This window comes from Oncorhynchus gorbuscha, linkage group LG02 (genome assembly GCF_021184085.1).
Source record: "Oncorhynchus gorbuscha isolate QuinsamMale2020 ecotype Even-year linkage group LG02, OgorEven_v1.0, whole genome shotgun sequence".
Classification (NCBI taxonomy): Eukaryota; Metazoa; Chordata; class Actinopteri; order Salmoniformes; family Salmonidae; genus Oncorhynchus; species Oncorhynchus gorbuscha.
In genome coordinates, this window is record NC_060174.1 from 65,263,352 (window position 1) to 65,335,440 (window position 72,089).

The window sequence follows — 72,089 nt, forward strand, 5'->3', positions numbered from 1 at the left end:
TTTGCCACATCTTCAATTTAAGCCTACTAGAGAGCGTGTGCCCTCAGGCCTGGAGGGAAGCTAAAGTCATTCCGCTACCCAATAATAAATAGTAAAGCCCCCTTTACTGGCTCAAATAGCTGACCAATCAGCCTGTTACTAACCCTTTGTAAACATCTGGAAAAAAATTGTGTTTGACCAGATACAATGCTATTTTACAGTAAACAAATTGACAACAGAATTTCAGCATGCTTATAGGTAAGGACACTCAACAAGCACAGCATTTACACAAATGACTGATGATTGGCTGAGAGAAATTTATGATAAAATGATTGTGGGGTCTGTCTTGTTAGACGTCATTTCAGCTTTTGACATTATTGATCATAGCTGCTGGAAAAACCTTTGTGTTATGGCTTTACACCCCCTGCTATCATGGCATATATTATTATTATTATTATTATTATGTGAATAAAGAGTTACTTGAGGGTGTTCTTTGATGGAAGCCTCTCAAACTATAATCCAGTTAGAATCAGGAATTCCCCAGGGTAGCTTTTTAAGTCCCTTGCTTTTTTCAATTTTTACTAACGACATGCCACTGACTTTGAGTAAAGCCAGAGTTTCTATGTATGCGGATTACTCAATACTATACACGTCAGCTACTACAGCGGCTGAAATGACAGCAACACTCAACAAAGAGCTGCGGTTAGTTTCAGAGTGGGTGGCAAGGAATAAGTTAGCCTTAAATATTTATAAAACTAAAAGCATTGTATTTGTAACAAAACACTCACTAAACCCTAAACCTCAACTAAATCTTAAATAATAATAAATAAATAACGTGGAAATTTAGCAAGTTGAGATGACTAAACTGCTTGGAGTAACACTAGATTGTAAACTGTCATGGTCAAAACATATTGATGCAGTAGTAGCTAAGATGTGGAGAAGTCTGTCCATAATAAAGCGATGCGCTTCCTTCTTAACAACACTATCAACAAGGCAGGTCCTACAGGCCCTAGTTTTGTCGGACCTTGACTACTGTTCAGTTGTGTGGTCAGGTGCCACGAAAAAGTACTTAGGAAAATTGCAATTGGTTCAGCACCAGGCAGCAAGGCTGGCCCTTGGATGTACACAGAGAGCTAATATTAATAATATGCATGTCAGTCTCTCCTGGCTGAAAGTGGAGGAGAGATTGACTTTATCACTACTTTTATTTATGAGAGGTATTGACATGTTGAATGCACCGATCTGTCTGTCTCAACTACTGGCACACAGCTCGGACACCCATGCATGCCACACAAGACATGCCACATGAGGTCTCTTCACAGTCCACAAATCCAGAACAGACTATGGGAGGTGCACAGTATTACATAGATCCATGACCACATGGAACTCTATTCCACATCAGGTAACTGACACAAGCAGTAAAATTAGATTTAACAAAACAGGTTAAAAAAAACACCTTGTGGAACAGTGGGGACTGTGAAGCAACACAAACATTGGCACAGACACATGCACACACATACGCACTATACATACACACGGATTTGGTACTGTAGATATGTGGTAGTGGTGGAGTAGGGGCCTGAGGGCACACAGTGTGTTGTGAAATCTGTGAATGTATTGTAATGTTTTAAAATTGTATAAGCTGCCTTAATTTTTCTGGACCCCAGGAAGAGTACTGGGGATCGATTATAAATACAAATATAAAATTGCAAAACCCACACTGATTAATGTTAAAAATCCAGCAAACTCCTCACTGACTGGCATAATTCTGACAAATAGCCCCCACAAGTACTTGTCCAGTGGTGTCTTTGCTAATGCTCTAAGTAATCACTGTCCCATTGAATGTATTAGAGATACCAAACAGATGAGTACTGATACTTGTGTCATTTATTTGTTTTATTCCCTACAAGCTTTTCTCGTTGATATATATTACTCTGACTTTTCCTCCATCGGCTGCATACCTGAATCAGCTCTAGATTTGGTCTAATCTATTTCTCTTTCTCTCGCAGACAAACACCTCCCTCTAAACAAATCCTTTGGTCTCTTTAGAACTTTGAGATCCTGTTATGACGAGAAACCAGGCCTCGGTCAAGGCTGGAAAAACGGACTCTGTAGCTGATTAGCAGTTTTTAATGCAATTGAGAAATAGATGCACTCCTTCGGGTCAAGAAAGCTAAATCTAGCTACTTTCTACGTTCTATTTCAGACTCTGCTGGTGATAAGTCTAAAGTTCTGAAAAAAGTTAATGCACTGAAAGTGTGGAAATTCCTCTCCTTTCCTGCCTAAGCAAGTTGTGTCATACTCTGGCATCATTACTGAGAAAAATTAGGTAAGTGTTGCTTTTAATCAGCATTTTATCTCAACAGGCTTTTTGAAAGAAATGGTAGTTTAATTTACCCTGGTCAGCCGGTCTACTGACTGCCCCTCTCCCAGCCTCTAGTTAGAGTTCGATGGGAGTTCTGTCAACTTCTAGTGAATCTTTATTTTCATTTCAACAACTTTATATATGTGATGTTCTAGACGCCTTGTGCAAGATTGATGAGGAAATAAATCCACTGGGGCTGAGTTGCTTGATCCTTTCTTACTGTAGCTTTCTGCTCCTCTGATCGCAGAATCTTTCACACATATATTTAACCTTACAATTGATTCTGGTTCCATCCTCAGGGTCTGGAAAGTAGCCTATATACTCCCTCTTCACAAAGGTGGTGAGCCGTGAGACTCAACTTAGATCCTTTTTAACTAGGAAATGTATTCTAAATGTACACTAGTCAGGTTTCAGACCAGGTCTTAACATCATATCTGCTACTTCTTTGGTTTTCAATGATTTTCTCAATCTTTTTTTCTTAATTTAAGATTTTATTTCTGATTTTATTTTTTTACAATACAAAACATACACATACAAACGACAACATACAGACACAAACAAACATCCACAACATCACCCCAGTCCAGACTCACTTGCTCACACCCCCATCTCCAGCACCCATATTATTCTCCATCACATGGCCTCAAACTGCACCATTTTGTTTCTCAGTCACCCATGCACTTTCAACATTTAGACAATAAAGCATTTCCATTGTGTTAACGATGGAGGATTGGTTGATTTCCAGTTTTTAAGTATACATTTTTTCCAAATGATTGATGAGAAAAGTATTGTCCAGCCCATCGATATCTCAGTATACCCTCATATTCCATGTCTTGAAATTATGTTCTTATTTGATTGGATAAGAAGAAACACTGTCTGGACAGTTTTATTGATCTGTCTAAAGCCTTAGATATTGTGGAACACTCAGTAATTATTCAGAGGCTTTGACTAATTGGTCTGGACCAGGCTATGTGTAGCTGGTTTGAAAATGATTTAAAAGACAGAACACAGTGTGTACCCAATGGGCACAGACGTCAATTCAACATCAATTCCACGTTGGTTCAATGTCATTTCATTGAAAGGACTTGGAAACAACGATGATTCTTCCAGTGTTTCCACTGAGTTAGGTACATCTGCTTTTAGTTGTTTTGCGCCTCATATGGAATCTCCAAAACTCCTTAAAGGGGCAATCTGGAGTTGCTACATCCATTTTTGGATTTATGGATGAATTATATATAGGCCTACCCATTGATCCTTTAAGAATATAAATTATCAATGCCCCAATGAGCTTAGTTCAACTGTAGTATCAAAACCCAAAATATAAAGTATTTTTTTCTCCAATGCTTGTCAACAAAGTAAATGTAAACAAACAGGCTGGGCAGAGATGCACTTGTTTTTATTTTTCTATAGGTAGGCCTAACGGTTTTTAGGCAAAATAACCCACATTTAAAACAGAAAGCTCCTTGAACATGCATGGGAATATGACAGGCCTATTGGGCCAAAATCAATTATTGCATATTTATTTCACCTTTATTTAAACAGGTAGGCAAGTTGAGAACAAGTTCTCATTTACAATTGCGATATTGTGTAGATAATAGAACAAAAATTAACAAAACGTTTAAGAGATCTAATTTTTAGTTTAGAAATAGTTTGCTACAACGACACACTTAGTTATTTATCCACCTCAGTCCTTTCTTTTAGGATGTGCACATAATAAGTACACCTTCATGCTTTCGGGATATGTGTCTTTTCAGATTCCACAATGATTCTTTAGTTGTGGACACTACATCACCGCACTCCCTCTTTGCTCTTGGTCCTCATCTTTGTAACTCACCTTGATTTTGCACCTGTGTGTTTTATCAGTTTCTGTGAAAATTTTTAGTGAACTCCATGACAGTAGCTAAAGCAAGGGGCTATAGCAACACAAGATGACTACAAATGCATGCTGGGCCGGGCATGCCCTGAGCTAGTGAAGTGAGCACTACTGGAGCTAATAATTGGAGCGGGTGAGAAAGCCAACGCTCCAGCCTTTGGGAATCTTACTCTGTGCTCAAGTCAAATTGGGCACGCTCCACTCCAGCTCTGCTCACATATTATAGTTGGAGGTGACTTATGGTAGAGAAATTAACATGAAATGCTCTTGGACATTCCTGCAGTCAGCATGCCAATTGTATGCTCCCTCAAAACTTGAGACATCTGTGGCATTGGGTTGTCCGACAAAACTACACATTTTAGAGTGGCCTTTTATTGTCTCCATCACAAGGTGCACCTGTGTAATGATCATGCTGTTTAATTAGCTTCTTTATATCCACACCTGTCAGGTGGATGGATTATCTTGGCAAAGGAGAAATGCTCTCTAACAGGGATAAGCTTTTTGTGCATATGTTTCTGCATACATTTCTGTGATATTATATTTCTGCTCATGAAACATGGGTTCAACAATTTACATGTTGCGTTTATATTTTTGCTCAGTATAGATAGCCTATGTATAGTATGGGCTCATGAGTGGCGCAGCAGTCTAAGGCACTGCATCTCAGTGCTAAAGGCGTCACTACAGACCCTGGTTTGATTCCAGGCTGTATCACAACCGGCTGTGATTGGCGAGTCCCATAGGAGGGTGCACAATTGGCCCAGCATTGTCTGGGTTAGGGGTTGGCTGGGGTAGGCCGTCATTGTAAAATAATAATTTCTTCTTAACTGATTTAACTGCCTAGTTAAATAAAGGTTAAACATAATTAATAGTGTAATTGTTGTTTATTGATGTGTTCATGCATGTCTCATCTGCGAAAGAGACCGTGGTGTCAGCATCCCCGCTGAAAAAAAAATACATATACAACATACATTATAACGTCTATTCACGAAGCTGTCTGATGCCTGCTCCCCGACGCTCCGAACGCTGCCTCAAGTGCTCGGTCTCAACGAAAATACGCCTTGGGTGCATACAATGTTCGAAACTTTTGGAACTGACTTTCATATCAGCGAAAAATGCAGGGGTGTATTCATTACGGAAACCATTTACCATTTAATAACCAAACGGTATAAACGGGACCAAACGGGGAGGGACCTATTATAGTATTCTTATTTCTATGGGACCTACCTTATATTTTTCTAATAGAAACTCTCGTTTGCGTTTTCTGTTTGGAGTAAACGGTTTCTGTTCAAAACGTTTTGCAACATAATCGGCATAATGACTACACCCCAGAACAGTGGTATGTCATTCATGTGCGACGGTGAAACGCCCCTACTCTACCTAGAAAATGGACGTCGAGTCGCTTTAGGCATTGCGACGAGGATCACTATATTTTATATAACAGTGCAAGATTACCCCAGACACGCTTTTAATATAACGTTATAGTAATAACAAACTTATGTTGCTGAATTTTCCAGAACATTTTTATTCATCACTGTCAGTATATTTTATTTCTAGCTAGCATTACGGAGTCAATTGACGTTAGCTTGTCTGCTAACGTAGCTAGCCAGCTAACGTTAGTTATTTTTTTCCGCTTTAACTAACGTCAGTGAGCTAGCTAGCTAACTTGTCAATAACTAAGTTGACGCATTGTCATCACTATGATCGTAACAGGTAGGTAGCACTGTTTAAGGCTAGCTACTTCTCTTTCACGTTAGACTAACTAATAGCTAGTTCAAAGAATTTGCTAGCTACTGAAGTTGCGTTATTCTCAGGCGGCGCTAGCTGGTCACCGTAGTAACTACCTAGCTATGGCATCCAGGCGAGGAAATTGTAATAGCGGCGTGGATTCTCCGTTGAGTATCAATAGCACATCCAGTGGTCCTAATCGTAAACAAAGTATAATTAACACCCCAAACAGATCTGGGACTACTCCTTGTTATGATCGTAAAGTAGGGAAGGCTGAGTATGGGCACCAAGCATGCCAGGGCAACATGACTGTATCCTCACTGAAGACACGTCTAGCCCCGACCATTCAAACCACGTTAACCGCTGCTGTAGATACCCTCTTGGGCGAGGTAGTACTTGTACTCAACGAGACCCAACAAGAGCTGGTTAACAAGGAGCAGGAGAACGAAAGACTCAAAGTGGAATTGAGGACGTTACAGGAATGCCTTAGCAGCGCCCAAAAGTTAATTGACCAGTTGCAAATTCCTTTCCCCGGTGCACAGACCATGGGTCAGTCTGTTTTCGCCCCGTCTCTCACATCTATTGGCTCTATGACCACAGCTATGGACAGGGACCGCCAGAGCAATCGTAATGTGAACGGTGCGGATGGCCGGTGTGTTTCCGGGGTCGACCTAGAGATGGGTGGCTCTCTCAGTGAGTCTCTGCATGGTTATAACTCCAGGGATGACTATAAAATGTGTCAGCTCTCAATCCAAACAGATGGCTCTGTGACCAACCATTCTATGGACTCCTATGCGGCCAACACGCCTAACATCTGCTCTGACCCCAGCCGGCCAGGTAAATGATTCCTATTTGTCATAAGGCAATCAAATGTTTATACGTTGATATAAAGAGGGAGAATATCATTACCAATTTGTTGTAGCTCATTTGGAATGAATGGAAACATCCAATGTCTATGTGCTTCTGACATCCTTTTTCTGTTATTTTGTACTAAACAGATGAGAGGCGGCAGCAGCAGGGGACCCAAGCAGTAGGACCAAGGTTTGAGATCAAAGAAGAGCAAGGGCCTGGTCCAAGTTCAGGTCCAGGGCAGACCTGCAGTAGAGGGGCAGGGCTGAGGAGCGCCGGGGGTGCTGGTGGTGGTGAGCAGACGGCCCAGAATGTGGATGATCTGGGATACATCCATGTGGTGGAGCAGGAGGGGTCAACACGCTCCAGCAGCTACTCTCTCCGCCAACCAAAACCCATGCGGCCACCTGCTGCTACATTTGGTCCGGCTCAGGGGGGACTGGCAGGACAGAAAGTGGCGTTGAGATCCCCTGGAGCAGTAGGAAGTGACAGCCTGTCCCCAGGTAGGGCAGGAGGGACAGCAGGACCATCCACCTCTCCAGGAGACCCAGACGCAGATCGCCCCCACCATTGTCTGGAGTGTGGGAAGACCTTCCGCCTCATCTCCAGCCTAAAGAAGCACATCCGCATCCACACTGGAGAGAAGCCCTACCCATGTGGGGTGTGTGGCCGACGCTTCCGGGAGTCGGGGGCCCTGAAAACCCACCTTCGCATTCACACCGGCGAGAAGCCCTACTCCTGCTCTGATTGCCCTAAAATCTTCCGCCACCTAGACGGCCTGCGCAAGCACCAGCGCACCCACACTGGTGACAAGCCCTACGTGTGTGCCATCTGTGGCAAACGTCTGAGCCGACTGCAGCATCTGAAGCACCACCAGCGCATCCACACCGGAGAGAAACCCTGCAGCTGCCCCTTCTGCAACCGCACCTTCAAGGAGCCTGCGGCGCTGCGCAAGCATGTCCGCACTCACCGTGAGGAGTCTGGCAACATGGAGGCAGGCGTGGGAGACGACCCAGAATCCCTGGACAACATCAACAGCCTCCACCCTGCTGCCCCCTCCCCTCAGATGAGGTTTGATGAGTGGGGAGCCGAAGGGGATGATGTGGACTGTGTCTAGGATGGGCTCATCCTTCTGTCTACTGCCTACAGCATTAGAACGCGACCTTGAAAGAGTCTTCCTATTCCATTACTGTACTGTGTGAGAAAGCCTCCATTCCTTTCCTGAGAAACAGGCTATCTACCTACATCCTTAGTGTTGTCCAGTGACCAGGGTAGCCCATTGTTTTCAGAGACACTTCATTTGCCTGTCTGACCCTCTGCCACATATATCATTTAGTGCTTTATAATCTTAGAAATGTGTAAGTATTTTATACAATATGAAATGTACCTATGTATCATGTCCCCCTTTCTCGTTGCTAATTACCTTCCTATACAACTCCCAACAACCTACCTAAACTGTGTTCGAATACTCATACTAAACATACTATTTGTGACATAAATTGAGTATGTATTATGCTTATTGTTATAGGTATGGATATAATTTGTATGCCTAAAGTTCCCAAATGTCGTACTACATTTGCCAAAATATGAAGTATACAAGCTGTGGACACTATTTCCATGCATATAGGGCCCATAATGCAATTTTTCAGGAAATTGGTGTGGCTTCACAACATTTTCACCTTTATTTAACTATACAATTCAGTTAAGAACAAATTCTTAATTACAATGACGGCCGAGGAACAGTGGGTTAACTGCTTTGTTCAGGGGCAGCAGAACGACAGATTTTTACCTTGTCAGCTCGGGGATTCGATCTTGCAACATTTCGCAACCGTTACTAGTTCAACACTCTATCCACTAGGCGTCCTGCCGCCCCAGATTTGAAAAGATTGTGGAAAATATGCAGCCAAGTACAACGAGAGCGGATACAAATTCATTGCTTTAACTTATTATGACAAATGTTAAGAAAATGTTGTCCAATGTAATAAAGTAATGACTTTTCAAATAAGTTACGTTATATTGGCTGACAATTTGTTAACTAAGCTAGCCTTACAAACCGCATAGCATTGCAGCAGTTGCTTGAATGTTCCACTATGTTAGCTACCTACCTTATGTTAGTTGGCTAATAATATAGCGAACTTGCCAGTATATTAACAACATGTTATCTAACTACCCAACGTTTATTGACTTGATTATTCACGTCATTGTTAGCATAGCTAAGTGGTAGTCGTTGTGCGTTCTCAATGGACATTGTTAATGAAGTCTTAAGATGTCAAGTTAGCAGTTTATGCTAGCCAGCGGCAACCTCCGGTAGACAGGAGAAGTGCTAGTATGCTCAACTGAAAGGATACCGTTCGTTTACAGTATACTAAAATGAACTTATAGTATGTAGTGTACAGTATGTTAGTATGGGTATTCGAACACAGCTTTAGTGTATAACAGTCATGTGGCTGCTGGAAATACAAGTCCTTTAAGGTGCTCGTCGTATGTATTTTGAGACGGAATGGAGTTGTATGCAACCGGCAGGGAGCCTAGTGGTTAGAGCGTTGGGCCACCGAAAGGTTGCTGGATTAAATCCCTGAGCTGACAAGGTAAAAAGAAAATCTGTCGTTCTGCCCGCTGTTCCCCGGTAGGCCTTCATTGTAAATAAGCATTTGTTCTTAACTGACTTGCCTGGTTAAATAAAATGTTAAAAAACATGTCCCAGTTAACTACTATTAGTGTCATGGTGACGTTAAACTGAGGTTCATCATTGTGACTTTACCATAAACAACTGCAACTTCAGAGAGAGTGGAAAGCCTTACTAGCACCTACCCCACACATACTGATAAACAACTGCAACTTCAGAGAGAGTGGAAAGCCTTACTAGCACCTACCCCACACATACTGATAAACAACTGCAACTTCAGAGAGAGTGGAAAGCCTTACTAGCACCTACCCCACACATACTGATAAACAACTGCATATATGTACCACCTGGGAAATCCCTCCTCTTTCATGCAACGTGATGGCTGTGTCCTACTCTCATGGTAAGAAGTTGCTGCTTATAGTCATATTGCTGAATGTTCCTTTAACTATTAATGCCACTATGTAATGTAAATATGTAATCACTTTGCAGTTGTTCCCAATTCTTTCTGGTATTGATTGGCCCATTCAGATAGAAAAGGGGAACCATCTTTATCTGAAGGGGTGTCTGTCTGATCAGAGCACACTTCTAGTTTCAGCCTTTTAAAGCTGTCAATCTCTTTCCCAGTGTATGATCCTTGTGAACCAGACGTGGTCCATCTGCCGTTATGGAAAATGTACATTACCGTTGACAATATTGAAAATATTCTTTCAAATGCAACGCTGGAGTTACATCCAGCATGCGTAGTGGGTTCTCTGGACCCAAGGTAACAGGGTCATGTACCGCATTCAGTGGTTATTTTTGCACGTCGATATTGAACAAATTGTTATATTTTTCTTCCTGCTAAGAATTTGGTATGAAATGTTAAAGAACATGATTTTGTTATCACTTGTCCTCCTGTGTTTGAAATGTATTTTGACCCATCTGATGCGTAACGTTACTTTTGTCTTAATGTTGCCTATTAAAGGGCCTTTGTTGATATTGTCACCTTTTTAGTCATTGTATGTAATCAATAAGAGAATATGTATTGATCTTGCTGTGAGGGCTTGAGCTTGCAATATACTCTGTTTTCCACAATGTTTATGAGGATTAGTGGTGGAACAACTTCAAGTCAACAGTGGAGCTCATTAAATGTAATATGTTCCTGGTTAACAGAGGCAGAGTTGAACTCAGCGTCCCGTGGTCTCTCTGGTGTGGTCAGACGGGTGTAGTGGTGGTGCCGGCGGCCCTGTATTTCTGATCCACTCTCGTTTTCCACTCATGCAACCGAAGTGGTGACCCTGCTCCCCTCCCTGACGGATATGACCGGGCCGACACACCCTCACCCACAGACTACTTACAATGACACACACACACAGCCCCTCTTCCCTATGGCTTGATTATATTGATGGTCTCATGCACACACAAAAAAACAGCCACACACTCCCTGCTTTTTCCACAGGGCCCTCGTCATAAACGTTGATGACGTGCTAGTAGACTGGGTCACAGGATATGCCTGGAGAAGCACCATATTTAACATAATCAGGCCCATGGAAAACCAGTAGCGTATAAAGGTTAGATAAATAGAAAATCACAGCCAAACACTTCCATCCCTCTTCAGACTTAGGCTCAGCAGTCCCTCCTTGTTTACCCAGTCCAACTGAAATGCCAGTGCTGACCTCAGTGATGTCTGTAAGCCCACAGCCTCCCCCTTGCCACTGCCCTGTGGTCTTACAGTCTGTCCCGCTGGTACCACTGACCCAGTCTGGTGGTGTTCTGGCATTCACTGCTATCTCACGCGGTGGATATGGGTTGTTGTAATGACAGTCACAGTTGCCTTACTACTTGGTCTGTAAGTCATAAGTAACCAGTGAGTTTACAAAGGGGGTAATCTATAATACCTGGAATTCCTTTGTCCTCCATGGGACTAAAGACATTATGCAATGACTTTACCCCCTCCCCCCCTCCTTTCTATAGCTGTGACTCAGTCTCGTCATGAGTGGCAGTCAGAAATCAAACCTTTGATAGTCTTCTGTCCACTCTACGTGCAGGTGGCAGCATCCTGATTGTGTTATTCTATCCCCGACTCCATTTCTCATCAGTCTAGTCTGTAAGTACCTCTCCCATTCTAATGTAAAAAGCAGGACTGGGCTCTGAGTTGGGTATTAGTTTAGTTGGGGAGGGAGGCAGTGGACAACAGCTGCCTTTGTCTAGTTTGTGTGTTTGTGGTGTGAGTGAAGGTGCTTGAGTAGGTGTGCTACAGCTCGACTGGCTTCTATTTTTGTACACTTCTGTGAGTGGTTGTTTTATTCCATTGTGCGTTTGCATGTGAGTGTGTTTTGTGCAAGTGTCTGTCTTGGCAGTGGATGTCGCTGTGAGGGAGAGAAGCACAGGGAGAGAAATGTAAGTGCAGCCTGTGAACTCTCTCCAGGCCCATGCAGTCATTTCCTTAGCGACTGAAAGTAAATATGCATACTTTTTGTAGAGGAAGTGACTCAACCCTCTCCCCAACTCTCACTTTCTCTTTCTGGCCCATCACATGAACTCACCGGATGACATTCCTGACCCCAACTGTCCACCTTTGACTGATTGTGAAGGTCAGCTAATGGTGTGGGTGTGTGGTCTGTAAGTGAAGGGAAGAATGTGATAATGCTCTGTTGTTATGTCATACTGCCTTTATATTTCACTACTAAATACAGTGACAAGCGATATACTTTGATTGGATAGCTGGACTTGGCGCTGTTACTTTCTCACCCAGTCGTTGTATGGTGGCACATCTATACCAATATTGGTCATTTATTTAATAGTCTAGATTTGAGATTGAGTTTAAATTATGAGAACTAATGAATGTTTTTTTGTTGTAAATTGAGTTTTGTCAACGGGCACCTCTTTTCCTCCCACAACTGTAACTGTAAACCATATGATGCTCTACATTCCTCTGACTGGAGAGCTGTTTCGCACAGTTGGCATTCACACTTGATTTGGAGGTGTTTTCCAGAGCGACACGCACAGCTGTGCCATTATCGTTCCTTGGTTAGGGGGTGTTATAACCAAGAAATAACCAACAACGAAACCACTTTCAGCTTAGCTCCTGCGCTGCCTGGCCTGCTGCCAGCTCTTTCTGGAGAGGATTGGCTTGGCTCCCTCTCCCTCTCTCCTCCCTTCTTTCCCAAACCCCAGATACGCACACAGTAACCATCCAAGCAACAGCAGGGAGAAAGGAGAGCGAGAAAGCGGGTAGGGAAATGAGAAAGTTCTCTCGATAACTTTTGGGTCCTGTATTTTAGTTAAAATAAAAATGCCATACATTTTACTGTTCGGAATGAATTATTTTTATATGCGGGGAGACTGAAATTGGCTGTTTTCAAGGGAAGGAAGCAGTACACCACTGACGCTTTCTCAGCACTTTTTTCGTTGTATGAGGCACCTTTATAATCAACATTTTGGAATAACTCCGGAAGTTAGTTTGTTGTTTTCATTTTTCGAGTGAAAGGAATAACGAGTCCCTTAGTGTTTTGTTCTGAACAGCCTTTAACAGCATTACCTTTTGCCACCGTGAATGCCCCCTTGTCTTTGCGCACGGCGGTGAAGGATGCCAGGATGCCTTCTCTGATCATTTCCCATCTGCTCGTCATCTGGCTGGGTGTCCAGAGGCTGGCCTGGTGCGCAGAGCGCGCATCCACCCGGGAGCGCTTCAAAGTGATCATCGCCCCTCTCATCTGCAAGAGGATTTGTTTGAAAGGCCAATGCCAGGACACTTGTGAGCAGGGCAACAATACCACACTGATAGGCGAGAACGGACAGTCAGCGGATACTCTCACAGGGCCTGGATTCAGAGTGGGTGAGTGGTGATGCGATGATAAACAATCACGTTTTTCTTTTCTTTACAGAAATAAAGGTTATGTTGTTTACCCTGACCTAATTATGCTGTTTAAAAAATTCGAATCGATGAACAACATCAGTCCTTGTATGGAAGGAAATACACATAGACCAATAGGCCTTAATCATCAGAATCCAAATTACCATTGCATTGCTCAGACATGGCTCATTGGCATATTTCAGATTTTCCCCTTCTCTAATCTCTTGTCCACATTGTCTGGCTGGCATGACTTTAGACATTCTGAACAGTGTCGGATAAAATGTGGTAAACCACGGCTCCTGGGCCTATACCGTTTACATTCTGGAGCCTACACCGGAGTTTACTTAGCCAACTAGACTCAACTCCATGATTTACGACTAGTGTGGGCGGACTGGAGCTCCAACATCACATAAAATGAAAGTTGAGTTTTATCTGCTAGAGTTTACTGTTCCCTCTCACACTGCCCAGTATAAAGCTGCGACCAGCAACCATTAAGTCAACACACTCTCACAGTGATAACAATTTGACCGGTATTGTGTTTTAAAAGCACTCTTGCCAGTTTACATTTGAATTATCTACTGTGATGGATCACAGGCTAGCAGCAGTTGTCAGACACAATAAACACAGTGTACAAAAAAATTAGAAACACCTGCTCTTTCCGTGACATAGACTGACCAGGTTAAAGCTATGAGCCCTTATTGATGTCAGCTGTTAAATACACTTCAATCAGTGTAGATGAAGGGGAGGAGACAGGTTAAATAATATGTTTTAAGCCTTGAGACAATACAGCCCAACAGTGGAGGTTTCATAATACCCATAAAACCTAGCGGTCCAACAGGGAAATGGTTCCAATCGTTTTTCCATCATTCATTTTTCCCATAGGGAATTTTAAAAACACTTAAAATAAGGGTTGTTTTTCGTGTAGGCTTACCCTGGCTTGACGTTTTGATAACCACGTAAATCTCTCGGACAAGGTGACTTTTATCAATATATTTGGCTCTATTTACTCTCAGATTCGGAAATGCTAATTGGCATCAAAGTAGACATCATGCAAGACTACAAATCCCTGCATGTCAGCTCTACCTGGCACCTTTGCTAACAGGTACATTTAAAGAAAGCGATTTTATTAGTTAATACATTTAGCTAACATTAGATAGTTCATTCAGAGATTCTTACCTTTGCCTTGATTTGGCAGTCAAGTCCATATAATCCTGGCTTTTGTAGTTCTTTATGAGCCACATTAGCAGACAATTAGCGTTTCATTTGTTGGGGGTAATTACAGGCGAATATATTGATAAGAGTCACCTTGTCTTAGAGAGATTTACACAGCTGTCAAAACGTCATGCCAGGGTAAGCCTACACTTAACACAGCCCTTATTTTAAGTGTTTCTAAAATCCCCTATGGGAAAAATGAATGATTGAAAAACAATTGGAATCATTTCCCTGTTTGATTGTGCCTTTGAATGGGGTATGGTAGTAGGTGCCAGGCGCACCGGTTTGAGTGTGACAAGATCCGCAATGCTGCTGGGTTTTTCACGCTCGACAGTTTCCCGTGTGTATCAAGAATGGTCCACCACCCAAAGGACATCCAGTCAACTTGACACAACTGTGGGAAGCATTGGAGTCAACATGGGCCGGGCATCCCTGTGGAACGCTTGACACCTTGTAGTCCATGCCCCGAAGTATTGAGGCCGTTCTGGGGGGAACAGGGGTGCAACTCAATATTAGGAAGGTGTTCCTCTTTGTTTTGTACACTCAGTGTATTTAAGGAGGCTGATAACTGCTGCTATCCTGTGATCCATCACAGTAGACCATTAAAATGTAAACTAGCAAGTGTGCTTTTAAAACAATACTGGTAAAAAAAAATATTTAAAAAAATATTGCCTCTGTTTTGAGAGAGCACTGTAGTGCTCCGCTTTTTCCTTAGTTGTGATGAGTGGATGTCCATTTCTATGTTGATCTGTGTGGAGCCCAGGGTTATTTTAGTGTGATTTGATTTCCCCTCAAACCCCATATTAAGGCAGACTAAGATTTGCTTTAGAATGCGAAATGGACCCCAAAAATAAACTGCAGTAGTAAACGAGGGAACTGATTCAGTCACTGTGAGAGCTACATTTATGGAAATGCATGCAGGGGCCGTCCTTAAAGTGTCGGCTGTGAGGCTCTGCGGTCAAGGGAGGTTGAGCAACATTCACATTCACTTAGGCCCACACATGTCCTATACATTTACACATATTTTCCCAATGTTTTGATTTTTCTTGAACACCTAATGACTGTAATGCCAGTTTACTGTCATAAGGTTGTCGTACAGATTTTGTTTTGGAACTTCTTGTGAAATGTGAAGTTCCTACACTTTCCCCCTCACCAGCCCTTCATCACAGAACTACAGCATATTACAGAACTACAGTATATTACAGAACTACAGCATATTACAGAACTTCAGCATATTACAGAACTACAGTATATTACAGAACTACAGTATATTACAGAACTACAGCATATTACAGAACTACAGCATATTACAGAACTACAGTATATTACAGAATTACAGAACTATCATATTACAGAACTACAGCATATTACAGAACTACAGCATATTACAGAACTACAGTATATTACAGAACTACAGCATATTACAGAACTACAGCATATTACAGAACTACAGTATATTACAGAACTACAGCATATTACAGAACTACAGCATATTACAGAACTACAGCATATTACAGAACTACAGCATATTACAGAACTACAGCATATTACAGAACTACAGCATATTACAGAACTACAGTATATTACAGAACTACAGCATATTACAGAACTACAGTATATTACAGAACTACAGCATATTACAGAACTACAGCATATTACAGAACTACAGCATATTACAGAACTACAGCATATTACAGAACTACAGTATATTACAGAACTACAGCATATTACAGAACTACAGTATATTACAGAACTACAGCATATTACAGAACTACAGAACTACAGAACATATTACAGAACTACAGCATATTACAGAACTACAGCATATTACAGAACTACAGTATATTACAGAACTACAGCATATTACAGAACTACAGCATATTACAGAACTACAGCATATTACAGAACTACAGCATATTACAGAACTACAGCATATTACAGAACTACAGCATATTACAGAACTACAGTATATTACAGAACTACAGTATATTACAGAACTACAGCATATTACAGAACTACAGCATATTACAGAACTACAGTATATTACAGAACTACATCATATTACAGAACTACAGCATATTACAGAACTACAGCATATTACAGAACTACAGCATATTACAGAACTACAGCATATTACAGAACTACAGTATATTACAGAACTACAGCATATTACAGAACTACAGCATATTACAGAACTACAGCATATTACAGAACTACAGTATATTACAGAACTACAGCATATTACAGAACTACAGCATATTACAGAACTACAGCATATTACAGTACTACAGCATATTACAGTACTACATCATATTACAGAACTTCAGCATATTACAGAACTTCAGCATATTACAGAACTACAGCATATTACAGAACTACAGCATATTACAGAACTACAGCATATTACAGAACTACAGCATATTACAGAACTACAGCATATTACAGAACTACAGCATATTACAGAACTACAGTATATTACAGAACTACAGTATATTACAGAACTACAGCATATTACAGAACTACAGCATATTACAGAACTACAGCATATTACAGAACTACAGTATATTACAGAACTACATCATATTACAGAACTACAGCATATTACAGAACTACAGCATATTACAGAACTACAGCATATTACAGAACTACAGATATTACTACTAGAACTACATATTACAGAACTAGCAGAACTATATTACAGAACTACAGCATATTACAGAACTACAGCATATTACAGAACTACAGCATATTACAGAACTACAGCATATTACAGAACTACAGCATATTACAGAACTACAGTATATTACAGAACTACAGTATATTACAGAACTACAGCATATTACAGCATATTACAGAACTACAGTATATTACAGAACTACAGTATATTACAGAACTACAGCTACATCAGAACTATTACAGAACTACAGCATATTACAGAACTACAGCATATTACAGAACTACAGCATATTACAGAACTACAGCATATTACAGAACATATTACAGAACTACATCATATTACAGAACTACAGCATATTACAGAACTACAGCATATTACAGAACTACAGCATATTACAGAACTAACAGCATATTACAGAACTACAGCATATTACAGAACTACAGCATATTACAGAACTACAGCATATTACAGAACTACAGCATATTACAGAACTACAGTATATTACAGAACTACAGCATATTACAGAACTACAGTATATTACAGAACTACAGCATATTACAGAACTACAGCATATTACAGAACTACAGTATATTACAGAACTACAGTATATTACAGAACTACATCAGAACTATATTACAGAACTACAGCATATTACAGAACTACAGCATATTACAGAACTACAGTATATTACAGAACTACAGCATATTACAGAACTACAGCATATTACAGAACTACAGTATATTACAGAACTACAGCATATTACAGAACTACAGCATATTACAGAACTACAGCATATTACAGAACTACAGTATATTACAGAACTACAGTATTACAGAACTACAGCATATTACAGAACTACAGTATATTACAGAACTACAGCATATTACAGAACTACAGTACAGCATATTACAGAACTACAGCATATTACAGAACTACAGCATATTACAGAACTACAGCATATTACAGAACTACAGCATATTACAGAACTACAGCATATTACAGAACTACAGCATATTACAGAACTACAGATATTACAGAACTACAGTATATTACAGAACTACAGTATATTACAGAACTACATCATATTACAGAACTACAGCATATTACAGAACTACAGCATATTACAGAACTACAGTATATTACAGAACTACAGCATATATTACAGAACTACAGCATATTACAGAACTAGCAGAACTATATTACAGAACTACAGCATATTACAGAACTACAGCATATTACAGAACTACAGCATATTACAGTACAGAATTACAGAACTACAGCATATTACAGAACTACAGTATATTACAGAACTACAGCATATTACAGAACTACAGTATATTACAGAACTACAGCATATTACAGAACTACAGCATATTACAGAACTACAGTATATTACAGAACTACATCATATTACAGAACTACAGCATATTACAGAACTACAGCATATTACAGAACTACAGTATATTACAGAACTACAGCATATTACAGAACTACAGCATATTACAGAACTACAGTATATTACAGAACTACAGCATATTACAGAACTACAGCATATTACAGAACTACAGCATATTACAGAACTACAGCATATTACAGAACTACAGTATATTACAGAACTACAGCATATTACAGAACTACAGCATATTACAGAACTACAGTATATTACAGAACTACAGCATATTACAGAACTACAGCATATTACAGAACTACAGCATATTACAGAACTACAGCATATTACAGAACTACAGTATATTACAGAACTACAGCATATTACAGAACTACAGCATATTACAGAACTACAGCATATTACAGAACTACAGCATATTACAGAACTTCAGCATATTACAGAACTTCAGCATATTACAGAACTACAGCATATTACAGAACTACAGCATATTACAGAACTACAGCATATTACAGAACTACAGCATATTACAGTAGTACAGCATATTACAGAACTACAGCATATTACAGAACTACAGTATATTACAGAACTACAGCATATTACAGAACTACAGTATATTACAGAACTACAGCATATTACAGAACTACAGCATATTACAGAACTACAGCATATTACAGAACTACAGCATATTCATAAATGACCTAATGTGTTTTTGTCATAATAAACTCTCTTCCTCTGCACTGTGAATGAACTTGCTCACCCTTTGATCACAAAACCATCAAAATGGCCCTCCTTACATACTCCAGTTGTAATTACAGTGCAACACAGGACTGTTCATTTTGTGTAATCTGAACATTTGGTCTGGAGAATCAAACTAGCGTACAAACGGCCCTGTGTCTGGTATTGTAAGCTGCATTTAACCAGGCTTTAGTGCAGTTGTTTGGGTTTGTCTGGCAGGGGCTACAGAGTGCAACTTGAGCCCGTGTCAGCTTTTGGGAAACCAGAAGTGTGTGTGGACAGTGTACTCTATGGACATGTGGAATTTTCTCTCTAGCATGTTAAAATGGCCGCGGTCAGCGACTGCAATATTAACACTTTTCCGTATATGAGTGGCTGGGACGTCAGCACCAGACCAAGGCTGAGGCTTAGACTGAGCAGACATGCCAGAACCTTGCCGTGAAGCAGTTCACTTCCAAATGCAGTCATTTTCTGCCTAATGATTCAAGATTGCCTTTCTTGAAGTCTTCACAAGAGCAATGTTGTTAAAGCTGTTGTAGGATATTTTGAGAAAATTCCTAAATAATGCTTGGTGAGTTTCAGGGAAATCTACTGGGTCTCAGCGGGTTTTCCAGGTTGGCCTCAAAGCTATTACCTAGCTATTGCTATATATTACAGTAGGTACATTTTCATCCTGGATTTTAGTTGTTCAGTTGAAGATTTGGATTAGTATCTACTTGAACAGATTCTGACATGGAAACATAAACAGATATTTTGAAGCAGGATTTTTAAAAAAATGGTAATCTCTGCTAAATGAGAATTGACACAAACCAGTCAAACGCAACAGTGGTTTATTATATAAATAAGTGACCCTTTTCCATGCTCATTCTGTGCTCATTCTCTGAATACTTCTACTATGCTACTGTCTGAAGTGTCATGTTCAGGACGTCCAGTGGTTTGGTCACTTCTCCTCTCGTCTCCAGGTGATCTGAGGTGAGACTGGCCGTTCCTCCTTAAGGGGAGGATTTATGCATAGACATAGAATCACAGGGACGTCTTCATTCCGTTCTGTGGATTCTATGTATCTGTCCCTGGTAAAGCAGTGCTGGCTACCCCCCTCCACCCCCAGCCCTCTGACAGACAGTGTGGGGAATCCGGCAGGGCTAGAGAGGGATTAGCTACTGCTACTGTTACTGCTACACTTATTGTTCCAGGGACAAATCAGCTGAAAGACAGCTATGTCACACAGACTCCTGTCTGCACTGGACGACAGCCTCTGGATTCACATGCTGTAGTATGTGAAAATAAACTAGAATGGGAGAGTTGCCAAATAAACCTAGCTAAATCAACTTAAGCTTGCATTTCTCAGCATTATCTCTTGCCATGCTCAAATTTCATATGAAAGACAAATCCTATATTCATATCAGAGATGGCATGTGCTGTATGTTGAGATACTGTTATATGTTTAGTTTCCGGCAGGTTCTACAGATGAAAAGAGTCAGTCGGCAGTTGGCCATTGGACCGGGCAGGCATTGGTCTGTGTTGGGCTCCTGAGTAGCGCAGTGGTCTAAGGCACTGCTTCTCAATGCTTGAGGCGTTCACTACCAACACCCGGGTTCAAATCCAGGCTGTATCACAACGGGCTGTGATTGGGAGTCCCACAGGGTGGCGCATAATAGGCCCAGTGTTGTCCGAGTTTGGCTGGTGTAGGCCGCCAATGTAAATAAGAATTTGTTGTTAATGGACTCGCCTAGTTAAATAACGGTTAAATACATTTAAAAAATACATTAAAAATGTAATTAAGAAAATAAAAATACATTTTTTTATGTCTCCACATAGTCGTAGAGGTTGAGCTGGGTTGTGCAGGTCAGACTGAAGCAGCACTCTGGATGTATGACTTAAGAGACTGGGAATGGGAATCTTGATAGACATTCCTCCCACCCCCACCGTCCCTGCATTATTTACCCACGGTAGTTCTGAGCCTGTTCCCCCAGTTTGACTGCACACAGCTCTGTTTGGGTGAGGGACGGAGGACACAGCCTTTCTTCTCCTCAAAGGTTGCTACCGCGCAGGCATTCCACCCATCAACCTCAGCAGACCGGCAGCAGCTGCTCTCCACCTCTTCTGGACCTGCTTCTGCTTCTCAGTCACTCTCACTCTGTATATGTCTGTATCCTAAACTGAACCTGCTGTCTCATTCAGCCCAGTCACTCTGTATCTGTCTGTATCTTAAACACTGAACCTGCTGTCTCATTCAGCCCAGTCACTCTGTATCTGTCTGTATCCTAAACACTGAACCTGCTGTCTCATTCAGCCCAGTCACTCTGTATCTGTATCTGGGACTCAGGTTTCCTCCAACTTTGATATGCAGGGAAGTGGTGGACCCTCTGACCTCAGCAACATTCCCATCCTTACCGTTGAGGCTGAGCTGACTCTCTAGAATGGCCTATGTCACTCCCCCTGTGTTCAGTTCCCGATGGACTTCTCCCTCCATCCTACCGCAGCACATCTGGCTCATGTCTATCTATCCGTGACTCAGGACGGAGGTCATGTGAGAATGTGAAATGACCAATGTGATCATGCACAAAATATGAGTTTAATGGGTCATTCAAACCCAATCATTATTGCAGGGATTTATTTGGGGTTTCCCTGGGTATTGGTCAGAGGGATAGGTCAGACGAGAATGAAAGGTAAAAGAGAAGTCAGAAAAACAAGCCGAACTGGAGCTGCCCGGGGCTTGCTGTCCCTGTTTAGAGACACACTTTAGTTTCCCTCTAAGAGTCCTTCCCCACACTCACTCACTTCCTCCTCTGATGCCAAGTTATGGGTGCTGTAGTAAACATGGGCAACCCAGAAACCTGCACCACTCCACAGTGTGCCGCAGGCTTGGCTTTGCCCAGAGGTGAGTCTAAGCAGAGCTTTACTCACACACACACTCTCTGCCAGTCTCTCCCAAGGCCATAGAGAGGGGGATTCACACTTTGTGTGTGTGTATGTGTGTATGTTTGGTGCCATGTCATCAGCCTTCCCTCAAGGCTGTGTTGTAATGTTTCTGCGTGCATGGTTTAGGCTGCTCTCGTATGGAGGGCAAATATCTCAGGTTATTTAAGGTCACAGGCCATGTAGATCGACAGTCCAGTTTATTTGGGGATCTTAAACTGGGATTTTTAATGGAATCCGATTCCTCCTCTCAGGGCTATTCCTGTCCTGTCACTGGCTCTATTCAAGTCAACACTTCGGTGCAGGTTGAGAAGAAGATAAAACGGTGCGAGGCAAACTGTTTTTGGCAGCTGAAGCTCCATAAACAAAACACCAATTAGAGGTCATTTTTGAAAGTGATGAGGGAACACAGTGTCAGGAAGGAGGCCGTCTCACATTTGAGGCTAATATCGGAGGAGCTAGCCTGGCTTGCCATGTTTAACACGCTTTCCTCCCATTTGCTTAGGGTGGGGGAGAAAGGGAACAGTTATTTAAAGCTGGCTAGTGGAATGTGAGCACTGTGAGACTGTGTAACTGCACCCCCCGACCAGATCTCTGGAGCCGCACAGCCATTAGCCAAGGTAAATACAGAATAACAGTGCTGCTGCCAGGACAGGGGGAGAAGGCCCTGAGATGCCCTGAGCCACTACAGACCCATACCTCCCCTGAGGGGTGTGCCATCGCATCGCCACCGGGCCTGGGCAGATAGCTCACATCAGCTCTGCTGGGTGTACTGTCAGCGTTCCTCTCTCTACCTGGCCTGCTGATACTGTGTATACTACAGGACAGATTAGACCAGTGATTACATGACATCACTTACCCAAAGCTGGTGCCAACATTCTGTCTCCCTCTCTCTCTCTCTCTCTCTCTCTCTCTCTCTCTCTCTCTCTCTCTCTCTCTCTCTCTCTCTCTCTCTCTCTCTCTCTCTCTCTCTCTCTCTCTCTCTCTCTCTCTCTCTCCGCAGACGTTAAATAGCTCTGGTGAAGGGGGTTGCCAGGTTACACTGGGATCATGCCTACCGCTGGCCTTAGAAACAACCTCACATACCTCCATGACATGTCATAATATGCCCATTGAGCAGGGATTGGAGTGATGGGTTTGGGCAATTATACATAATCAGACAGACAGACAGACAGTGCAATATTGTAGTCTCACACCAGATGAATGCTAATGATATGTCATGTTAGAAGTGATCTGCGTAGATATAGTTTATTTTTACATCACAATAAGTGTTCTAGATAATTTTGCTTTACAAAAAAGGGGTGGGGTTAATGAAGTGGACTAAAATTAAAGTTGATCAAACCCCGGCTAGGGCGGTCTTATTCAGGCAAGATTTCTGCTCGATCATTTTGTGCCAGTCGACTGTTAAAGACAGCAGTCATTTCGTGACTGCAAATGTTCTATGTGTGTTGAGCGTTGGAACAGGCACTGTTTGGAGGGCTGCATCCCTCCTTGCCAAGCGATCTGGCGTGGATGCAGGGGGTTGAGGGGATGCAGGGGTACATTATGAGTATCTCGAGCCCGTTCAGTAAGCAGAGGCCCTTACTCCCAGGCGGCCTGCTAGTCGGCAGGAGGAAGCAGAGGAGACTTTCTCAGGCCTGTGTTTTTAAAAAGCCAGTGATTATGTCATTTACCCTGGGCTATGGGCATGGCTACAGAAGTCTGGCCCAGTCCATAGTCCACTCTGTGTATGTGGTATGCGGTCTCACTGCGCCAGTTTAAAGCAGGCATATTTGGGGATGTGGTTTCTTGCTTTTTCTACTGACCGTGAAGGCAAGAGCGTCATAACACGCAGTGCCTCCCATTATTGTAATCATGCCCTTTTAATAGTGGTAGTAGTGGTTGTGGTGGTGATTGTTATTGTGGTGTGATGTTGTTTTTGTCATTGTCCTTTTGATGATATTTTTTTGTGGGAATGAAGAGAAGAAAATGGATAGATTTTGACTTGGGTTGTGTAACTTACCGGCTTACGGTAACAGCAGTATAATACTGTAATAGTAATAGAATAAAATGTACTTAATATCATTTTCTGATGGTTTGGCAAACACTCCCTCCTCTATAACGCCATAATTTTTAAGGCATATAATCATAATCTCATGATCACTTTAAATATTTGTTCAACCATGAGAAGCTGGTAGGCCATCACTGACCCACTGACATATTCACAATGATCTTCTAAGAAATGTAAGATATCAGATGAGCAGCTCACTGTACGTAGACCAGCAGCTCACTGTACGTAGACCAGCAGCTCACTGTACGTAGACCAGCAGCTCACTGTACGTAGACCAGCAGCTCACTGTACGTAGACCAGCAGCTCACTGTACGTAGACCAGCTGCTCACTGTACGTAGACCAGCTGCTCACTGTACGTAGACCAGCAGCTCACTGTACGTAGACCAGCAGCTCACTGTACGTAGACCAGCAGCTCACTGTACGTAGACCAGCTGCTCACTGTACGTAGACCAGCAGCTCACTGTACGTAGACCAGCAGCTCACTGTACGTAGACCAGCAGCTCACTGACCAGCAGCTCACTGTACGTAGACCAGCAACTCACTGTACGTAGACCAGCAGCTCACTGTACGTAGACCAGCAACTCACTCTACGTAGACCAGCAGCTCACTGTACGTAGACCAGCAGCTCACTGTACGTAGAGACCAGCAGCTCACTGTACGTAGACCAGCAGCTCACTGTACGTAGACCAGCAGCTCACTGCTCCAGCTCTCCCTCTATGTAGACCAGCAGCTCACTGTACGTAGACCAGCTGCTCACTGTACGTAGACCAGCAGCTCACTGTACGTAGACCAGCAGCTCACTGTACGTAGACGAGCAGCTCACTGTACGTAGACCAGCAGCTCACTGTACGTAGACTCACTGTACGTAGACCAGCAGCTCACTGTACGTAGACCAGCAGCTCACTGTACGTCAGACCAGCAGCTCACTGTACAGCTCACTGACCAGCAGCTCACTGTACGTAGACCAGCAGCTCACTCTACGTAGACCAGCAGCTCACTGTACGTAGACCAGCTGCTCACTGACCAGCAGCTCACTGTACGTAGACCAGCAGCTCACTGACGTAGACCAGCTGCTCACCGTACGTAGACCAGCTGCTCACTCTACGTAGACCAGCAGCTCACCGCAGCTCACTGTACGTCAGACCAGCAGCTCACTGTACGTAGACCAGCAGCTCACTGTACGTAGACCAGCAGCTCACTGTACGTAGACCAGCTGCTCACTGTACGTAGACCAGCAGCTCCAGCTCACTGTACGTAGACCAGCAGCTCACTGTACGTAGACCAGCAGCTCACTGTACGTAGACCAGCAACTCACTGTACGTAGACCAGCAGCTCACTGTACGTAGACCAGCTGCTCACTGTACGTAGACCAGCTGCTCACTGTACGTAGACCAGCAGCTCACTGTACGTAGACCAGCAGCTCACTGTACGTAGACCAGCAGCTCACTGTACGTAGACCAGCAGCTCACTGTACGTAGACCAGCAGCTCACTGTACGTAGACCAGCAGCTCACTCTACGTAGACCAGCAGCTCACTGTACGTAGACCAGCTGCTCACTGTACGTAGACCAGCAGCTCACTGTTCGTAGACCAGCAGCTCACTGTACGTAGACCAGCTGTTGAACTGGAGCGTTAAACTATCATTTGATCATTTTGAGGAATATTTGAGTTGGAAGGGAGAGGCTGTGGTTGGACGGGAGGCTGTAGAGGGAGGTAACCAGGCTGCTGCTGTATCATCTCTAGACAGACCGAAGTGGGTGGGTGGCCACAGTCAGAGCAAAACCCCAGGGGCACGCAGAGTGCGCCCCTGAAACACACACACTCACACACACCCTCCCCCACCTCCGTCTGCACACAGTGCACAGACAGGCAGGAGATTCCCCCTATTAAAGTTACTGTTGAGGTCTGGGGGAAGTATGAGTCTTGCTGGTTTTCGATGTGTTGTATGAACTGTGATGCAGTGATAGTCGAGAGCTCCGAGTTGTCGTCTCTTCAGCTAGGTTCGATTTGAACGGGGACTTAGTTGAACCTATTGTTGCTCCCGGGGCTTTGGAATACCGAAAAGGAAATAGAATGGTCCTTGTTCAACCTGAAGTGTAGAAACGTGAGTCTAGGTTTGGCATTGGACATGGGTCAGATCATTGCTCAAGTCTTGAGTTAGTAAGGCCTATTGTTGAAATATTATCCTTGGATTAACCTCTTCCACCCTGTCGCTCTCAAACGTGGGTGGTTGTAATAAAACCTAGCAGCCAGCCGTTGGTCTGAAATAATAACATAATTAAACATTTCAAAGTGTGTGTGTTGGTGTGTCAGACTTTCTGTATATGTATAGCATGGTATGTATAGCTCTGTGTTTGTGTGCCAAATCTCTGGTAAATGTGTCAGTGTGTGTAAAGAACATGTGTGTATAGCTGTCTCAGCTTGCCCACGCTACAGTTGAAGAATGACAAGTATGTATTTCTGAAAAGAACGTCCCTCTGCATCTGAAGAAAGAAATAACAGATTCATTTGGATCCCTCTGATGCTTTTTCCATTGCACTTTCTCTATTCTACTTCCCTTTCTTTCTCTCGCTCTTTCTTACACTCTCCCCCTCTCTCCACTCCTCCCTCCCTCTCCTCTTCTCTCTCGTGCTCTCTCGCCCCCCCCCCCCCACTCTCTCTTTCTCTCCCTATCCATCTTTCTTTCTCTCTCTGTGTTTTTGTAGTGCCTCCCTTGGCCTGTCTATCTCCTACACACTGTCAGTTTCAGTCAAAATCTACTTTTTCAGTGGAGGCCCCGTTTTTTCTGCTGGAATTTCTGGGGACACCATTTTTTTCCCTTTAATTTCTTGGGACCTCACCCCACCCCAAATCTAATGACAAAACCGTAACATTTGACATCAACAAATATATATATATGTATATTTAGTGCATTCGGAAAGTATGCAGACCCCTTGACTTTTTCCAAATTGTATTATTTTATTATTATTGCAGACCCCTTAACTTTTTCCAAATTTGATTACGTTCCAGCCTTATGGATTAAATTATGGATTAAATTGATTAAATAGTTTCCCCCCCCCTCATCAATCTACACACAATACCCCATAATGACAAAGCAAAAACTGGTTTTTAGAAATGTTTGAAAATGTATAAAATCAACTGAAATATCACATTTACATAAGTATTCAGACCCTTTACTCTGCACTTTGTTAAAGCACCTTTGCCAGCGATTACAGCCACAAGTTTTCTTGGGTATGACACTATAAGTTTTGCACACCTGTATTTTGGGAGTTTCTCCCATTCTTCTCTGCAGATCCTCTCAAGCTGTCAGGTTGGATGTTTCTCATGGTCTGAGAGTCCTTTAGGTGCCAAGCAGGCTGTCATGTACCTTTTACTGAGGAGTGGCTTCCGTCTGGCCCCTCTACCATAAAGGTCTGATTGGTGGAGTGCTGCAGAGATGGTTGTCCTTCTGGAAGGTTCTCCCATCTCCGCAGAAGAACTCTGGATCTCTGTCAGACTGACCATTGGGTTCTTGGTCACCTGCCTGACCAAGGCCCTTCTCCGATTGCTCAGTTTGGTGGTTCCAAACTTCTTCCATTTAATGATGGAGGCCACTTCTTGAGGATCTTCAATGCTGCAGAAATGTTTTGGTACTTTTCCCCAGATCTGTGCCTCAACACAATCCTGTCTCGGAGCTCTACGGACAATTCCTGTTTTTTGCAATTTCAACTGACATGCAATTTCAACTGCAATTTCAATTTATGTAAGCTGGTGTGTGCCTTTCCAAATCATGTCCAATCAATTTAATGTACCACAGGTGGACCCAAGTTGTAGAAACATCTCTGAATACTTTCCGAATACACAGTATATGAAAAAAAACATTTTGGAGACCCCACCGCAATTACCCCGATTTTGAATTCCACTGGTCTAAATCATGGCATTGTGAGGAGCGAGCTCTTACTCCTCACATAAAACACTATGTCGAGAAGAGCTTTAAAGCCAACATTTGTTCCTTTCTTCCTCCCTCTCTCCCCCGCTCTTTTGTCTCTTTCGGTTCCAGCACACGCCGGACAGGAAAAAAGATTTCCCCTTTGACTACGGTTTGGAACACATCTGACCCAATTTTGAGTATCAAATCTATTTCCTAAGACATGCCAATAAAATTGTATAATGTGAAAGTGAGATGTGAGCATAATTACATTTTGGGCGTCAGTATTAATGGTGGTGACTAAGAATTGATATCCATATTGGGATCATGGGTTCCATAGAAGGGTTTATAGTATATCGCACTGTATAATATAGCCTAGATAGCACCAAGCATTTGTTGGAGTGATTCTATAGCTGGGTTGCTTTAGTGTTTCAGATGATCTATTCTTAGGCCATTCTGACAGCCTGCTACCCACTCAACAGAGTGGGAGAATTTCCCATCTGCAGACTTTTTGTGCCCAGTCGGGTTTCATAATTCAAGGATGCAGTGGAACACATATTATCATGACTGGATCATAACAGTCCCACGATCCCCTCACTCACTCAAGCACAGTCTGCAGAAAGCATTAGTCCATGTGCATTTTACACCCAGGTCCCTCAAACTGCCCTGTCCTGGGTTTAGATAGGGGAAGCAGATGTGGAGGAGAGTCGAGTTTAAATCCCTCCTATTGACTGTGAGAGGAGCAGTCTGAGAACTGGCTGCCTGGCCCAGTCAGCGTGGTGTAGTCGAATTAGTGGACTTGGAGGGCCACCCTCTTTAATTCATAAGATATGTGTTTAGCCTGTCATGCTAAGCACCAGTACTCCACCCAACTAGCTAATCTGTGGGGAAGGGATGAACGTTGTAAATGCAAGCACACAGCAAGAGGTGTGCTATAAATGGCAGACAGCTATGTGCTGTCGTCTCTGTTGTGAAGGCCCATGCTGGGGTTAATTCGAAACATCAAAAGAAAGGCTCATTCACCAGATTTTATTTTAAACACAGCTTATGTACAGTCTTCTTCAAGGCATGTGAGCAACATGTTCATGGAGACAAAGGTATCATTTTGACTAACTTTACCTCAGGGCTGTGTTATTCTCTTCTCCATAGAACCCCGTCCTGTTGTTGGCCATGGAGTGTGTGTGTGTGTGTGTGTGTGTGTGTGTGTGTGTGTGTGTGTGTGTGTGTGTGTGTGTGTGTGTGTGTGTGTGTGTGTGTGTGTGTGTGTGTGTGTGTGTGTGTGTGTGTGTGTGTGTGTGTGTGTGTGTGTGTGTGTGTGTGTGTGTGTGTGTGTGTGTGTGTGTGTGAATGCAGTGAGCTCCAGTTCCCCGTCAGAGGGTCTGCTCTGCTCTCTCTGAGACTGCTTCTCTGCCAGACGGGCCCTCTCCCCAAGCCTTACCAGACTTTTCCTATGTTGTCTCTCCGGTCCCTGTGGGTTGAAGTTGTATAATCGGGTTTGGAAGGAGGCTACGCCCCTGTCTTTTCTTTCTCCGTCTCTTTCTCTGTGTTCTCGTCCCGAATTCTCCATTCCCAACAGCTTTCTCTGCTTTCTCTCGCCGTCTTTCCAGCTTTCTCTACAGAGACAAAAGTAATCAGACACAATAGATGTCTGGAGAGCTGTGCACGGGGAAGGGAAGTCCTTCTCCACCTGGATTTGCTATACAGGTTTCCCCTTGCAATCTGTAAGCCTCACCATTAACCTGCTGCTGCGTGTAGCTGCCTGTTTTGGGTGTATGGTTAAAGACCACTGTCAAGTTTAATTATGGTGCAGGCAGTGCAGGCTGCGTCAGAACAGCTCAGCCTATCCCACTACACATTTAAACATAAGCTGCACAGCCTCGTGTCATCTCATTATGGCTGTGATTTCTCCGTTTGCTCTTTTCCTTGACTCTCATTGGTTTAAAGATGTCCCCGCTGTGTTTGAGGTGATCTAGTCCCGTCATTACACAGCGGCCTAGACTCCGAGGCAGTCCAGGCCTAATTGCTTCAGTGTGCGGAGCTCTGCTCCGCGGGGCGGGTAACACGAAGAGGCCTCTTCTCAACCACTGGGTGGGTCTCCATGTCAGTCCGACGTGCCGAGTCGTCTCTCTCTCTCTCTCTCGCTCTTTCTGTATCTCGCTCTCTCTCTTCCTGCCGTGGGACTCAACACTGCCGTGATACTGCTATGCTAGACTGCAGGGCAAGACATCCAAACCACTGAGCTTCAACTTCTGCTTCATTTCATGGCCCCATTATGGGACAGAGAAAGTACACAAAATATTAGTCATTGATTATTATTGCGCACTTTGTTGTATGTCTATTGAACTATGTGTGTTATTACGGCATGTATTGCAGCATATTTTAGCACGGCATATCTCGATTGTGATTCCATTCTTTGTGCCGAACGTCTCAGTCTGGTATGCACTCCTAGCTCCCAGATCTTGGCTCCTGCTGTTCCATCTGATTCTCCTTTTTAGGGAGACAAGTGGCGACTATAAAAGTAAACACAAAGGGAAGCCTACAGAGTGGTAGATATATGGCATGAAGCTCTTTCTTTAAGCAGAGCTCTTGTGGTTTAAAATATTTTCCAAATCCCAGTAAAAAGCCATCGTTTGTATCAGTGTTCTGCTCTGGCCTGCTCTGGATCTCTCGCCGTCCGTTAGGACATTCATACGTCAGTCACGTGCGATATCTCAGACAACACTGGCCTGATTTTGACGAAACTCGGGTAAATGATGTGTCTTGCCATAGAGGTCCGGCATTTACAAAAATACACTGATTGGCCAGATGGTGGCGCTATAGTAAGAGATTGAAAATGCAAACTTTGAAAGGTCACGCCCCTCACCCCATTTGACCTAAAGTCATGAAATTCGGTACATACTGTAGGTCCCCCTCCTCACAAGGACCACATCTGCCTAAGGGACCCATAAGGTCTGCCATGATGGATTTTCTGCCATTTTGAATATTGTGAAAAACACTTAAAATGCTACTCTTCTGGCATCGAATGACTAATCTGCACGGAACCTGCTACATGGCCTCTATGGACAAAGCTCTCTCAATGCAATATTTTCCAGAGTAGTACCTAAAACAATATGGCCTCTATTGACCAATAAACATTCACGTGGGTGTGGTCTGGCACATAAATTCATATAAATCTAAATTTGGTACACATGTTGCAAGCACTGTCAAGACTCAACATATGCAAGAACGTTCATATCGATCACACATTGACATTATAATGGGCACATGTTTATATCTCTTGATTTGTTTGACTCAGAGTCCTGAGATTTGGCACACATGCTCAGGGATGTGAGTCTAGCTAATCCATGCAATATCTCAGACACCACTGGTCTGATTTTGACAAACATTATGTGTGAATGGTGCGTCTTGATGCATCTTGCAATAAAAATCCTTCATTTGGAAAATTACACTGATTGGCCCAAGGGAGGTGCTATAGTAATCAACTTTACATACATTAATTATACGTAATATCTCTGACACCACTGGTCCTATTTATTATTTTTGATCCTATTTTTCTCCCCAATTCCGTTGATATACAATTACGATCTCGTGTCATCGCCAAGATTCCCCAATGGGCTCGGGATAGGTAAAGGTTGAGTCATGCGTCCTTCGAAACATGACACGCCAAACCGCACTTCTTAACACCCGGCCACTTAACCCGGAAGCCAGCCGCACCGACGTGTGGGAGAAAACACTGTCCAACTGACGACCCAAGTCAGCCTGCAGGCGCCCGTCCCACCACAAGGAGTCGCTAGAGCGCGATGAGCCCGTTCGAACCCATCCAAACCCTCCCAGAACCCGGACGACGCTGGGACAATTGTGCGCCACCCTCACTGGTCCGATTTTTACGAAACTCGGGTGAATGATGCGTCTTGCCATAGAGATCTGGGATTTAGAAAATTGTCTCAAGGGGGCGCTCCATCATTTGTGGGGGATGACATGTTTATTTTCTACAGAAACTATGGTCCTGCTATTATAAAAGTCCCAACTGTTCTCTGTTTACAATAATGTTCCAAATGAAAGAAAGCACAACATTACATTATGTTGATGATGTTCACCATGTGTACATGTTTTTCCTCTCCTCATGTCTTGGTGATGTGTTTTACACCTCTTTCTCTCTAGTTGTGTGTCCACTGACCTGCATGAATGGAGGGGTGTGCAGCTCGCGGACCCACTGCCTGTGCCCGCCAGGTTTTACTGGCCGCCTATGCCAGTTCCCGCTCCGGCAGATGCCTGAGGCCCAAGCGGCGCGGGGCAACAAGCAACCAGTCTACACGCTGTCAGTGCTGCCAGACGGCCAGAGCCAGGGCGAGCAGGCGGCCATGGGGCGACCACAGCTGACACAGACCCACTCTGTGTTCACCCTGCCCCTGGCACAGGGGGCAGGCCACCACTCATCAGAAGGTACCCATCATGGCAAACTGTGGGCACTGAAACCACAGTCATAATGCTGTATTTATCAATACCTGTGCCCATATAGCAGTTTATTTTGGGTGGCATGGTAAAGAACTGTAATCATATTCATGTAATCTCCCATGTGTTTGTCTCTCCCTGTCTTTCTTGGCGTCTCCCTCCTCTCTGCTACTCTCTCTCTGTCTCTCACTCGCGGCACTCTTTCTCGCTCTCTCTCGCTCTCTCGCTCTCTCGCTCTCTCTCCCTCTCCCTCTATCATTCTCTCTTTTCAGTGCAGTTCAATGTCCGTGTCCACCATGCACACGACACATCTGTTGTGATCCATCCTCTCGACCAATCGGATTCAAAGCCCCCTCATAAAACCATGACACGCTTGACCCCTCAGACTCACAAACCCAGGGGGCGGTGCTTCCAGGAGACCACGCCCAAACAAGCTGTGAGTTACACCACCCATCAACATAGTGATTGTCACTTTAAATACAATAAGTGTATTATGGTTTTTCAAACGCCATTGTGTGCATTTCCCTCTTTCCTTCTCTCTCTCACGCCATGTGCTTCAGTGTAGTAGTACCCCTCTCCCTGTACTGACCAATCAGGAGGACTGCTGTGGAAGTGTCGGGAACTCCTGGGGACAAAACAAATGTTATAAATGTCCCAAGCTACCATGTGAGTAACAAATGCCTCAGAATGGAATTATTGACTTGCTTAAGTGTAAGTGTGTGTGTGTGTGTGTGTGTGTGTGTGTGTGTGTGTGTGTGTGTGTGTGTGTGTGTGTGTGTGTGTGTGTGTGTGTGTGTGTGTGTGTGTGTGTGTGTGTGTGTGTGTGTGTGTGTGTGTGTGTGTGTGTGTGTGTGTGTGTGTGTGTGTGTGTGTGTGTGTGTGTGTGTCCTTTCTAGACTACCGGTGATCTGACATTCTTTAATTTGTGATCTTCTATCCTACATCTCTAACTGCATATCTGTCATGTATAGTAATTATTATCTGTCGTGTATTGTGATTATTATCTGTCATGTATCGTGATTATTATCTGTCATGTATAGTGATTATTATCTGTCATGTATAGTGATTATTATCTGTCATGTATAGTGATTATTATCTGTCATGTGTAGTGATTATCTGTCATGTGTAGTGATTATTATCTGTCATGTGTAGTGATTATTATCTGTCATGTGTAGTGATTATTATCTGTCGTGTATTGTGATTATTATCTGTCATGTATAGTGATTATTATCTGTCATGTATAGTGATTATCTGTCATGTGTAGTGATTATTATCTGTCATGTGTAGTGATTATTATCTGTCATGTATAGTGATTATTATCTGTCATGTATAGTGATTATTATCTGTCATGTATAGTGATTATTATCTGTCATGTATAGTGATTATTATCTGTCATGTATAGTGATTATTATCTGTCATGTATAGTGATTATTATCTGTCATGTATAGTGATTATTATCTGTCATGTATAGTGATGATTATCTGTCATGTATAGTGATTATAATCTGTCATGTGTAGTGATTATTATCTGTCATGTATAGTGATGATTATCTGTCATGTATAGTGATTATTATCTGTCATGTATAGTGATTATTATCTGTCATGTATAGTGATTATTATCTGTCATGTATAGTGATTATTATCTGTCATGTATAGTGATTATTATCTGTCATGTATAGTGATTATTATCTGTCATGTATAGTGATTATCTGTCATGTGTAGTGATTATTATCTGTCATGTGTAGTGATTAGTATCTGTCATGTATAGTGATTATTATCTGTCATGTATAGTGATTATTATCTGTCATGTATAGTGATTATTATCTGTCGTGTAATGTGATTATTATCTGTCATGTATAGTGATTATCTGTCATGTATTGTGATTATTATCTGTCATGTATTGTGATTATTATCTGTCATGTATAGTGATTATTATCTGTCATGTATAGTGATTATTATCTGTCGTGTAATGTGATTATTATCTGTCATGTATAGTGATTATCTGTCATGTATTGTGATTATTATCTGTCACGTATAGTGATTATTATCTGTCATGTATAGTGATTATTATCTGTCATGTATTGTGATTATTATCTGTCATGTATAGTGATTATTATCTGTCATGTATTGTGATTATTATCTGTCATGTATAGTGATGATTATCTGTCATGTATAGTGATTATTATCTGTCATGTGTAGTGATTATTATCTGTCATGTATAGTGATTATTATCTGTCGTGTAATGTGATTATTATCTGTCATGTATTGTGATTATTATCTGTCATGTATAGTGATTATTATCTGTCAGGTGTGAAAACTGAGCTTCCATTGTTTATAATCTAACTCCTTGGCAGATGTCCATCTGATCTCGATCTCTGCTGTTATACGCATTAAGTCATTTGTTTATGGAGCCAAAAACACCAAGCGTCCATGCCAATAATTCATTCCCAGCTTATGAAATAATGAGCCTGCATTAACGCAAGCAATTTGTGTATGTCTATGTTTGTGTAAGTGTGTACGCATGTGTGTGTATATGTGTGAGTGTGTGTTTGTGTGTGTGTGTGTCTGTGTGCATGTGTGCAAGTGAGTGAGAGAGAGCGAGAGAGAAAAGAACTCTGCACTGTCTTCCCATGTGCCAGGCCAGTGGAATACTGTCATCGAATTGCCGAAAATTGAATTTCAAGCTGCGCCCCATGAAAATCTTGGCCAACTTACCTTTTTCCATTTTTCTATTACTCCATTCCTCAGTTGTGAGTCAGACAAAGAAACCTTTGTAAGAAAAGGATAGTTATGGTTAATCTTTAAACTTGGGACAGCAGGATCCCTGTCTGGCATGCTTCTCGCCTCTTTTCTGGTAACGTTGAAGGAACGTTCTATTGTTTTCATGAGACATGTCTTCTGCGAATGAACAGACAAAAGCAACAAGTGGAAAATATGATTCTGGGCTTTTCTTGGGAAGCATGAACTTTTTGTAAAGTTGCACTTTTCTTCCATCTATTTTTGAAAGGTATTTTGGAACGCGATGCTCCCACAGTTTCCCACAAAAGCATTCTTACAATTTTTCTGCCTGGAGGAAAAATCACTCATAGACCACTATTTTTTCTATCATCATTTGATTCCTTCTGTTGAATCTCTCTTTCCCCCAGATGAAGAGTAGTTTCACTTGGTCGCTCACCCCTCTTTTATTTTATTTCCCCTCTCTTAGTACTTCCTGGTTCATACTCATGCTTGGATACCTGTAATCTCTCAAACCCAGGCTCTGATCAAACGTGTCTCATCTATACACATATCTCTGTCCCATGGAATCACACACATTTACTGTCTCGCTGCCTATGCTGACAGTGTGTTCAGACTGATCAAGGAACAGCTAAATGTGCTACTTAGTCCAGGGCAGCAGGTAGCCTAGCAGTTAAGAGTGTTGGGCCAGTAGCCGAAGGGTCGCTTGAGCAAGGCAGATAACCCCCAACAACAACTGCTCACCGGTTGCCGACGACTTGGATGTCGATAAAGGCAGCCCGGCGCACCTCTCTGATTCAGAGGGGCTGAGTTAATGCAGAACATACATTTTTGGTTGAATGGAGTCAGTTGTGCAACTGACTAGGTATTCCCTTTCACTAGTGTATGACTAACTGGAAGCAATGATCACAGACGCTGCTGCTATTAGAAACAGAATAGGATCATTCTGGCGTAGGCCTGATCCATTACTTAATGGTTTAGTTTAGGTCTTTCTTCTCAGATTCTCAGACATTTTATGAGACCTTATATTACATTCGTTGATGAGCTGTGTGTCATCTCCCCTTCCTCTCTCATTCTTCCATTCTCTCTCTCCCCTTTTCATCCCCCCCTTCTCTGCCTTACCCTCAGATCCTGGGGTGAAGCTGCAGACCATCATAGAAGACTATGGTTCCACCTGCCCTCAGGGCTATAAGAGACTCAACAGCACCCACTGTCAAGGTAGCATGAACATACTGCCTCTCCCCTGACTGATTCAACGGATGTATCAAGGATGTATCAAACAATAGATCATTTACACAAGTTTCACCACATTTTGTTTGGTGCGCATTTGGTATGTCCGGTATGAGTGTAAATCTTTGCCCATTTGCTTCACTGATGTGAAAAAAAGCCACTCCTCACGTTCTCTCTGTTCCCCACTCTTTCTTTGACTCTCACCCTTAAGACATCAACGAGTGCACCATGCATGGGGTGTGTCAGAACGGAGAATGCCTGAACACCCAGGGTAGTTTCCTGTGTGCCTGTAAGCCTGGCTTCACCCTGGACAGGACCAGATGTGTGGGTGAGACTCAGAACCTCCTCCAGGCAGACCTGCTCTCCACACAACTCTGCATTCACTCAGCACAGCCATATCGCTTTCAGTAGCAGCAGCACTATACACTATACATCCTCTCCTCACATGTATATGAAGATGAATTGTTGTGGGGTTTTCATTTGTTGGCAGTGGAGGTCAAGAGGTGACCTCAGCGCCTGATAGGTAGATGAGCTGAATATGTTTCACATCCACAAAGCTTTCACCAAAGCTAGCCTTTTCTGTCCCAATAGTTAGTCCAGTATTTTCACAGATCCCTTATGTCCGTTATTTAAAATGCCACATCTGAAATAACCAAAATGTCATATGATTTCCCTCCACGAAACGGCACTACCCTTAGTGACCTCTTCTGTAAGCCTAATGTCCTAACTCCAACCTCTGTTGTGTTTTGCTCTCTTCTGATTGGTCCTGGCTGTCAGAGTCTCCGTCTCCGGTGGAGCAGGGCCAGTGTTTCCTCATAGTAACAGAGGCGGGTCGCTGTGAGCACGCCCTACCCACGTCCCTGTCCCAGGAGATGTGCTGCTGCACCGTGGGCAAGGCCTGGGGCTCCAACTGCGAGAGGTGTCCCCAAGACGGCACGGGTCAGTGGGATGCTGGAGTAGAGAGTGGAGCTCGGTTTCTAGTATTTTTGACAGGTCAGAAGCTGTATGATTACAGGTCAGATGCTGAATCATCTCATCCCCTCTTGTTTTTCCACCTCCATTCCTCTCTCCCTGGTCCGTTAGCCTCCTTCAGTAAGATCTGTCCAGCAGGGAAGGGCTACTTCCTCCATAGTGTCCGGGAGACGGTGGCGTTCCCACCTCAGATCCACTCCAGCTTGGAGCAGGTTCCTCTCAAGCCTGACAAGAACCAGAAGAAAGACAGTGAGTCACTGTGGCTTCTCCCACAAAGTGGACGAAGGGTGGACGTGATTTACCTTTGTCCGCCTGCCGGCAGATGTGCTTCATTCTGGTTTCACTTAGTCACTTAGAACGATGCTATTGCTAAGATTTTTTGAGAGTGCAGTCGGGCTATTTGGGATGCCTCCATATTACTGGGACTTTAGAGGGCTTAGAAATATAATCAAATGTTATTTGTCACGTGCCAAATACAACAGGTGTATAGACCTTACCGTGAAATGCTTACTTACAAGCCCTTAACCAGCAGTGCAATTTTAAGAAAATATTTACTAAATAAACTCAAGTTTTAAAAAAGTGACACAATTAACAAAAACAAGGCTATGCAGTATACAGTACACAGCAGGTACCAGTGCCAAGTCAATGTGCTGCGGTACAGGTTAGTCGAGGGAATTGAGGTAATATGTACATGTAGGGGTAAAGTGACTAAATTCATCATCTGTAAATGAAAATGGACAGTTATTCATAATTTTGACCTGTTTTTCTCTGGGTTCTCTTTTTCAGAAGTCAAGCACCCGGTAAGAAACTGCTTTTCTTTAGACATCATTCATTGTGTGAGAGACTGGGGGGAGTAGCTGTCATTCTTGACTAAAAGTAAAGATACCTTAATAGAAAATGAGTAAAATTCTCACAGTAAAATTCTACTTGAGTTAAAGTCTAAAAGTATTTGGTTTAAGATATACCTAGGTATCAAAAGTAAAAGTTTAAATAATTTAACATTCCTTATATTAAGCAAACCAGATGGAACCATTTTCTTGTTTTTTTAATTTACGGGAAGCAACTGGCACACTCAACACTCAGACATCATTTATATAATGTGAATAATGTGTGTTTCGAGAGTCCGCCAGATCAGAGGCAGTAGGGATTACCAGGGATGTTCGTCTGACAACTGTGTGAATTTGACTGTTTTCCTGTCCTGCTAAGCATTCAACATGCAACGAGTACTTTTGGCTGTCAAGGAAAATGTATGGAGTAAAAAGTACAATATTTTCTTAAGGAATGTAGTCAAGTAAAAGTAAAGTAGTCAAAAATATAAATAGCGAAGTAAAGTACAGATACCCCCAAAAACGACTTAAGTAGTACTTTAAAGTATTTTTACTCAAGTACTTTACACCACTGTGTCTCTGTGCCCTGTCCTGTAGGAGGAGCCTCCAGAGACGACCACACCCATGCAGCTGTCTCCCATCAGCACCCACGGCCCCCGCGTACCTGGTACGCCTCTCATTCCTTTATTCTTTATTCATTCCGAAAGTCCTATTAAGGTCAAGAGAGCCCCTTTTGTTAGGGAAACCTGTTGATATTCAGGTAGACATGGGGCCTTGATTGGGTCTGTCTGTTTCTCTGGTTGGTCCCAAAGTGATCATCACCAAGCCCACCCCTCCGCCCATCATCAGGTTGAACCCAGGCAGTGACCCCCTGGAGGTGGCACAGACGCAGGTCTCACGTGAGTTCCACTACACAGTCCAATCAAATCTAATATCAGCCTATGGCTGCAATGTTGTTGTCTCCATGATGGGATGTACAGTACAGAGATCAACTGTCTTAGGTAGGTTACTGTGTGCCCCCTCCCCACAGCAGAAACAGACGAGTGCAGGCTGAACAGGAACCTCTGTGGCCATGGGGAGTGTGTCAACATGCACACTGGCTACAAATGTGAGTGCTATGCTGGCTACCGGCTCCACCCTCAGAGGAACGCCTGTGTGGGTAAGTCAAGGGACAGGACAGGCGCATGTCCAATGGGATGGGAGGGATTTACTGGGTAAAGATTTTGACCAGAGCCATGTCTGCACTCTGTATCCAAATAGTTAAATTGTGACCGACGGGCTCGATTCGGTCTTATGTAGTCAAATTGTTTGTTTTTTTAACATTGGATAAAGTAGAGACTCAGAGCTAGATAATGGTATATCATACACTACAGTTGAGGAACAATGGGAAAGTACAGTACAAGTCAAAAGCTTGGACACACCTACACACCAGGGTTTTTCTTAATTGTTTACCATTTTCTACATTGTAGAATAATAGTGAAGACATCAGAACAATGAAATAACACATGGAATAATGTAGTAACCAAAAACTTGTTAAACAAATCAAAATATATTTTATATTTGAGATTCTTCAAAGTAGCCACCTTATGCCTTGATGGCAGCCTTGCACAATCTTCACATTCTCTCAACCAGCTTCATGAGGAATGCTTTCCAACAGTATTGAAGGAGTTCCCAAATATGCTGAGCACTTGTTGCCTGCTTTTCTTTCACTCTGTGGTCCAACTCATCCCTAACCATCTCAATTGGGTTGAGGTTGGGTGATTGTGGAGGCCAGGTCATCTGATGCAGCACTCCATCACTCTTCTTCTTGGTGAAATAGCCCTTACACAGCCTGGAGATGTGTTTGGTCATTGTCCTGTTGAAGACCATGTGATAGTCCTACTAAGCGGAAACCAGATGGGATGGCTTATCGCTGCAGAATGCTGTGGTATCCATGCTGGTTAAGTGTGCCTTGAATTGTAAAAAAAATCCCTGACAGTGTCACCAGCAAAGCACCATCACACCTTCTCTCCATGCTTCATGGTGGGAAACACATGTGGAGATAATCCGTTCACCTACTCTGCTTTTCACAAAGACACAGCGGTTGGAACCGCAAATTTGGACTCATCAGACCAAAGGACAGATTTCCACCAGTCTAATGTCCATTGCTAGTGTTTCTTGGCCCAAGCAAGTCTCTTCTTCTTATTGGTGTCCTTTTTTTGCAGCAATTTGACCATGAAGGTCTGATTCACACATTCTCCTCTGAACAATTGATGTTGAGATGTGTCTGTTACTTGAACTCCGTGAAGCATTTATTTGGGCTGTGATTTCTGAGGCTGGTAACTCTAATGAACTTATCTTCTGCAGCAGAGGTAACTCTGGGTCTTCCTTTCCTGTGGCAGTCCTCATGAGAGCCAGTTTCATCATAGCGCTTGATGGTTTTTGCGATTGCACTTGAAGAAACTTTCAAAGATCTTTAAATTGACTGACCTTCATGTCTTAAAGTAATGATGGACGGTCATTTCCTACCGTACCTTTGTCTGTACATTATACCTTGACGCTATTTTATCGCCCCCAGAAACCTCCTTTTACTCTCTGTTCCAGACGTTCTAGACGACCAATTCTTATTGCTTTTAGCCGCACCCTTATTCTACTCCTCCTATGTTCCTCTGGCGATGTAGAGGTGAATCCAGGCCCTGCAGTGCCTAGCTCCACTCCTATTCCCCAGGCGCTCTCTTTTGACGACTTCTGTAACCGTAATAGCCTTGGTTTCTATTCACTGCTTTAGCACACTCTGCCAACCCGGATGTTCTAGCTGTGTCTGAATCCTGGCTTAGGAAGACCACCAAAAATTCAGAAATTTTAATTCCAAACTACAACATTTTCAGACAAGATAGAACTGCCAAAGGGGGCGGTGTTGCAATCTACTGCAAAGATAGCCTGCAGAGTTCTGTCCTACTATCCAGGTCTGTACCCAAACAATTTGAACTTCTACTTTTAAAAATCCACCTCTCTAAAAACAAGTCTCTCACCGTTGCCGCCTGCTATAGACCACCCTCTGCCCCCAGCTGTGCTCTGGACACCATATGTGAACTGATGCCCTCAATCTCACACAAATTATCAATGAACCTACCAGGTACCTCCCCAAAGCCTTAAACACGGGCACCCTCATAGATATCATCCTAACCAACTTCCCCTCTAAATACACCTCTGCTGTCTTCAACCAAGATCTCAGCGATCACTGCCTCATTGCCTGCATCCGTAATGGGTCAGCAGTCAAACGACCTCCACTCATCACTGTAAAACGCTCCCTGAAACACTTCAGCGAGCAGGCCTTTCTAATCGACCTGACCGGGGTATCCTGGAAGGATATTGATCTCATCCCGTCAGTAGAGGATGCCTGGATATTTTTTAAAATGCCTTCCTAACCATCTTAAATAAACATGCCCCATTCAAGAAATTTAGAACCAGGAACAGATATAGCCCTTGGTTCTCCCCAGACCTGACTGCTCTTAATCAACACAAAAACATCCTATGGCGTTCTGCATTAGCATCGAACAGCCCCCGTGATATGCAGCTGTTCAGGGAAGCTAGAAACCATCATACACAGGCAGTTAGAAAAGCCAAGGCTAGCTTTTTCAAGCAGAAATTTGCTTCCTGCAACACTAACTCAAAAAAGTTCTGGGACACTGTAAAGTCCATGGAGAATAAGAACACCTGCTCTCAGCTGCCCACTGCACTGAAGATAGGAAACACTGTCACCACTGATAAATCCACCATAATTGAGAATTTCAATAAGCATTTTTCTACGGCTGGCCATGCTTTCCACCTGGCTACTCCTAACTCGGTCAACAGCACTGCACCCCCAACAGCAACTCGCCCAAGCCTTCCCCATTTCTCCTTCTCCCAAATCCATTCAGCTGATGTTCTGAAAGAGCTGCAAAATCTGGACCCCTACAAATCAGCCGGGCTAGACAATCTGGACCCTTTCTTTCTAAAATTATCTGCCGAAATTGTTGCCACCCCTATTACTAGCCTGTTCAACCTCTCTTTCGTGTCGTCTGAGATTCCCAAAGATTGGAAAGCAGCTGCGGTCATCCCCTTCTTCAAAGGGGGGGGACACTCTTGACCCAAACTGCTACAGACCTATATCTATACTACCATGCCTTTCTAAGGTCTTCAAAAGCCAAGTCAACAAATAGATTACCGACCATTTCGAATCTCACCATACCTTCTCTGCTATGCAATCTGGTTTCAGAGCTGGTCATGGGTGCACCTCAGCCACGCTCAAGATCCTAAACGATATCTTAACCGCCATCGATAAGAAACATTCCTGTGCAGCCGTATTCATTGATCTGGCCAAGGCTTTCGACTCTGTCAATCACCACATCCTCATCGGCAGACTCGACAGCCTTGGTTTCTCAAATGATTGCCTCGCCTGGTTCACCAACTACTTCTCTGATAGAGTTCAGTATGTCAAATCGTAGGGCCTGTTGTCCTGGCCTCTGGCAGTCTCTATGGGGGTGCCACAGGGTTCAATTCTTGGACCGACTCTCTTCTCTGTATACATCAATGAGGTTGCTCTTGCTGCTGGTGAGTCTCTGATCCACCTCTACGCAGATGACACCATTCTGTATACTTCCGGCCCTTCTTTGGACACTGTTAACAACCCTCCAGGCAAGCTTCAATGCCATACAACTCTCTTTCCGTGGCCTCCAATTGCTCTTAAATACAAGTAAAACTAAATGCATGCTCTTCAACCGATCACTACCTGCACCTACCCGCCTGTCCAACATCACTACTCTGGACGGCTCTGACTTAGAATACGTGGACAACTACAAATACTTAGGTGTCTGGTTAGACTGTAAACTCTCCTTCCAGACCCATATCAAACAGCTCCAATCCAAAATTAAATCTAGAATTGGCTTCCTATTTCGCAACAAAGCATCCTTCACTCATGCTGCCAAACATACCCTTGTAAAACTGACCATCCTACCAATCCTCGACTTTGGCGATGTCATTTACAAAATAGCCTCCAATACCCTACTCAACAAATTGGATGCAGTCTATCACAGTGCAATCCGTTTTGTCACCAAAGCCCCATATGCTACCCACCATTGCGACCTGTACGCTCTCATTGGCTGGCCCTCGCTTCATACTCGTCGCCAAACCCACTGGCTCCATGTCATCTACAAGACCCTGCTAGGTAAAGTCCCCCCTTATCTCAGCTCGCTGGTCACCATAGCATCTCCCACCTGTAGCACACGCTCCAGCAGGTATATCTCTCTAGTCACCCCCAAAACCAATTCTTTCTTTGGCCGCCTCTCCTTCCAGTTCTCAACTGCCAATGACTGTGTTATGCAGGTGAATGAGGACCCAAAAGCGACTTAGCGAAAAACAGAGTCTTTATTCCAGTAAATGGCAAAAGTACTAATCCTGGAAAACTCAAGACGAAAACAAAACAGGAAAAAACTTAAATCCACTCGTAGTAACGAGGACAGACTGGAGACTCGACCATTGACTGCAGGTTGCTTCGGGAAGGCACCGACCGTAGCAGACTAAGACACCTGCTCACACGCAGCATCTGAAGGAGACAAGACACGACAGGGCGAGACAAGGACACAGCACAGCGAACATCATACAAGGATCCGACAAGGACAGAGGTGGAAAACAAGGGGAGAAATAGGGACTCTAATCAGAGGACAAAATAGGGGACAGGTGTGAAAAGACTAAATGAGTGAGTTAGGAGAATGAGGAACAGCTGGGAGCAGGAACGGAACGATAGAGAGAAGAGAGAGAGGGAGGGAGAGAGAGAGGGATAGAAAAAGGGAACGAACCTAATAAGACCAGCAGGGGGAAACGAACAGAAGGGAAAGCACAAGGACAAGACAATATATGACAAAACATGACAGACTGGAACGAACTACAAAAATCTCTGAAACTGGAAACACTTATCTCCCTCACTAGCTTTAAGAACCAACTGTCAGAGCAGCTCACAGATTACTGCACCTGTACATAGCCCACCTATAATTTAGCCCAAACAACTACCTCTTTCCAAACTGTATTTCATTTATTTATTTATTTTGCTCCTTTGCACCCCATTATTTTTATTTCTACTTTGCACATTCTTCCATTGCAAAACTACCATTCCAGTGTTTTACTTGCTATATTGTATTTACTTTGCCACCATGGCCTTTTTTGCCTTTACCTCCCTTCTCACCTCATTTGCTCACATTGTATATAGACTTGTTTTTACTGTATTATTGACTGTATGTTTGTTTTACTCCATGTGTAACTCTGTGTTGTTGTATCTGTCGAACTGCTTTGCTTTATCTTGGCCAGGTCGAAATTGTAAATGAGAACTTGTTCTCAACTTGCCTACCTGGTTAAATAAAGGTAAAATAAAAAATAAACAAAAATTCTCATTGCCTATTTGAGCTGTTCTTCCCCAAATATGGACTTGGTCTTTTACCAAATAGGGCTATATTCTCTATACCACCCCTACCTTGTCACAACACAACTGATTGGCTCAAACACATTAAGAAGGAAAGAAATTCCACAAATTAACTTTTAACGAGGCACACCTGTTAATTTAAGTGCATTCCAGGTCACACCCACATGAAGCTGGTTGAGTGAATGCCAAGAGTGTGCAAAGCTGTCATCAAGGCAAAGGATGGAGAATGCTTTGAAGAATCTCAAATATAAAATATATTTTGATTTGCTAAACACTTTTTTGATTACTACATGATTCCACGTGTGTTATTTCATAGTTTTGATGTCTTCACTATTATTCTACAATGTAGACAATAGTACAAAATAAAGAGAACACCTTGAATAAGTAGGTGTGTCCAAACTTTTGACTGGTACTGTAATTCTGCCTTGAAGGTTTATAAAACTGTAACCCCACTTTTTAATGTTTTGGTACATGTACTGGAGAGCTTTTCTTTGTCTACACCCATTCCGCATCGCTCACACCCTCTTAAGCCTGAGCCCCACCCATCTCTATAAGGATTCACATGCATAACATCAGCAGTCTGGTGGTTCAAAATAGCATAACTGGTGAATTTTAAATCCAATTAACCCATCCGTTTAAGTATATGTCAATCTAGCAAACCAGGCAACTAAAAGCAACGTTCTTACCAATGTGGTTTGTTTCTGGCTTGTTATCTAGCTAGCTAATGTTAAGTTAGCTGGCAAGCCAGTTCAAATAATGACCGCATCATATAGCTGACTATGTCTTAACTTTAGCTCATTTTTATTCATTATTACAGGGAAATACACTCACAACAAGATCATATTTTACATGGTAATGGCAAGCTAATTACAGAAAATAGTTTACAGTTGTGAATGTGACAAAATAAAAGTATGGCATTCTACCAGATAATTTTTTTACTTGGACACTGTCTCGTTGGCCTAACGTTATATCCTAATTTGACTTTGGTGCAGGTCATGTTGTTCTTCGCATTACCATCTCTGATAAACACACACCATATCAAATACAATTCAAGTTTACTTGTCACATGCACAAGATACAGAATGTGTAAACGGTACAGTGGAATGGTACCTTGCATAGTGGAGTCTTTTGTTTAGACATGTAGCTAGCTAGCTAAACAATTAACCATAATCCCAACTCATAACAATTCTACCCTGCATGAATCTGCAGGTAGCTAACCAACTAGATTCAATGTTAGCTAGCTAGCATCAGGCTGTAACTAGCAATGCAAATGGATCTGATATACGAATAATATTACATATACGTAACATTAGCTAGCGAGCCAGACAGCTAACATTAGCTAGCTAGCTAACAGTACTCATTAACTTACAAGGAAAATGACTTTCTGACAAAATTAGAAATGTATAATACCTGAAAATGTACCTGGATACTCTTTTACCCGTATACATGGATGGATGCTTCTCCCTCTCTGTTACGGATGCCATGGTTGCCCTTAGTTTGAAGATGTAATCTGGAGACAAGTGTTTTATACAACAGCCTTCCGTGTGTTCTCTTTTCGACTCCCTCCACATATTTGCAATCAAACGCCAGAATTTTCTCCATCTCCCTAGCTATCATACTCTGCTTCCACCGGGTATTCCACTGATTTCAAAACGATGTCCTCCAGAAAGAGGACAGCAAAAGTTTTGCCGTAATTCATTATATCTTTGAAAGAAAATTGGTTAGAAAGGATTGCCTCCACATACTGAGCAGCCCTTTGTTATAGACAGAAGCGTACTACATGGTAGACCAATCCAAACTCATCTTTCGGCATGTCCAGCCCATCCATTATCTCAGTAAATCATGGCTAGCGGGAAGGTTCCAGCCTTTTTCTGTGGCTAAACCAACTAGGCTTATAATTTAACAATTTTATTCATATTTACAGATGGCATACAAGTTTGTTATTAAGGCACATGAAAGTTCACATGTTCCAGAAGGCATTTCTGCCAATAAACACATTTTGATTCAAAATAAATGTTTACGTTCAAATGCCTCTCTTGTGAAGTAGTGATGTGTGACATATGCCTATTTTTAAGAAACGAGTCACAAATCTCTGAATTCCCTAAACTTCTAAGTTATCCCTCTCCGCCAGATGATGACGAATGTGACGCTGAGCCATGTGGCCACAGCAGAGGGATCTGCATCAACACAGAAGGCTCCTACCGCTGCCGCTGTCTCCATGGCTACAAGCTCCTGGTGTACCATGGGAAGCTACGGTGTATAGGTGAGTGGTGTGGTGTGGCGTGGGTTCAGTTGTTCAAAGGCTATCTTTTAGTCATCACGTTGTCACTTGGGATTTGTCATGAGTGTGTTTTGATCTTATCTTCAGATGTGAATGAGTGCTCCAAGTTGGACATCTGTGGGCAGGGGGGTCAGTGTGTTAACCTGCCAGGGTCCTACAAGTGTGAGTGTCACAAAGGCTTCAGGAGCAAGTCACAACGCCAGCCAGCCTGTGAAGGTAAGAGCGGCATCTGCTGCCCTCATATTTCTTTGTGTGTGCAGTGTATATGTATGTGTGTCCGCATTGGTTTAATTGGTTGTTTATGGGTGTCTGTGTTTGTCTCGTCTCTTCTAATGTCTCAGATGTAAATGAGTGTCTGGACCCCAACAGTTGTCCCAATGACCAGTGTGAGAACACACCAGGCTCCTATGAGTGTGTTCCCTGCTTACCTGGTCACCAGGCCCAGGCTGGGGTCTGCTACGGTGAGACCCAATAACTTCATGTATGCATACCAAAGAGAACACACACCAATCAACTCTTTTCATTACCTATAACTGTCTGTCTCGCTGTTGTTATACCTTTTCTAACTTGAGCCACTATGTTTGCTGATGTGTTGCCCCCTAGTGGCCAATCCACTATATTTGGCTTTACTAAAGAGGATAGTCTAATGGCAACAGGGAAAGCAAGTCAAATCAGCAATTAGAATATTGCATCTGTACATTCAATATGTTGATCTTCCCCAGTTAGTTTTGTCCGAACCATGACATTGAAGGTATTCACTATTCAGAGCTGTGTGTGATGTAGAGAATGGATTTGATCAGTCATAGTCAATAAATCAACCATAGGGAACCTGTCCCAGACACACAGGGCCAGCAGGCAGGATGCCAACAGGCACTGGGCCAGTCCAGAGTTGGTATTCCTCTGTATGACTGATTGTTTCCACCCCTACCCCCCTGCAACCCCTCCACCTCTCCACTAGATGTCAATGAGTGCCAGAAGCGCGGGGTGTGTCCCAACGGGCGCTGTGAGAACCTCCCAGGAACCTACCGCTGCCTCTGTGACGAGGGCTTCCTCCCAGCCGCAGGCAGCAAAGGCTGCAGAGGTCAGTGCACTGATTCATGTTAAATATAATATCTCTTAATGCTGCACAGGCACTATTTTATACCTGCAGTGCTGTTGTGGTTACCAGTATTTCTGCACAATATTGAAAAAAGAGAACTAGGTAGCATAGCGGTTGGAGAGGCGAGCCAGCAAACAGACGGTTGCCAGTTCGATATCCGGGACTGACGGGAAAAATCTGTCGGGAAGTGAGCTCGCAACCGGAGGGTTGCTGGTATCAAATCCTAGATGCAATTTCCTGTCCGTTGTGCCATTGAACAAGGCACTTAACTCCAACAGCTTCTCTGGCTCCCCTGCACCTCTCCCAAACCTGTATATGTACTGTATGGGAATGCATGTGTGTCTTTCGGATGGGTTGGGTGAAAAGCGGAAGTCAAATTTCAGTTGGACCTTGTGTGCAATTGACCAGTAACGTGAGCTTATTATCTGAATGGGGATACGGGTTCTATTGACAGGCTGCATGTGTCTCCTCCTCTCTCCCCTCCAGACATTGACGAGTGTGAGGATGACAGACTGTGTGCCAACGGGCGCTGTGTCAACACAGAAGGCTCCTTCCAGTGCCAGTGCTACCCAGGATACCAGCGTACTCAGGAGGGCAGCCATTGTGAAGGCAGGAGCTACTTGTTATTACTTGTTATTACTCACTACAGCTTCATGGAAATGTTATCAACATTATTACACTACCAGTGAAGTATAAGTAATATGCTCACTGCATAGGCAGCGTGTGAGTTTCCGATTTGCAGAATCTATTTGCTTACCATGAACCTTTTCCTTTATGATAATGCATTGTATGCGTCTATCATCAGATTTGCAGACAAAAGCAAGATATTCCTAGTGTGATAAGTACATAGATTGGGTAGTCATAAGTAAGGTTAGGTTATTAATATAACTCAATCGTATAACCCTCCCAAATTGCGGGCTTCCAGACTATAGGCTATGCCCTTGTGATTTACAACATGTTAAAGACACAGATCCTCTTTGGCTAAATCATACTCTCTGGTGTAGTATTTTGAATAGTTTTATCTATTTCTGTATGGACAGGAGTAATGATATATTTTTGGCTAATTTAATTCAATTTACTTTAAGGGGAGCTTTGCCGATTGGGTATGCCGCCTATGGTCCACTGTATAGAGCTGGTGATCAAACACATGGCCACTGTTTGATTGTCGTCTTTTCCTCCCTCAGATATAAATGAATGTGAGCGTCCCTCTAACTGCCAGAGGGGGCGCTGTATCAACAGCATGGGATCCTACCGCTGTGAATGTCAGAAGGGTTACATGCTGGTCGGAGGTCGGAGGTGCCAAGGTCAGTCTGTCTCCACCCTCTCCATTAGTTTCAGGGAGATAAAGTAGCAGTCAAAGGTTTGGACACACCTACTCATTCAAGGGTTTTCTTCTTTTTTTAAACTATTTTCTACATTGTAGAATAATAGTGAATATGTCAAAACTGTGAAATAACACATATGGAATCATGTAGTAACCCAAAAAGTGTTGATCAAATCTAAATTGATTTTAGATTCTTCAAAGTAGCCACCTTTTGCCTTGATGACATCTTTGCACACTCTTGGCATTCTCTCAACCAGTTTCACCTGGAATGCTTTTCCAAACAGTCTTGAAGGAGTTCCTACATATGCTGAGCACTTGTTGGCTGCTTTTCCTTCACTCTGTGGTCCAGCTCATCCCAAACCATCTCAATTGGATTGAGGTCGGGTGATTGTGGAGGCCAGTTCATCTGATGCAACACTCCATCACTCTCCTTCTTGGTAAAATAGCCCTTACACAGTCTGGAGGTGTGTTAGGTGATTGTCCTGTTGGAAAACAAATTATAGTCTCACTAAGCGCAAACCAGGTGGGATGGTGTTTCACTGCAGAATGCTATGGTAGCCATGCTGGTTAAGTGTGCCTTGAATTCTAAATAAATCACTGACAGTGTCACCAGCAAAGCACCATCACACCTCCTTCTCCATGCTTCACGGTGGGAACCACACATCCATTTCCCGTACACTGTGTCTCACAAAGCAGTAGATCTCACAAAGATCTCAAATTTGGACTCATCAGACCAAAGGACAGATTTCCACCGGTCCAATGTAGCTCGTGTTTCTTGGCCCCAGCAAGTCTCTTCTTATTATTGGTGTCCTTTAGTAGTGTTTTATTTGTAGCAATTCAACCATGAAGGCCTGATTCACACAGTCTCTTCTGAACAGTTGATGTTGAGATGTCTGTTATTGAACTTTGTGAAGCATTTATTTGGGCTGCAATCTGAGGTGCAGTTAATGAACTTACCCTCTGCAGCAGAGGTAAATCTGGGTCTTTTGAGCCAGTTTCATCATATGGCTTGATGGTTTTTGCACTTGAATAAACTTTAAAAGTTCCTGAAATTTTCCACATTGACTGACCTTCATGTCTTAAATTAATGATGGACTGTCATTTCTCATTGCTTACTTGAGCTGTTCTTGCAATAGTAGAGACTTGGTCTTTTACCAAATAGGGCTATATTCTCTATACCACCCCTACCTTGTCACAACACAACTGATTGGCTCAAACACATTAAGAAGGAAATAAATTCCACAAATTAACTTTTAACAAAGCACACCTGTTAATTGAAATGCATTCCAGGTGACTACCTCATGAAGCTGGTTGAGAGAATACCGAGAGTGTGCAAAGCTGTCATCAAGAAAAAGGGTGGCTAATCTAAAATATATTTAGATTTGTTTAACACTTGTTTGGTTACTAATTGATTCCATATGTGTTATTTCATAGTTTTGATGCCTTCACTATTATTCTACAATGTAGAGAGTAACAAAAATAAAACCCTTGAATGAGTAGGTGTGTCCAAACCTTTGACTGGTAGTGTAAATCATTAGTGTTAACCATTCCGGCAGTTGAGCTTTGTAACCAGTGGAAACTGTCATAAGTCAAGCTTAATGGAACTCATGAGGATTGTAGCAGATGTTTGTAACACATTCTCTCTCTCTCTCTCTCTCTCTCTCTCTCTCTCTCTCTCTCTCTCTCTCTCTCTCTCTCTCTCTCTCTCTCTCTCTCTCTCTCTCTCTCTCTCTCTCTCTCTCTCTCTCTCTCTCTCTCTCTCTCTCTCTCTCTCTCTCTCTCTCTCTCTCTCTCTCTCTCTCTCTCTCTCTCTCTCTCTCTCTCTCTCTCCTACCCAGACATAGATGAGTGTGCGACAGACAGGGGTCTGTGTCAGCCGCATGGTGTGTGTGAGAACAGACAGGGCTCCTATGTGTGTGTTTGCAAAGACGGCTTCATCCTGTCTGAGGACAAGCACAGCTGTGAGGGTAAGATTACTGATATCTTCTCACCCCTCTCTCTGTATAGCTATATTCTACACACACACACACACACACACACACACACACACACACACACACACACACACACACACACACACACACACACACACACACACACACACACACACACACACACACACACACACACACACACACACACACACACACACACAGTCAAACAATCTATTTCCTCTCTGCCCCCTTCCCCTCCAGAGATTGAGGTGGCCGTGGAAGATAAGAAGGAGTGTTACCTGAACCTGGATGACACAGTGTTCTGTGACAGTGTCCTGGCCACCAACGTCACCAAGCAGGAGTGTTGCTGCTCCATCGGTGTGGGCTGGGGGGACCACTGTGAGATCTACCCCTGCCCCGTCTACCACTCATGTACGTACCTCAGGCCCAACACAGGGAGGGGTTAAAGGAGCTGAGATGACATAGTATAATACAGACAGAATCATATATGTCTGTTCTACAAAATATATTCCCAAATAAATATATTCTGAAATGTTTTATTTTCTCTGTTAGCTGTGTGCACTGAACTGACATACATGATTGTTGATGACACTCCGATGTTCCAATGAAGAGAATGACATAGTCTATAATGAGCACCACAGCAGCGCTCAATTCAGACAGCGGTGTGAGGCCTACTGTAGCTGCTGGAAAAGTAATTCATGAAAGGGGAGGTTAATTTGGCCCCAGACAATCGATCTGAGATCGAGTGAAGTTTCAGTCCTCTGATTTTCCTTAGGCTTTAACCCCTGGCCCAACAACATTCACACTAGTTTAACAAACCATCAAGTGGGCTGGGGGGTCAGTTCACTTATTTGAGCTGTTCAATGTCATTCATTGATCACCTAAAGCAGGCAAGTTAAGTGAATAGGTCAAGTGTGATAGGTACATTGCTTAATTGACTTCCTGTTTTTCCCTCAACCAGCTGAGTTCCACTCCCTGTGTCCAGTGGGCCGAGGTTTCTACCATGAGGAGGGAGTGACTGAGTACGGCCTGTCTGTCCATAGAGGTGAGTAGCTACACAACTTCAACCCAACACTATAGGTTTGCTGTTTTCTGATTTACAGCATTCCTTTATATGACAGTATTTGTTCTCCAGGGGAGTTTGTTTGTGTTGAGATCTGTGTTCCTGTCCCTCTGTGTACAGATATCGATGAGTGTGTGCTGTTCTCCAATGAGATCTGTAAGGAGGGCCGCTGTATGAACACACAGCCTGGCTATGAATGTTACTGCCAACAGGGCTTCTACTACGACAGCAACCTACTGGAGTGCATCGGTAACCACAGAGACCCACCCCCTCGCAGGCCTGCACCAAAACACACCTCTGTATTATTACATATTAATACACATCAGATATCCCATTTAGTCACAGATCCTCTATGGTAATGTGTCTCCTCCTCAGATGTGAATGAGTGCCACGACGAGTCTCTGTGTACCAACGGTCAGTGTAAGAACACCAGAGGCTCCTACTACTGCACCTGTAAGTCCCCCAGGATCTATGAAGCCTCCAATAAGAAGTGTGTCATCCCCACTGTGGCAGGTGAGATCTGGCTAGAGCCCTCTACTGTACATACTGTACCCGCATCCACACACACAGGGAGGTGCAGGACAGGCCATAGAAGAGGACTGGTGTTAAGTCAGCAGTGTGTTTGTGTTGCTGCAGGTGTGGATGAGTGCCAGGACTCATTGAACTGTAAGAATGGCCACTGTGTGGACACCCCTGGGTCCTACTACTGCATCTGCTCTCCCCCCTGGATCCTGGCCACGGACCGCAACAGCTGTGTGACCCCAGAAGAGCAGGCTGGTGAGTGGAGGAGAGGGTACTGCTGTCCTTAGCAGGGCAGGAGTTGGGCTCAGGAAGCTCAGGATGGATGATTGGGAGATGGGGGTGGTGTGAGAGAGGCTGGGCAGCCTAGTTCACAGTGGGTTGGTTCTCAGTGGTGTGTCTGAAGGTTGAATGAGAATGTTTTTTAATGTTAGTTCCAGTCTAACACTACTAATCAGCCAGACCTGCCCCTTCAGCCTCACCCGCTCTGACATTTACATAACCTCATGTCTGTCACATACATCATAGAAACTCAAACACAACCCTGGTCCTATAGCCACTTCCTGGCCCTTGTTCACTGGAAAGATCAGTGTTCACTGTTGTACCTATAGACACCCAAACACTCTGCATGCTCTCAGGAAGCAGTGTAACGTAGCGATCTGCCTGCAGGCCTGTTCAACGTCACTTTAAGCTGTGAGCTGGCCCCAGGCTGGTGTCCGTCCGTCCGTAGGTTGTGTAACCGTGTCTGTGGTGTCTGTGGTGCCCTTGCAGATATCAATGAGTGCCAGGACCCCTCGTACTGTAAGAATGGGAGGTGTGTGAACACGCCCGGCTCCTTTCACTGTATATGTACCCAGCCCCTCACCTTCAGCGCAGCGCTCAAACAGTGTGTCTATGACGGTGGGTATAACCAATCGGCGCTCAGCTCACCTGAGCCTGACCAATCAGTGCTTAGCTCACCTGAGTTTTGGCTTACCTGTACACCTGCCACTCCTGCTACTCTTTTGTTTAACTCCTCCCCCTTTGAGCCCCCTCTCCCCAATAATGACCCTATGCACAGGCTCACCACTCCCCCTCTTGCTTGTTTCTATAGGGACACACTCAGTTTAGCGAGGGAGATCACGAGACTTGAGTTAGCCAATGTGATCTCAGTTCTGTAGATGCAGTGTGATCTCTGTGGTACATTTCTCCGTTTCCGTGGTTGTCCCACTAAGCTTGCATAGTCACAGGAAAACACTTCATTACTTCATCCTTCATTGTTGTGCACTTGCTTGTGTGTCTGAGAAGTAGTGAGGGAGTAGACATAAAAGGGAGGCAAATGAGATGGCTTGTGGCATTTTCTGCACCTTCCTTTCTCCAGAGCAATGTTTCTCCTTTTTTAACCAAACCATTTACTATTGTGATTACATGTGATGTTGTAACATGTCGGAGACGTTGTTGTGACATTACTGTTGTGATTGTGTTACTTTCTCTCAACAAGTTTGAGTTGACAATACAGTGTTCACTTCATTGTATCTAGCTGATCTTTATGGCTCCGTCCTCGTGTGTGTGACCGTAAATGAATGTGTCGAGCAGAGGTCTGGTATAGCTCTGAGCCCTACCACCTCAAGCTAGGCCTTATCACTTATTCATATCTACCTGCTAGCTGTTAACATACTGAGCAATTGCCTGCTTAATCGTAGAAGTCATGCGAAGCTTCAGGATCTGGCCTGCTTGTATAATGCAGGAGAAAAGATTGGCTTCTTTATTTGATTAAATAGTACTTAAAATTCCGCTCTTTCTGTGTTTTGTTTTCTCTCTCTCTCTCTCTCTCTCTCTCTCTCTCTCTCTCTCTCGCTCTCTCTCCCTCTCTCCCTCCCTCAGACCGCACAGCGGCCCATAAGGATGTGTGTTTCCTGCAGGTGGATGAGGACCTGATCTGCAGCCAACCCAGGAACGGTTTGGTTGTCACCTACTCTGAGTGCTGCTGTCACTATGGCCGTGGCTGGGGCCCTGAGTGTAGGACCTGTCCCCAGAGAAACTCCGGTGGGCACCAGCACCATTTCTTTCACTGGTTTTTGGTCTGCTGGTCACTCCAATTTCGGCTTTGCACATATCAGCATAAATAGTCTAATACTAATAAATTAAAGGGCCAATGCATCTGTTTTAATATCAATATCAAATCACTTCTTGGTAACAATTAAGTACATTACTGTAACAAATTTCCACAAAAATAGCAAAGGGCTGTCTGGAAATGGTCTGAGTGGGGATAGGCAAATTGAAAACTAGTTGTTATTGACAGAGATGTTTGGAATTCTCTTTGTTATTGGTCTATTAACCAATTTAACACATGAGGATGTTACCATGGAAAGCCAAAAATCCCGCCCATGCAAACCTCCTGATTAGAAGGTCCTGTGTAGATTGTACTTTCAACCAGCATCTATCAGGAAATAACATACATCATTTTCATATGTTTACAGTGTTAGTTTCCTCAGCTGTTGTACAATATGATATAAAACACAGAAAAACTGAATTTTGACTGCACTGGGCCTTTAAGAAAACTTCCTTCATCCTCTCATTCAGGGATCTTTAACCGGCTGTGTGAGATGCACTTGGAGACAGAGTCTGATGGTGAGGGAGATTTCCTGGCAGCTTTCGCCAACTACAGCCCAGGTATTGGTAAGGCCTGTAATATATGTGATTACACTCTGAATTTCTTTCTAAATGTACCTCAGAGCTGTTACACCACTTGAATAATATTTTCTCTGTATCTTTCATTCGCTTCTCTCTCTTTCTGTTTTGGCTCAGAAGGGGACAGCTCAGAAGAGGACTCAGATGAGTGTAGTTGTGCCAATGGTCGCTGTGTGCGTTCCTACCTGGGCACTATGTGTGAGTGTAACACAGGTTTTAGACTGGACCACTCCCGCACCCGCTGCACAGGTATGTTGACAATCCACCTGTTCTGTCTGTCTGCTTCCCTTTAACTTTGTGTTGGATTAGAGTGAAGGCGAATGCTTGGATTTTAGCTTCAATTCAGTCGTCTCAATCTTTAGGTGGATGCCAATTTGGATGCTCATCAATACAGCCGAACAGAAGTGTCTCTGTATAATTTGTAGCTCTTGTCCTTTGTTCAAGTGTTTTGACAGACATGCCTGCAATTTTATTTAGCGTTTAAAAGAACATCTGTTTGTTGATTTTATATGCAGTGTTCCCTCTAAGCTGCGTGCGTTTGTGCACCGGCGCCAGCTCCCAGGACTGCAGCGCAGAAGAAATATCAGTCCGAAGCATGAGACTGAACTTCACTCAACTTTCTAGTTTTCCCCTTTAGTTAGCACTATAAACAATTCCCTCAACTGTGGGAATTGACAATATTAGCCACATTCAATGCAACATACCGAAACAAAACAAACTATTCAAGACTTAGCATGGAAAACGAACTATGCAAGAGATGTTCTTGTAGGCAGAACGCACTGGAGCAGGATTCTATTGCATTGACAGGCACAACTCAGCCCGTACTCTACAGACCAATCAGAACTGCAGTATCCCTATATGCAAATAGACAATTGCCATATATGGATCTGTGCCATTCACTTTGAACTGGACTGTGTTTACAGCATGAGTGGTCACGAGTAGATACACTTGTTTTGAGATCAAAGTGGAGAGCTTCATGTAGCTACGTGTACACATTTGTTCATATTCTTTGCTAGTTAGTAAGTTATTAGCCCTGTTATAGATAATCAGCAATGGGGGAGTGGTTGCTTCGTACAAGAGCACAAAACGTGTGCATTTCTAGCCATCTTTGAAAAAACGAGTCAGATAAAGAGCCTTTTTTCTCTCTTAAAGGGGCAGTGTTGTATTTTGAGACTGGCTTGAATAAGCTAAGTAGCCAATGGGCAGAGGGTAGGCTAATTTGTCTGATTCTCTAATGGTATGGGAATAATAATAAACTTATTTTGTAAAGTGGTTTCTTGCATTAAACAACACATTTTCAGTCACCTCCTTGTCTGAAGGCCTAGTGGAAAAGAGGTTCATGTCAAGCCCTGCATATTTTTTTCAAAAGTCTCATAGAATGTAGGCCTACATTGAACACCACACATTGGCTGCTACTATAGGCTGAAAGATAGAACAGCTATTTAAAACGGCTAGTTAAAATGTTATGGGATGCATTTTCTCCGTTGCCTCTCTGAATGGCCTACATTATGATCAAGTAGTCACAGTTGTCTACTTGGCCACTGTTATAACTGTAACTTAAAGCAGGTACAGCCTCAGTGTTCACAGTAAACATGCGCCAAATGTTGCACAGAATTTTCACAAGTTCAAGTTTGCGCGCAGCAGACCTAACATTTGCCCTGTTCCGAATTGTTTTGGAGGGAACATTGATTAAATGTAAATAGATGTGCAGGCAGATGGCAAGCTCCCTGTTTTGTTTCAAACCACCTTCCTCTTTCTCTCTCCCTCTGTCTTTTCAGATATTGATGAGTGTGCTGAACCAGGGGTCCGAGTTAATCCATGCAAGAATGCCCGGTGCGTCAACACCATAGGCTCGTTCAAGTGCTACTGCAAAAATGGCTTTGTCCCTGCACGAAGGCCCAACATATGTGTACCAGGCACGAAGGCCCAACATACCCGTACCAGGGCTCTATAACAACTTTGTCTCTGTCAAACATACACAAATACACACAAGCAACCCCTCTGTCTTATACGTTCAATATTCAGTATGTTGTGGTGCATTTTGCCTTCAAAGGGCTTTGACATGTTTGAAATGTAGAAAATGTGTTGTTGTTGTTGGCTCCTCCTTCACTGAACTTAGATGCAGCATAGGCTTCCAGTTTGGTTCTTAGCAATTATTTTCCTTATACCTAATTAAGATAATGCTTTGGGGGTAAGAAATTGAAAAAGGTAACATATTCGTTTATTTTTTATGTATTTTTGTAATTATTTTGTTTTTTTAACTGTTTGTGTCTTTTGACTGTTAAACTTGTGTTCTTGTTTATTTGTTGAGTTGTTTCCTTGTTGCATTGATCCCATACATCCATGAATTTTAAGCCCTCCTGCAGGCAGTTTGATGAGGAAGTTCCTGTCAAACCCACTCCCTTCCTGTGTGTCTGAACTCCTGTATGAGTAGAAGAACCTTATTGTACAGTTTGGGATATTAGACTCTTCACTGTCCAGTTTTGTGAAGTATGTGAAGTGGAGATGACCTTGTTGCCTGTTGGATCGGGGCCTGTCAAGCTCCTGTAATCACTTGTTTTACGGGATGTTTTGGAAATAAATTGTACTTCATTGGAAACCATTTAGGTGCCTTGTAGATTGTCGACATGTGGATATTGAGTGCAAATGAAGCTAGACTATAGGTAAAAGGTCATATTCAGACCTAACTTGTGTCTCCAGAGGAAGTCCTCCGGAGTACGATGGAAAATCAACCCCAAAGCAAATGGAATGGCATGCTTACTGACTTCTCTGAACAAAATGACAGAGTTTGTTTGCCAATGCATTGTACGGAACCAAAGTGGCTTTGAGAGAAAGAAATTAAACAGCAGAGGTCAACCACTAAATGTGTGTTTGTGAGTGTATGCTTTATGGCGCGGATTTGTTCTTTCTTTGGGATTAGACATTTTTTTTCCGTCCATATCCTGTTCTGTCCATGAGAAGAAAATCCAGACAGGCTCATGCACTATAGAACAGGTTGCTTCATAAATGAATCAGGTTGCATGTACTCCGTGAGATGACGAGCCTCTGCCAAACAAATACACAGGGTTTCTTCTACCTGCCAATGTCGATGGAGAAGAAATAAGACTTCAGAGCGAATGGCTGAGAGAACTCTATTGTGATCCACATACTGTAGACCCTTAGTCCACCAAACATCAACATGTTGGGGCATGGACTCTACAGGTGCTGCCCACAGTCCAATGCTTCCCACAGTTGTGTCAAGTTGGTTGGATGTCTTATGGGCGGTGGACCATTCTTGATACACACGGGAAACTGAGTGTGAAAAACCCAGCAGCGGTGCAGTTCTTGACACAAACCGGTGCGCCTGGCACTTACTACCATACCCCGTTCAAAGGCACTTAAATTTGTTGTCTTGTCCGTTCACCCTCTGAATGGCACAAATACACAATCCATGTCTAAAAGAGTAAAAATCCTTCTTTAACCTGTCTCCTCCCCTTCATCTACACTGACTGAAGTGGATTTAATAAGTGACATCATTAAGGGATCATAACTTTCCCCTGGATTCACCTGGTCAATCTATGTCATGGAAATAGCAGGTGTTCCTAATGTTCAGGGTCCCTGCTCTCCCTGTCTATAGTTTGTACATATTTATTCTGTATGCCCATTATCAACATCATCCATATACATCAGAATGTTAATGTACTTACGATGGGCCTCCCGAGTGGTGCAGCGGTAAGGCATTGCATCACAGTGCTTGAGGCGTCACTACAGAAATGGGTTCGATCCCTGGCTGTGTCACCACCAGCCGCGACCGGGAGATCCATGAGGCGGCGTACAATTGACCCAGCGTCATCTGGGTTACTGGAGGGTTTTGCCCGTCTGGATGTTATTGTCTCATCGCGCTCTAGCAACTCCTTGTGATGAGCCGGGCGCATGCATGCTGACTTTGGTCACCAGTTGTACAGTGTTTCCTCCAACACATTGGTGCGGCTGGCATCAGGGCTAAGCGAGCAGTGTGTCAAGAAGCAGTGCGGCTTGGCAGGGTCATGTTTCGGAGGACACATGGCTCTTGACCTTCACCTCTCCCGAGTCCGTACGATAGTTGTAGGAAGTTGCAGCAATGGTAGAAGACTAACGAGAAAAAGGGGTAAAAAATTAAAATTAAAAAGGGGGTAAAAAATATATTTGACAAATTAACTTATGCTGTAGTATCTCATCATACTAGAGCAATTTCTACCAAACTTTCATCGTTTAGAATATCAAAGCAAATCAAATTGTATTTGATAATAATAATAAAAGCAAGGTTCTCTTGGTTATTCGTAGTGGCACCATGCCCAAAATCTACACTCTTAGAAAATAAATTGCTATTTTATTTTACCTTTATTTAAACAGGGATTCCCCATTGAGACCAGGGTTTCTTTCGCAAGGGAGCGCTGCATATACAATTCAAAGTACAAAAACAAACAAAAATACAGCACAACAAACAATCAAGAAAAACAGCCACATTCCTCAGCAAATAGTTCCCCAATCAATATTTTTAATTCCCCAAGCGACATCATCTGCACATCTATCACTCCAGTGTCAATTGCTAAATTGTAATTACTTCGCCACTATGGCCTATTTATTGCCTTACCTCCTTACTTCATTTGCACACACTGTATACAGATTTTATATTGTGTTATTGACTGTACGTTTGTTTATCCCATGTGTAACTCTGTGTTGTTGTTTTTGTCACACTGCTTTGCTTTATCTTGGCCAGGGCACAGTTATAAATGAGTACTTGTTCTCAACTGGCCTGCCTGGTTAAATAAAGGTGTTCTCAACTGGCCTACCTGGTTAAATAAAGGTGTTCTCAACTGGCCTACCTGGTTAAATAAAAGGTGTTCTCAACTGGCCTGCCTGGTTAAATAAAGGTGAAATTAAAAATTAAAAAACATCAGAGCATCTAATTGCAGTGAATTTTGCAGCTGGTTACAACAATGAGGTGCATTAAAACTAAAAGCAGATTTACCTAATTCAGTGGAGACCCGAGGAACCTCAAGAGTTAACCAATCCCGTGAGCGGGTTTGGCATCTCATGTTTTTATAATACTTTAACAACAAAGTTACGGTAAGTTGGAAGCTATCTAGAACCTATAAGGGTTCTTCGCCTGTCCCCATAGGAGAACTCTTTGAAGAACCCTTTTTGGTGCAGAAGGTTCTACATTGAACCCAAAAGGGTTATATCTGGAAACAAAAAGGGTTTTCCTATGGGGACAACTGAAGAATCATTTTGGAACCCTTCTTTCTAAGAGTGTATACACAGTGTACAAAACATTAGGAACGCCTTCCTAATATTGAGTTGCACTCCCTTTTGCCCTCGGAGTAGCCTCAATTCATCAGGGCAAGGTGTCGAAAAGAATTCCACAGGGGTGCTGGCCCATGTGGACTCCAATTCTTTCTCACAGTTGTCAAGTTGTTTGGATGTCCTTTGGGTGGTGGACCATTCTTGATTCACACGGGAAACTGTTGAGTGTGAAAAACACAAGCAGCGTTGCAGTTCTTGACACACTGGCACCTACTACCGTACCCCGTTCAAAGGCACTAAATCCTTCCAGGTGACATCAACACGGGATAGATTTCTTACTCTCCCTTTCTTGCGGTTACAATTGTCTACTGCGTGAGGTCCTTTCAGTCAAAAATACATTTTGTGTCAAATATATTATAAATTATAGGTCTCTCTGCAAGGATTTTGATCAAAGATAAAAATAACTAAAGTTATAGCAACCAAAATCAATAATAGGATAACCAAAGTAATGGTCATAAAGATATCATTAGTTGATGAGGGTGGAGGTGGGATTGGCACAGGTGTGGTCGTTGAAGATTTAGGTTTGATTGAGTCAACTTTGTCTGTCACACTGCCAGTTTTAGTTATGACTGAACCTGCAGTGGCTTTTGTAGTTTTTGTTGGTGTTGTCATCCGAGTTATGCTGTGATTTGAAGTAGTTGCTGCAGAAAAGGTAGATGTTAAAGTAGATGTCAAATTCTGAGTTGTGATTTCTGGGAGGGTACTCGATGTTGATATACTCATCCTCTCTGAAGAGGCTGTAAATGCTGATGTAACACGTGTGTTTGTAGCTGGAGGTTCCGGAGTGATGGAAGATGGGTTTTCTGTTTTTCCCTTAGTAGTTGAAGCAGATATTGAGGATGTGATTGTAGTTGTCAATACATTTCCAGGTGAGGTTGTTGCTGTTCGACTTTCCGTTGTAGCTGATATTCCGGTGGGGGTTATCTCTGTAGTTACTGGAATGGTTGATATTGATGTCTCAAATGTAGCTTTGGATGTGTCTAATGGTGATTCAGTTGGTGGGGCCGTAGTTATCCTTCCTGATGTAACTGTAGACAGTGTTGCAGGTACAGTGTTAGCTGAAGAGTCACTTGGTGTAGAAACTGGAGTTTCAAGTGTAGTTATTGATGTCTCAGTTGTGGTTTTAAATGTTTGAAGGGAGGCTGTTGATCGTTTTTCCACTGAGATAGTGGTTGTGGTTCCATCTATTGTAAATGTTTCAGATATGACATTCACTGATGTTTCACGTTTTGATATTGCAGTTGTTGTAGTTATGGATGATGTTTCAGTTTCAGTTGATAGGGTTGTTGTGGATGATGTTTCCGTTTCGATTGATGGGGATATCATGTATGTGGTTGTGTATGATGATTCAGGTTCGGTTGATGGGGTTGTTGTGGATGATGTTTCAGGTTTGGTTAATGGGGATGTTGTAGTTGTGGATGATGTTGCAGTTATGGTTGATGGGAATGTTGTAGTTGTGGATGATGTTTCAGTTTCGGTTGATGGGAATGTTGTGTATGTGGCTGTGGAGGATGTTTCAGGTTTGATTGATATGGATGTTGTATCTGTGGATGATGTTTCAGTTTCAGTTAATAGGGATGTTGTAGTTGTGAATGATGTTTCGGTTCTGGTCGATGGAAATGTTGTGTATGTGGCTGTGGATGATGTTTCAGTTTCAGTTGATGGGGATGTTGTGGATGATATTTCAGTTTCAGTTGATGGGGTTGTTGTGGATGTGGATGATGTTTCAATTTCAGTTGATGGGTATGTTATGGATGTGGATGATGTGTCAATTTCCAATGATGGGGATGTTGTGGATGTGGATGATGTTTCAGTTTCAGTTGATGGGGTGGTTGTGGATGTGGATGAGGTTTCAGTTGATGGGTAAGTAATGTGTGTGGTTATGTATGATGTTTCTGGTTCGGTTGGTGGAGGTGATGTGTTCCTGACTGTGGATGATGTTTCAGGTTCGGTTAATGGGGATGTAGTCGTGGATGATGTTGTAGTTATCATCATTGGGAATGTTGTAGTTGTGGATGTTGTTTCAGGTTTAGTTGATGTGGATATTGTATCTATGGATGATGTTTCAGTTTGGGTTGATTTGGATGTTGTAGTTGTGGATGAGGTTTCATTTTCGGTTGATGGGGATGTGTATGTGGCTGTGGATGATGTTTCAAGTTTGGTTGATATGGATGTTGTAGCTGTGGATGATGTTTTAGGTTCGGTTGATGAGGATGTTGTGTATGTGGCTGTGGATGATGTTTCAGGTTTGGCTGACATGGATGTTGTAGTTGTGGATGATGTTTCAGCTTCCGGTGATAAGGTTGTTGTGGATATGTATGATGTTTCAGTTTCAGTTGATAGGGATGTTGTGGATGTGGAAGATGTTTCAGTTTCAGTTGATGGGTTAGTAATGTATGTGGCTGTGTATGATGTTTCTGGTTTGGTTGATGGGAATGTTGTAGTTGTGGATGAGGTTTCTGGTTCAGTTGGTGGAGATGATGTGTTTCTGGCTATGGAGGATGTTTCAGTTTTAGTTGATGGGAATGTTGTAGTTTTGGAGGATGTTTCTGTTTCGGTCGATGGGAATGTTGTAGTTGTGGATGATGTTTCAGGTTTGGTGGATGGGGATGTTGTGTATGTGGCTGTGGATGATGTTCCAGGTTTGGTTGATATGGATGTTGTAGTTGTGGATGATGTTTCAGTTTCAGTTGATGGGAATGTTGTAGTTGTGGATGATGTATCAGGTTCAGTTGATAAGGTTGTTGTGGATATGTATAATGTTTCAATTTCGGTTGATAGGGATGTCATGTATGTGGTTGTGTACGATATTTCAGGTTCGGTTGATGGGGGTGTTGTGAATGATGTTTCAATTTCGGTTGATGGGAATGTTGTGTATGTGGCGGTGGGTGATGTTTCATGTTTGTTTGATATGGATGTTGCAATAGTGGATGATGTTTTAGTTTCGGTTGATGGGAATGTTGTAGTTGTGGATGATGTTTCAGGTTTGATTGATGGGGATGTTGTGTATGTAGCTGTGGATGATGTTTCAGGTTTGGTTGATGTGGATGTTGCATTTACGGCTGATGGGAATGTTGTAGTTGTGGATGATGTTTCAGGTTTGGTTGATATGGATGTTGTAGTTGTGGATGATGTTTCAGTTTCAGTTGATGGGAATGTTGTAGTTTCGGGCGATGGGAATGTTGTAGTTGTGGATGATGTTTCAGGTTTGGTTGATGGGGATGTTGTGTATGCGGCTGTGAATGATGTTTCAGGTTTGGCTGATATGGATGTTGTAGTTGTGGATGATGTATCAGCGTCAATTGATAAGGTTGTTGTGGATATGTATGATGTTTCTGTTTCAGTTGATGTGGATGTGGAAGATGTTTCAGTTTCAGTTGATGGGTCAGTAATGTATGTGGCTGTGTATGCTGTTTCTGGTTTAGTTGATGGGAATGTTGTAGTTGTGGATGAGGTTTCTGGTTCAGTTGGTGGAGATGATGTGTTTCTGGCTATGGAGGATGTTTCAGTTTTAGTTGATGGGAATGTTGTAGTTTTGGAGGATGTTTCTGTTTCGGTCAATGGGAATGTTGTAGTTGTGGATGATGTTTCAGGATTGGTGGATGGGGATGTTGTGTATGTGGCTGTGGAGGATGTTCCAGGTTTGGTTGATATGGATGTTGTAGTTTTGGATGATGTTTCAGTTTCAATTGATGGGAATGTTGTATTTGTGGATGATGTTTCTGGTTCGGTTGATAGGGATGTTGTAGTTGTGGATGATGTTTGAGGTACGGTTGATGGGGCTGATGTAGTTGTGGATGATGATTCCATTTCGGTCGATGGGAATGTTGTAGTTCTGTATGATGTTTTGGGTTCAGTTGATGGGGATGGTGTGTATGTGGCTGTTGATGATGTTTCAGGTTTGGTTGATATGGATGTTGTAGTTGTGGTTAATGTTTCAGTTTCGGTGTGTGGGATTGTTGTGTATGTGGCTGTGGATGTTGTTTTAGGGTCGGTTGATGGGGGGAATGTAGTTATCCTTTCTGCTTTAACTGTCAACAATGTTGCAGATACAGGAATAGTTGAAGAGTCACTTGTTGTAGGAGTTATAGTTGATGTATCAGTTGTAGTTGTGGTTTGATATGCTTGAAAGTAGACTGTTGACAGTTTTTCTGATGAGCTCGTGGCCATGGTTGCATCTGTTGTAAAGGGTTCTTTAGTGACTTTCACAGATGTCTCAGGTGCAGTTGATGGGAATGTTGTAGTTGTGGATGAGGTTTCTGGTTCAGTTGGTGGAGATGATGTGTTTCTGGCTATGGAGGATGTTTCAGTTTTAGTTGATGGGAATGTTGTAGTTTTGGAGGATGTTTCTGTTTCGGTCAATGGGAATGTTGTAGTTGTGGATGATGTTTCAGGATTGGTGGATGGGGATGTTGTGTATGTGGCTGTGGAGGATGTTCCAGGTTTGGTTGATATGGATGTTGTAGTTTTGGATGATGTTTCAGTTTCAATTGATGGGAATGTTGTATTTGTGGATGATGTTTCTGGTTCGGTTGATAGGGATGTTGTAGTTGTGGATGATGTTTGAGGTACGGTTGATGGGGCTGATGTAGTTGTGGATGATGATTCCGTTTCGGTCGATGGGAATGTTGTAGTTCTGTATGATGTTTTGGGTTCAGTTGATGGGGATGGTGTGTATGTGGCTGTTGATGATGTTTCAGGTTTGGTTGATATGGATGTTGTAGTTGTGGTTAATGTTTCAGTTTCGGTGTGTGGGATTGTTGTGTATGTGGCTGTGGATGTTGTTTTAGGGTCGGTTGATGGGGGGAATGTAGTTATCCTTTCTGCTTTAACTGTCAACAATGTTGCAGATACAGGAATAGTTGAAGAGTCACTTGTTGTAGGAGTTATAGTTGATGTATCAGTTGTAGTTGTGGTTTGATATGCTTGAAAGTAGACTGTTGACAGTTTTTCTGATGAGCTCGTGGCCATGGTTGCATCTGTTGTAAAGGGTTCTTTAGTGACTTTCACAGATGTCTCAGGTGCAGTTGATGGGAATGTTGTAGTTGTGGATGAGGTTTCTGGTTCAGTTGGTGGAGATGATGTGTTTCTGGCTATGGAGGATGTTTCAGTTTTAGTTGATGGGAATGTTGTAGTTTTGGAGGATGTTTCTGTTTCGGTCAATGGGAATGTTGTAGTTGTGGATGATGTTTCAGGATTGGTGGATGGGGATGTTGTGTATGTGGCTGTGGAGGATGTTCCAGGTTTGGTTGATATGGATGTTGTAGTTTTGGATGATGTTTCAGTTTCAATTGATGGGAATGTTGTATTTGTGGATGATGTTTCTGGTTCGGTTGATAGGGATGTTGTAGTTGTGGATGATGTTTGAGGTACGGTTGATGGGGCTGATGTAGTTGTGGATGATGATTCCGTTTCGGTCGATGGGAATGTTGTAGTTCTGTATGATGTTTTGGGTTCAGTTGATGGGGATGGTGTGTATGTGGCTGTTGATGATGTTTCAGGTTTGGTTGATATGGATGTTGTAGTTGTGGTTAATGTTTCAGTTTCGGTGTGTGGGATTGTTGTGTATGTGGCTGTGGATGTTGTTTTAGGGTCGGTTGATGGGGGGAATGTAGTTATCCTTTCTGCTTTAACTGTCAACAATGTTGCAGATACAGGAATAGTTGAAGAGTCACTTGTTGTAGGAGTTATAGTTGATGTATCAGTTGTAGTTGTGGTTTGATATGCTTGAAAGTAGACTGTTGACAGTTTTTCTGATGAGCTCGTGGCCATGGTTGCATCTGTTGTAAAGGGTTCTTTAGTGACTTTCACAGATGTCTCAGGTGCAGTTGATGGGAATGTTGTATAAGTGGATGATGTTTTAGGTTTAGTTGATGGGGTTGTGGATGATGGTTCGGGTGTGTTTGTATCAGTTGTTTCATACGGAGTCGCAGCTGTGGTTTTAGGATTGCTTTCACCTGTACGTTCTGTCGTAGCTGTAGCTTTAGTTTCCAATGGGTTATCAGGTGTAGGAACTGATACAATAGGTAGGAATGCAACAGTGGCAAAAGTTATCCTTGGTGATGTAATTGCAGACAATGTCTCAGAAACGCTGCCTGGCGCCGAAGAAGCAGATGTGGACATTGGCATTATAGTTGACGTCCCTAGTGTTCTTTCAGATGGTTTTCCAGGAGAGGTGGCTAACAGCTCAAACGTTTCCCCCCCTAATGTCCTAGTTGTTGCTATGGTTTGTAATGTAGTTGTTCTTAACATGCCAGATGAGTTTGAAGCATATACAGATGCTGGTGCGATTTCTGATTTGATTGCAGATTTCATTTTAGGTGTTGTTATCAAAGAAGAGGTTGTGGGTGAAGTTATCGTGTCTTTTGAAGTTGAGGATCTTACAGGAGCGTCAACACGGGCCGGTTCAAATGCACTTGTCGACATTTCAGGTGTTTTAACCTCTGAATTCTCCGATGATTCTGCAGTTGCAGTTGTTTTTGTCTCATATGAAGTTTCTTCCAATTTGATTGGAGTTTCTATGGCCTTTACATTTGCTATTTCAAATTGTGCGGGCATTTTCGTCGCAAGGTCGATCTGAGACGTGCTTCCAGGGGGTTCTTTTGTGGAAGGTGCTTGTGTAAAAGTGGTTGCCAGGACATGTGAAGTTTCCGTCATGATTTCATCCCCAGGTGAGGGAGCTCCTAATGTTGTTGAAGCGAGGTTTGACTCTCCCTGTTGTGACTTTGTAAAGGCTGTTTCAGTGGTGTATACAGACAGGTCCATGGATGTGGTGGTAGCTAATATTTCAGAGGAAACTGTAGATTCAGGATATCCTGGACCAGTAGTGGGTTGGGTAGTGCCACTGATGTCAACATAGGGGTCATGTGCTCTTCCATTCACCCTGAAGACAAACCATTGAGATAAATGTAATGGTGTAATTATCCTCTTTTATTAGTGTAAATTTAGTAGTTACTGACATGGAGTAAACAAGGCAATAAAACATTGAAACCAAAGATACTGTAAAGCATAGGATTCGTATACCTGAAAGCATTGCCTGGCAATGGTGACATAGTGTTGTGAACAATTCCTGCAACAAGACAGAGGTGTGCTGATTGTATTACTCATCATTGAGGTCACACTTCATTTGGACAGTCCGGTTAGTCCATCTGTAAATGCTCTACAGATGGACATACTATCAACAAGCTATCTGTTGATAAGCAACTGTTTGCTAAGGTTAAGGTTGGGGTTCGGTTTGCAATAAGGGTTAAGGTTAGGGTAAGGGTTAAGTTTAGGGTTAGGGTTAGGATACAGGTTAATGTTAAGGTTAGGGCTGAGGTTAGTAGAAAATTAGTTGAAATGTTACTGATAGTCTGTAGAGCATCTACAGATGGGCTATCCAAAGAAAGTGTTACCTAAGCAATTCATGTTGATCATGGCTATTTGTAAAGCAAATGAATTTAGCGGCCATTATATTATTGGAAAAACAATTTGTCTTGCATACTGACAAACATCTAAAACATCTATTGTATCTGAAAAGTGTTCGTTTTTATGGAAAGAGCTATACTTGCCTGTAATGATAATGAGAAGAGAGAGGGTTTTCTCTGCCATAGTGTGACCAGGACATTCCCTCATGTATGATCCTGGAGGGTACACAAGTGTGTGTTCATACAGTACATGGGAAAGTACGTTCACTCTTAATACATACTGGCATGCAAGCAAATTGCAGCAGATTTCAGTTGAATGCATCCAGTTGTACAATTGACAAGGCATCCCACTTTCCCTACTTGAAATCGACCTGCTGTCTTAGTTGTACTCTGTACAGAGTACCAAAGCATTCAATAAACATATCAAATCTATATCAATTCATAAACATATCAAATCTGAGATCAAATGCATCCAGGAGAACATCCTCACATGCCAAAAAGGAGAATTATGTTTATACTTTCAGCAGCAGCTGACTGTTAACTTTGGCAAACCAGGCAGTGGAAATTCAAAACACAAGATGTCGAGCAGTAAGTTCAACCGAGTCTGAAAGAGATTAACTGATGAACTATACAGAGGACAACTGACACATCTTTAGCCCTCGGGTGACTTCATTTGCCTGAGAGATACGGTGGTCATGTAGCTGTCCGCAAGGAGTGGTGCATCTTGCAAATGAGGAAATCATGCAAAACCGGCATCAATAAGGCGGCATCAATAAGACTTCTATCAGTAATGTTGACCCAAAACGCTCATTCAATTATTAGTCTGCGTGTTTTATTCCTCTTTCTCCTCTAACCAATTGTCTCCGATATCACTTCTGTCCATGACATATTCTGTTGTTTCGCTTTCCTTTACGTAACATGGACTCTATGCACCATACTTTACGCACGCCAATCAATTTCTACCTATGTTTCAAACATTTCCTTTTTTGTTATTGACCAAATTGGTTAATAGCATCAGTGACAAATGCACTTTGCAACATCTTACATCAGACGTTATGTTGTAATTGAACCTAAAGCAATACAAAAAAAAAAAACAACACTGTAAACAAACTATTTCTCTGAGATAGGGGTGCCATATTTACCTGAGATAGGATGAGTGGAAGGACACGGATAGTCCTGGACCATAGGATGGTCTCACAGTGTGTGGCACACATGGTACAGTAACTCATTCTTACCCTCCTATGCCTTACCTGCTTTGCATCCCAGCCAGTCATACACTCTCCATCACACTTTCTACCCTGTCAGAGAAACACCCATATTTTTTGGTACACATTTACTACCCACACATCTTCAACAGCAACATTTCAGGTTTTGTTTGTTTGTGGTGAGTTATGTTGTGGGATGGGATGAGAAATGTTTGCTGTCGATTGTTTTATTTCAACAACAGCTGGTGTATTTTTCCCTCTGTTCTAGATGTTCTGGAAACACTTGATCGGGGCAACATAGATTCCGTTTGTTTACGACTCGTGTTTTCAACTGAATCACATAAGATCTCCCAATTGTAGGTATGTTTTCATGTCGCGTTTGTAGCTGCTGCGGCTTTGAGATGTTCTATTGTTTATCCACTAGGGGGAACCCTTGCTTGAAAATGCAGAGCGCTTCATGCAGTATTTTAACAGGGAATACTTAATCAGGTATACATTTCTGACATTTATAATGAACTGAGAGATGTTATTTATAGACATGGTATGCTGTTAGCAACTGTAACCTCTTTTTATGAGAGATGTGAAGGTGGTAGTGGTGAGGGGATGGGAGGCATAAAAAAGTTGGGTCATTCAGGGCAAAAAAAAGAAAAAAAAAAGACTGTTATCGTTACAGAGATATTTGTACCTGTTACTAGACAGCCACAGCCACCATTGATTCAGTTCTATTCTAGTTCCAGGATCGCCTAGCCACTCTCAAATCTCCCTCCAGCTCAGTCTAAAGGTCTGCGAATTTGAGATTATCTCTAATCGCCTGGCCCTGGAGGTCAGATAAGGTAGAAGTGTCAAGCAGCTATTACAGTGGCCTCCTGTAATAGATCACTCCAGTGTAGGTGAAGGTGAAGAGGGAGAGGATGGAGGGGATCATAGGTCAGTGCTTGGCTGGGCGGAGTCAATGGGAGTCAATGAATGGCAAGACTATTTTGGGGGGGATCAGGTTTAGAATCCGCTAACATCACCACTTTACTAGCTAAATACTTACAATAATATTGTGGTAGTAATTGGTTACTCAAAAGCATAACCTATTTCTATGTGCCACTCAAAACAACGAGCAGCAGTGCTTTATATTCCCTAGCTCTTACATCACATGCATGTTGACTTGAACGGATTAGCTTCTTATTTGATTTGCTATGAGATCCATGTTGTACTGGTAATCTGATCAAAAATAGAGAGTGATACTGTAGTTGCATAGCAACAGGATTCATGTTTGACTGGTTCTCTCAGTCAAACTGTCGGGATGAAAATGATATTGGCTCATAATGAGCGAGGAAGACTGTTCCTATCCGAGTGGTAACTAGGCCAGAGGTGATGGGTTTTCCGCCATACTGTCTCACTTCCTGTCTCACTTCCTGTCTCACTTCCCAATGTTAATCCCACAGACCAGATAAAGAAATAAGCCATATAGACTTCTTTCTTTAAATATTGAAGTGATTAAGGCCCCACAGGCCCGACACCTCATTAGGGTATAATTAGTGAGGTCTGCTAACAAGGAGGAGGTAGCAGATCCCAGTCCACAGGGCCCAGGGTCGAGGTAGAGAGGAATGGAGGGGGTTATATATGTGGGGCAGTACTGTGATTCTCACAGAATTAACACATAAACTCTTTACACGGGGGCACACTTACAGTACATTAATACTCACCTACACCCACCACTACTACACAAATACACGGTCTGTTATACAAGAGAACGCCTACACTTACTAGCACACCTACTGCTGTTCACACACATCTTCTCTATACAGTACACTGTGGAGTATCCTAACCCACTATCTAACATGACATGCTCAGTGCACGTCCTAAGGCCAGTGCCCAAAAACCCTCAGCAAGTCACTTACATAAACAAAACAAGCCGACCATTCATAAACCCAATAATGCTATGTGACAGAAGTCCCGGTTCCTGGCTTTCGTGGTGAAGACGATGTTATACATTTAAGCATTGTATTACAGAGGAACATACTAAGGTTCTAAGGAAACTACACAGAGGTGCAGTGAATAGTGATGAACTGTTGGGAAGGTGAACTTCAGAGAGGAAGATGAAATAGGAAGGCTGTGCTGCAACGACAAGCTGTTGTGCTCTATTATAACTCAAAAACACATCTTGCCATAACAACGCATCAGATGTTCATTGTGGGAGTTGTCCTGGAAACAAGAGCTTGCGGAGGGAGCGTGGAGACGAATGGATGGTTTTAGTTTATCAGGTTCTATTCTACGATGGGCTGATTCTCCTGTGACCTCATTTTATCATTCCCTCCCTCCACCCACAAGTGTAACAATGGTCTCAAATCAGGTCATATCCAGGCGAGATCTCTGCTACATCCTCACACTGAAACTGGATCTCTCTCCGGCTCTGCTTTTCACTGCTGAGCCAAAAAGGAG

General features: G+C 42.9%; 2 protein-coding genes across 8 annotated transcripts; both read left to right on the forward strand.

Moving 5' to 3' along the window:
• The first annotated feature begins 5,571 nt into the window (after positions 1-5,571).
• Positions 5,572-10,393, forward strand: LOC124007344 (zinc finger protein 697-like). Its single transcript, XM_046317840.1, has 2 exons — positions 5,572-6,779; positions 6,941-10,393. The coding sequence occupies exons 1-2, from the start codon at positions 6,065-6,067 to the stop codon at positions 7,906-7,908; spliced, it is 1,683 nt and encodes a 560-aa protein (XP_046173796.1). The 5' UTR covers positions 5,572-6,064; the 3' UTR covers positions 7,909-10,393.
• A 2,046-nt stretch (positions 10,394-12,439) lies between these two features.
• Positions 12,440-58,584, forward strand: LOC124007354 (latent-transforming growth factor beta-binding protein 3-like). Of its 7 annotated transcripts, none has more exons than XM_046317858.1 (29): positions 12,440-13,234; positions 32,322-32,603; positions 32,885-33,048; positions 33,173-33,278; positions 36,476-36,565; positions 36,789-36,905; positions 37,355-37,516; positions 37,661-37,798; positions 38,336-38,349; positions 38,974-39,043; positions 39,189-39,275; positions 39,410-39,535; positions 46,941-47,072; positions 47,178-47,306; positions 47,432-47,551; positions 48,049-48,171; positions 48,676-48,798; positions 49,374-49,493; positions 51,352-51,480; positions 51,709-51,879; positions 52,430-52,513; positions 52,652-52,780; positions 52,907-53,044; positions 53,168-53,308; positions 53,822-53,950; positions 54,914-55,075; positions 55,613-55,708; positions 55,838-55,969; positions 57,499-58,584. In XM_046317858.1, exons 1-29 carry the CDS (start codon positions 12,994-12,996, stop codon positions 57,672-57,674), a joined length of 3,831 nt encoding a protein of 1,276 aa, XP_046173814.1. In that variant the 5' UTR covers positions 12,440-12,993; the 3' UTR covers positions 57,675-58,584. The 7 variants fall into 7 exon arrangements, with proteins under 7 accessions (XP_046173814.1, XP_046173807.1, XP_046173822.1 ...); XM_046317851.1 differs by having other exon boundaries at positions 12,441-13,234; positions 39,407-39,535; XM_046317866.1 differs by having other exon boundaries at positions 12,441-13,234; positions 39,407-39,535; positions 55,841-55,969.
• Positions 58,585-72,089: the final 13,505 nt, after the last annotated feature.

Coding starts and splice junctions, on each gene's coding strand:
- LOC124007354 (XM_046317851.1), top strand. CDS start 12,994: ATGCCTTCTCTGATCATTTCCCATCTGCTCGTCATCTGGCTGGGTGTC. Junction 48,799..49,373: donor GGAGGGCAGCCATTGTGAAG/GCAGGAGCTACT, acceptor TTCCTCCCTCAG/ATATAAATGAATGTGAGCGT. Junction 55,970..57,498: donor CTCCCGCACCCGCTGCACAG/GTATGTTGACAA, acceptor CTGTCTTTTCAG/ATATTGATGAGTGTGCTGAA.
- LOC124007344 (XM_046317840.1), top strand. CDS start 6,065: ATGGCATCCAGGCGAGGAAATTGTAATAGCGGCGTGGATTCTCCGTTG. Junction 6,780..6,940: donor CTCTGACCCCAGCCGGCCAG/GTAAATGATTCC, acceptor TGTACTAAACAG/ATGAGAGGCGGCAGCAGCAG.